This window comes from Miscanthus floridulus, chromosome 9 (genome assembly GCF_019320115.1).
Source record: "Miscanthus floridulus cultivar M001 chromosome 9, ASM1932011v1, whole genome shotgun sequence".
In the NCBI taxonomy this organism is placed as follows: Eukaryota; Viridiplantae; Streptophyta; class Magnoliopsida; order Poales; family Poaceae; genus Miscanthus; species Miscanthus floridulus.
Window position 1 is genome coordinate 114103736 of NC_089588.1, and position 72089 is coordinate 114175824.

Below are 72089 nucleotides of genomic sequence, written 5' to 3' on the forward strand. Positions count from 1 at the left end.
CGGACAAGCGGAGCGGGAAACGGGAGCGCTCTGGGCCGGTTCGGCCCACGCAGGTAAGTGAGGGAGAGGGAAACAGGATGCGGCCGATTGGGCCAGCAGGCCGAAAGTAGGGAGATATGGAGAAGAGCGTTTTTTTCATTTTTTCCAAATCTTTCTCCTATTTTGTTTTCAATGCCAATTCAAACATGACCAAAGTCAAATTCAAATGAGGTTTCAAATATACTTTTTCAACTCAAGTAAAAATGAGGAATTTTAGTAAGTCTTCCCAAAAATTATTTTTACAACTTTTTAAATTATTTTATTTTCAAATTTTCTTTTCTTTTACTTCAAAACCATTTTTAATTACAAAAGCAATTTAATTATTTTAAATTTTCAATCAAAACCACTCAACCAATTACATCAAATGCAAGGGTATGTATGCACAAACATGTTGCTAAACCTTATGATGAATTTTAATTTAACGAAAAAATTTATTTTCCTATATTTCATGAGCATAAAATTCTAAATCAAATCATTTTAGCTTGATTTCCAAAAATTCAAAATTTAGGGTGTTATATGTGACATCCAGGGGGCGGGGAGGCCGGCAGCGCCCAAGTGCGACAACCAGGAGGCGGCGGAGGCTCGGCGGCGCGGCGCTGGTTTGGTCGAGCACGAGCTGGTTGCGAGAAAAATGGGAATCGTGGGATTATTAGTGGGCTATGGGCGGTTGTGGGCCGGTGGAGTGTGAACCTGGACACGCCAGGCGCGCTGGACGGTTGTCGGACCTGGCGAGGCTAGCTGGCTGAGTCAGACTATTGAATATACCACTCGGGTACTGATTATTCAGTACATAGGGTAAAATATATATATATATATATATATATATATATATATATATATATATATATATATATATATATATATATATATATATATATCTCGCCTCAAGCCTCCCTGGTAGCTTAAAAAGCCGTCACGTCTCTCTAGTTATTGTGTTCTTCTCCAACATCCATATATGAATTTGCCATGCTGCAGAGCAGCTTTACAGTGGGAACGAGTGGCATCGGGAGAAGAGCAATTCGCTGAACACGACGCCGTGGATGTTTGTGGTAGCTCTAACGGTTCTTTCTCTTCTCATCTTTGTTGCCATCTCGAGACTGTTTGGGTGTGCCAATGGAAACCCAAACGTAAATGAAATTGACCTGCGAACGTTACCGGCGGGAATGAATTTAAACTAGCTGGCGAATGAAACTGTTTACGTTTGCGTTACTGTACGAGAAACCAAACAGCTCGTTAGTGGTACCTGCTGATAACGCAGCAACCTCTGTATTGTTGTAGCTTCAGTGCTCGTCGACAATGGCAATGTCTAGAATTTTGAAGAACCAACCACGGACTGTGATCTCCTAGGTGCAAGTTTTTGGTCATCTGTTGCTAGGGAAAGAAAAACAATGCATTTTCTAGACCACAAACAGTGCAAGACAAAGGTATAGACCACACTTTCGTTAACGGACCATGAAGATGTGATTTTGGGTCAGTATCAGTGGCACAATACATTAACAAAAGAACCAGCTCCTGGAAAGTGTTATGAACAGGACAATTATGTTCTCTATTTTATTTTTCTGAACTACGAATGTACAAACTTCAGATAAAACGCCCAATCCAGCAATATTTCCTCAGCAGCAGCAGCATATTTTATACTGGAGCCATACGTCCCCTCATGTCTTTCCATCTCAGCACAGCACCACAATGGCACCTGTTAATTTGAGCAAACAGTGCACCAAGGATAAACAGCAACTGAATTCATCTTAGCTGTCCTAGCAGTACACATCATCCGACTAACTGCTCTGCACGAAACTTATCACTTATATATAGACTGGTTCAGCACGAAACTCAACTAGATAAGATTCAAATCCAATAGGAATAACTGCTCTCGTTCTATCAAAAATTTAAAAAAAAATACCACATTGTGTGGTGCAACTGCAACTCTAGAATAGGTTCTACAACTCAGTCGAACTGCTCAGCGGCGAACTTGTCCTCAGGGTAGAACACGGCCACCACCTGGTTCCCGCCGAATTTCCGCCCATGCATACCCGTCTTCGCTTTGGTTGAGCCCTCCACATCTGCATATTCCAAAAACACCTGCAGTGCAGCAAAAACTCATGAATCAGGATGCATGCCAGTATTATCCAAATGCTGTCAAGAATAAAAGATCAAAGGAAAAATGAAAACACTACCTTTCCAACACCAGCAACAGGAGCACCGCTGGGGTCAGGCCGTGGAATTACAACTTTCACCAAGTTACCTGTCCAAGTGTTAGTGAGTACATATATAGACAAGAGACTAATAATATAATGATTAATCAAGCTCAAAAGAATAGTGTCTTCTGTGGGTTAAGGCCCGATTGCCAATATTGCATAGGGTCGTACTATTAAACACTCTGCAATGGCATTATGTGGGACTACAAAAAAGACACACAAAAGACAAAAACACAAAAGGAAACCAATTCAGTAACTGAGGGTAGGCAATCATAATCATAACAGCAGAATGTAAAAGCTTTTAAAACAAGGAGGGTAAGAGAAGTCGATGGGTCTCATGCAGTTACCATATTTGCGTCCTTCTTCCCTCATGTCCTCAACAATGTCATCATATTCCTCATAATCTCTCAGTTCATCTGCTGTCACTACCTGTGTCAGGCATACAACTTTTGTTGGCAGGGCACCTCCAACTTGGTATACGAGTTTCTGTTCACAAAGATTCCAGTCAGAATTGAAACAATAATAATATAGACATTGTCATTATTCTTCTAAAATCAGTCTAAAAGTGCTTGCTTGTACCTGCATTTGCACCTGCTGCTGTGCCTGCAACAGGATGCTTTCTTGCTCTGGCCTAGGCTGAGACGCTCCTTGGTTTGCCCGCCTAACAGTAAGAGTCTTGTCTCCCATCTTGATGCCATTAAGAGCAGCACAGGCAATGTCAGTAACATTAAGATCCTGGTACACACAGAAGGCATATCCCTTCGAATTACCAGTTTCTCTATCCTTCACAAGATCAAATCCACGCAGAGGTCCAAAGGACTCGAGCAACTCCCGCACTTGGGCCTCAGTGAAGTAATATGGTAGACCACCTACAAAGATCCGGTCTGGGCCTTCCAATCCTCCAGAAGAGCCAGGTGTTAAGCCAACAGCAGCAACATTGAGATTCGGATTTGGCTGGCTCGGACCCAGAGCAGCTGCTAGGGAAGGATTGTAGTCCGTTGGCCTTCTAACCTTGACGGGTGCTCCCTCAAACATTATGCCATCTAAGGCCATTGCATTGCTTGCTTCCTCCACAGATCTCATCTCCACAAAAGCAAATTTCTTGTCATGGTTTATGTAGACATTAAGAACAGCATCACCTGGACCAGCTGTGTTTCCTCCAATAGCAGCCATAACTCCATTGAAGAATATGGCAACGGTCTGTATGAAATAATGAACTGGTAAGGATATAGAAGATCAAATAGGAACAAGTGAAAAAAAAAAGCTATCCAAGTAATTACCTGCTCATTAGCAGTTGGAGGAAGTCCACCCACATAGACACGCCGAGCATGTCGCGTAGCCTGTTGTGTCATGGCTTGTGGTTGAATAACAAGGGGGTTGAACTGATGCAAGGCAAGCAAAATTAGAAAGCAACAAACATGATCAAATAATAGAAGATACAAGTGTGTCCAAGAAACAAGGACAGTTGATTATCAAATTTGGATGCCAGATCATGACAGAATGACCATTCATGGTTGAAGCTCAAATTAAAAAACCCTAAAAGGAAACACATGGATTACCTGTCCAGCAGCCAAATTATACAAGTTTGGAAGCACCCCAACGCCGGTAATAGGAGCAGTGACACCAGGAAGCTGACCTGCAATTCATCAACAACAAGAAGCAATTCATCAACAGAAGAATTTAATAAAATGATGATGAAACTAGCTTAGCAAAAGATATTGTATAGAACAAAATAATAGAAAACCACCATTGCTAAAAAGCCTACATAGAAAACCATATTTTCCCCTCAAAACTCCAATCAGCTGTAGCATATTGTTTCAAGAAAATCAAACTATGAAACTACCAAAAATGTAACACATGCTGATATGAAGACGAACAAGATATCAAACCAGAGTGTCCTCGTACATTAAAGCTACAGCAGTCAGCTCAATTCATTGGCAGCAGATGACAAAGTGGGCCAAGGTTGCCTTCTAACCCATATACATAAACAACAACAAAAACAAACACCAAGAAGAACAAACAAGAAAAAGTTTACTCAGATTCAGTCATCAGGCTTAATAAAATGAAATTAGTTCTTCTATACAGAAGAAATCTGATTCCTAACAAGGATAACTCTTTGTGGAGACAGTTCAGATTAATGCCAAACTCACTAAAGAATCTTAGGCATAATAAAGTTCAGTACCTTATCAGAACCACTAGTTTATATATTAACATTGATATATAAAGCTTAAAGAACAATTTAAATATCATTTTTATTAATTTGTACGCATATTAACTAATCATAGATGAGTAATTCCAATTATGGATAAATATATGTAAAGAAGAATCATACCAGGGATAGCACCAGCAGCAACAATAGGAAGTGCCTGTTGTGGAGGTGCTTGATCAAAACCACTCACGCGCTTGCTGTTCAAGACAACAGATGTTAGCAAGTAGATAAACAACAGAACAACACAGTACAGCAGACAGATAGTACAATAAGACAATAAGGACAACCATTCTTTTGAAATGAATATATCGTGCCCAGAAAGAATAGCATCAACAATACAATGCATCACTTATACATGTCTGAATTTTGAAGCAACAAATAAACATATACATATAGCAATTGAAAAATGCTCGCTGCAGAGTCAGTTTTCCAACATGTAAAAAAGTGGAGATAATAACTAGTGATGGAAAATGCATTTCATCAAAGATATCAAATCACAAGACAAGTTGTGTATTCACTGGGTCCAGGTAAACCAAAAGTAGGATCAGCAACAAAAAAGTGAACTTATAGCATTTACCTCTTCGATCGAGACCGTGAACGAGATCTAGATCTGCGGTCACGGTCACGACTCTTAGAAGGGGAGCGGGAGCGGGAGCGATGCCTACGATGGCCATCTCTGTCACGATCATGATCTCTTCTCCTGCATTAGCAAAAAATACATCATATCTTAACAGCAGACAATAGTATTTTTTTTTTTGCAATAGATATATAATAATATCAAGGCATAATGTCTCCTTTCCTTTAAATATATTATTTTCAACTTCATAGTTTCGGCATCGTAATATAGAACACTTTGAAATCATAGCTTTGCTACAAAATCTTTGCAGTTTTAAGAACAAAGCTGACTAAAGAAAGTGAAACAATTAGCTAAAAGTTAGCCATATACTATATTGTTATGTTGTCTCAGTCTCTCAGATAAGAGACAATTCAGAAAGCCAATAATAAACACTCAAGCGGTAGGTGACTAGGAAAAGAAGAGTGTTCCAGTGACTAAGAGATTTTAATTACATTAGGTGCCATGCAAGCATGTCACAGTTTTTCTGAAAACCACTGCAACTTTAAAACCTAGATTACAAGGTAAAAATATTGCACCAATTTCCAGAACCCCTTGAAACTAGCAGAAGTAAACTACCAAGACAGAATCAGAATATAATTCATGTTTTGGTATGCTCACATGAGAGCCAACAAATACAACACAAAGTCACTAATAAACACCTCAAGTGGTGCATGACTATGGAACTGCAAAGAGTTCTAGTTACTAAGTTTTTTCAAAAAAATAGGCAGCTTAGGAATATCAAGGAATACCACTAACAGACTGATTTTGGCACTGATCTAGCTCCAAGATTCAGGTTGGATGTGTCAGTTTGCTGACTAAATTAAGTTGTAGAAATATTATAAATGCCTAATAAACTAGTATATATAAGCAAAATGGTTCACCTAAATGATCTCGGCATACTCCAGTTCCAGATCAAGATTTCTTGGAGCTACAAATATCTAGCTCCAACAAATCTGTGTCTTTCTTGGAGCTGGAGCTCTAGCTTGCGAAACCCAGAAACTATTTACTAGACAACTAAAAGAGCATGCGAATAATATGTTCTCACAGTTTTCCAAATATCCTGAATGTGGCCCATCAAGTTAGGTGGCTACTTGTTACAAAATTCCCAATTCAGTAACTAGTTTAAAACAAGCAAAAAGTAAATCATCAAAAGTCAAAGCAGAAGAAAAATATGCAAAAGTAAAGTGCACATACAACCCAGTACCTCTCAGAATCATGGCTCCTGTGACGGTCACGATCATCAGGGTGACGGTCACGGTCATCAGAACGATCACGGTGTTCCCTTCTCTCGCTGCGCTCACGACGGTCCCTGTGGTGGCGATCACGATCTCTGTCCCTGTCACCTCTTTCACGATCCTTATCCCTGTCTCGGTCCCTCTCCTTTTCTCGGCCACGATCCCTGTCGCGCTCCCTGTCCTTGCCCTTGTCACGTTCTCGGTCCCTTTCTCGAGATTTGGAGGAACCACTGTCATGTGATTGTGTCTCGTGCTAGAGAAAAAGAAATAATTCAACAAGTCAGGTGGCTGTAATTATGAACACAAACAGCAAAAACTGTAATAACTGTAAACCATGGTACTAAGCAGGTACAAAGGTTGGCAAAGATTGACACAGCTCCATCAGTCCACAAGCAGCAAAAACTAATACAACTATAGGTCAAAAGAAAATGCACCTAGCACTTAGTCAAAAGAAGCCTTAACCGGCCAGCAATCAAGTGCCAACATGCGGCTTACTTCATATGCTAATCTGCACAACACGAACTATGAAACATAAACATAGATTGCAGAATAAGATGATATATTATAATAAGCAGAGGTAAGTTGTACAGGTAATCTCAAGACTGACAGAAACAGGAAGATTTCCTATCATAATTGATAAGCATTGGGCATCTAACTTCACTAACCCACATGAATTCGTACAGAACCATCACTTCACCAACCAGTTTTTACTTTTATTTGCATTAACTATTGGTGGGGAATCAAATCGCCACACAACCACCAGTTGAAATCACAGGGTAGCAATAATAACCGCTGCACCCACTAGACATCGAACCCATAACGCCCCAACAGAACAAATACATCCGACACATCGGATCTATCCCTCCAGAGCCCACATCGAACTCGAACTCCCACAGATCGCGTCATCGGTCGGCACCTAACTACAGGGCATCGGATCGGGGGCACGCGCACGAACCTGGGGCTGGGAGGAGCGGCCGTCGGCGTGGTCGGAGAACCCGGCGGGCTTGCTGTCGGCGGGCGGCGAACCCCCAGCGGCAGACGCGGCGGCGTCGGCGGCGTACTCGGCCTGCGCGTAGCCGCCCTCGGCCGCGGCCGTGGCCGTGTCGCCGTTGCCCTGGTAGCGCTCGTCGTACTCGGCCATCTCACGGCGGCGGCGGTTCGGGTTGGGGACAATTTTTTTTTTCGAAAATCTGGCTAGCTACTAGGGTTTGGCTTGGTAGGTTTGGTTGGGGCGCGTGCGTGGGGGCGGAGGCGGATTTGGAAGGAGGAGCACAAGAGGGGGGAACGGGTCAGGTTAGACTAGCCACGAGGGTGCCGGTGCTAGAAAATTTCTCAATCTTCCCCCTGTATAGATGTCAAGATTCTAAATATAGCCATAGTATGGGTACCGGTGCTTGAGTTGACTGTGGACACCGCCAAAAAAAAATCCCGTCCTTCTCCCCATCCGTCTCTTCATTCCAGCGGACGACGTGCTCCTCTCACCTTCCTCGTAGTTTGGGATTAAATTTTTTATGTTTCAGGCAAGATTTTTTAAAACTGGGCACCGGCTACGGCGTTAAGCACCGGTACTTGAACGCTCTCTCTCCTTCCTTGGCACCGGCAAAAGCCCACATTGTGGCCAGTCTTATATACAGGTACGGCGCGCGCGGGGCCGTGGCGGAAGCGGGAAGGCGGTGGGGCCTGGACGCTGGGCCCGGGGGAGTTCGATGCGATCTGCGGTTGGGCGGTGGCCGAGGCTCGTCGCTGACGCGTGGGGCCCGTAGCGCGTGGGAGCTTTTTTTTGGTGTTTTTTTTTAGGAAAAAAAATGGGCGTGGTAGCTCGGGCCGGTTTCGGCGTTAGAATTGGGCTTGCTGGTCGCCCGGGCCGTTTCTACGTGCGCGGGCTCGCAGGCCGCGGACTGACTGACTTGGCAGGCTTTCGGTCTCGTGTTCGGCGTCTTGGGCTCTGGCGAGGCTGGATCTATATGCCTCGTATAGCCCTATAACATGGAAAAAGCCCACGTTTTAATAATATACTAAACATTTTTTACTCACAACAAATCTCAAAACCGTTCAAATTACTTAGTTTGAATGGTGTTGAAGGTGTTAATACCTTTTTCAGTTAAAAATTTCGGTAAATGTTTGATAAGGTTTTTATACCCCATAAAGTATATCCAGTCTTTCCAAAATTTTAAAAGAAAAATCTAAAGATAGATAATGGTAATACCAAATCCAAATAAAATATTTCAAGCTCTTGAAAAATATCTCTAGATGCTTTAAAAATGAATTCAGCTATAGGAAAATGGAAAAAAATATCATAAAAATCTAGAAAAATCCCTAAAACATGCTATGATTGAAAACTTTCACCATTTAACCACATCAAGACCGGACATCATCATGCCTAGTGTATGCATGTGTGCTAGATTTCTAGCCTCTCATTTGAGCGTGGTGGAAAGAGTTTTGAGGTACTTAAAGCATACACCTAATATTGGATTGTGTTATCCTAGACTGGGTTAGCAGGGGGATTACGCAAGAGCATTCTTAGTTGTTGCCCTTGCTTTCAGCTGGGTTCGCCGCTCTCTGTTCCGACACGTGAACTCCAAGGACATCATATGGGAAGTGGACACATGGATCCCGTCTTCGTATTGGAACCTGATAGGATGTAGACGCATGCTTCGAGTGGAGGATGATTCTATCAGAAGCAGACACGTGAGTAGGGATCGGACGCAGGCACATGGATACGGTCTTCGTATCAGAACCAAGTAGGACGTGGACGCATGAGTTCTGAGAGTGGAGCGTGATTCATATCAGTACACGTGAGCAGGGATCGAGACTGTATCACCGAGTAGACGATGATATTTGAGTTTTTTAGGTGTTTATATAGAGATTAAAGAGGCAAAATTTCTCTCCATCTATTTTTTCGTTCACATTTCCCTAATTAACCAGGCACTACGTGTCTCCTATGTGACCAGATTCATGAGACATACTCACTCATATGAGTTAGAACAACTTGCATATAGCGACTAAAAAAACTAAGGCTGCGAGGGGTAGACACCCCTAAGCTATTTTAGCTTAAGGTAGAGGACTTCTCACCCAGCCCAAGAAAACCCCCAAACCCCATGCCATGCCCGCACACAGGGGCCCATTACCCGATGAGAGGGCCGGTCTATTTTACCTATGCTTTGGGAACGTGGGACAGACGAGGGGTTTTTTTTCCACACCGCCGACCAGAAATTCGTCTCATCAAGGATTCGAACTCTGGTCAAGGGGGACGCCACTCGGAGGCTTGACCAACTGGTCTAGCAAAGTTTGACTCCAATACATATAGGTCACATGCTACGCATCCGTACGTGACCTGGACTCATGACATGCGCCCATACTAGTTAGAACAAATGGGCATCTACCGATGATGCGGAGTCTGATTCCTATATATATATTGGGTTCCGTTGCACGGGAACCTTTGCTAATACTTTCTCTATCCACAAAAGAATGCAATTCTCATATTTCGAGGAGTTATATGAAAAGGTACTAACACCCATGAGACAACATAAATACTATTAGATTAGTTATAGAATATATTTTCATAATATATTTATTTAGAGACATAAATATTAATACTATTTACTATAAAGTTAGTCAAACTTGAGCGGGTTTGACCGACACGGTTTCAATAATTGCATTCTTTCCTGGTGGGAGTATCTCTTAATCTTAAATTGAAAGGGCCATCCTAAAATGGATCAACCGAGAACTGCTGCAGTCAACTACATGGAGAGAAGGAAGAAGACGTTGTTGTTCTTTTTTTATGGTTAAGAAGAATACAAAATAGCAAATGGTGGAACACACGCACGAAATTATTTTAAGGGCTCCTTTGGAACAAAGGAAAATGAAGGAATTCTTGAGGACTGAAATTCTATAGGAAAGTTTTCTATGAACCCCTTTGGGACGAAGGATTTGATTCCTATAAATCCTATGAAAATTTATGGAATGGCTAGAAATTCTGGAGGAATTTTACCAAGCGGTTGACAGGTTGAACCTCAAGGAAAACAGTCTCTCTCATCGGATTATTGTGTTTTTCCTGCGCTCTATCCAGACATTCTCATCTTGCAATTTATTTCCTGTGTTTTCTCAATTCATAGGATTTAAAATGTCAGGGCATTTTACTGCTACGTTTTTCCTATTCCTGCATTTCTAGAATCTTATCTTCCAAAGAGCCCCTAAACAAGATGCTGAGTAGGGAGCACTGACCTTGTTGATTTTGTGCTGAGGGATATTGTGCCGGTCTTGTGGGTAAACCTCGAGCGAGTTCTGTGGATATAGAGGGCATAGAGGCACAAGCCCAGGATTTTAGGCATTTGTTTGGTATATATGATGAAGCCGAAGTGGTAGAAGAAAGTACTACGGAATGGAGAGCGAGAGGGGGGAGATGAACCAAACAAGGACCGCACACCTTGGCGTTGTTGTGGTAATAATGGTGACAGCCAAGGACATTGTTCCAGTAGGGCGCCACCATGCTGCACCCATGGATATTGATCGCTTGAATTTGTGTGTTGTGCGTGTGCGTGTTGTTGAGCTTACTGTCGTTGTTTCTCCAGTGATCTCTACATTTGATGCCATGAATGCAACCTCATCTAGTCCACAACAATGGTGGCTGGGCAACTCTATAGCAAACGCGATGAAGGAGATGGGTCCAGGGTTCCACTGATGGAGCCGAACCTGATGTGATGCGACCGAAGGTCCACTTCCTCACTGGTAGAGAACCGAGCTTTACTCCCGGTGGAGAACCCCCTCTAGTCCCGGTTCCCCACCCGGGAGCAAGCATCCGGGACTAAAGGGGGGGTCCTTTAGTCCCGGGTCAGGAACCGGGACTAAAGGAGGACCTTTAGTCCCGGTGGGTAACACTAACCGGGACTAAAGGTGCCTCCTGACATGCCACGAGGGCCGGCACCTTTAGTCCCGGTTGGTAATACGAACCGGGACTAAAGGTTTTTTCTTTTTTTTTTTCTTTTCATTTTTTTGTTTTCTTTTCAAAATAGGTTTTCGAAGTCGTATTGTACGCTGCTAATTATACATTTATACGCGCATATAGTATGTTTCGGTTCAAGCACAATGAACGTATTAAATCACACAATTCAAGCATAGAAATATATATATATATATATATATATATATATATATATATATATATATATATATATATATATATATATATATATGCATGCATGCATCATATATATATTTACATGCATGCATGCATATGTGTATTTTACATTATATTATTTTATGTGCATATATTACAAAAGATTGCATTATAGTTGTTGTAACATAACAAGTTTCCTCTCATCCTCTAGCTTGGCTTCAACGGCAGTGTTGGGTCGAAGTAGAACTCGCCCTTGGAATCGATGACCTGCTCATTAAAAAATCCGGCTATAGACTCTTGAATTGCTTTGATTTGGTCTTACCGTATGACATTTTCCTCCAACCATCGAGTCTACAGGTTTGAATTAAAGGAAAATAAATTAATATATGTACATATATATATATATAAAGACATAGTAACACAATCAATAATAATAATTAAATGAATATATAGTGTATTTTTAACGTACTTTGAGTCTCTCTGTAGGAGTTCTTTGGGAGAGCACCTTGATAAACTTGCAAACATAGTAACCACAGTAGTTGTTCCCCTGTTCCTGCCTCAGACACCACTTTACGAGAAAAAGATTTGTCATCCAATCTGGTGATCCGGTGAAAGCTATATGTTTAATTAATAAAGATGATGCGATTCAGGGGACTTGCTTTCAAAGGGATTACATTCAGTGGCGCTTTGTATTTTTCCATGTGTTGCTTCTCAATAAAGGTTTTCCAAACACTGTCCAATAAAAAATTTGCCACGTTATCAGATATAGTTAATCATCATGTTTGTGTGTATATATAGTTGCTAGAGATCCCGAAATTACCTCTAGATAATATATATCATATCTTGGTAGTCTTGTTGTGGTTTTCTCATCGAGTCATAGATTATCAAGTGACTTTTCACCAGATCGATGTCCATCAATATCCAGTGATTGCTGCATGTGTTTATAGGATATAACGTATAACACTCATTAATTAACTAGAATCAACATATGAGCCATTAAGGCTATGATCGACATGATTAACACTCACTTGAAGTTATAGGGAAAGAGTATATCCTTCTTGTGGCGTTGGTTCACTAAGAAGTTCATGATGTTACTCTCTGACTCAGACTTCCAATTAGTCTTTGGAGTAATTGGGTCTTTGAATACTATATGGGGATCAACAAAACCAATTTCATTGTAGCCTTCCTTTCTGAGCTCTGTCATTGTAAATCTGCATATATATAGTACTTGTTAGGATAATTTATATGCATATACACACATATGATGAGTTTAATAATAGATCGAAAGAATTATTACTTACAGGCAATAGCAGCTAATGATAACTTTGTCCAGAGAGGTCAGGTGACATAGTTGATGAAATTCTGCAAAGTCAACATACATAACATCATCGCCACGGAACCAATGTTCGTCTCTAATTCTGACACCAACGCAGAAGTCTCCACTGGTAAACGCCTGCATGTACCACTTGTTTAGCAGGTACATTTGCGTCTCCAGATCAGATAAGGCTTGAGGGTTGTATAGACTCTGGCCTAGTACAAATTTTTTCTTCCAAATATCAACCTCCGCCGCACTCTCAATGTTTCCATCACCAAACATCTGGTAAAGGTCGAGACCAGTCTCATCAAGAAATTCACCAAGGTGATCCAAATCGACATCCGGAGGTATGTTTGCCTGATGCATTAATCCTAAATTCGAACCATATTCATTACCAACAACTAGCGGGGGGATTGATTGGTGCGCTTGTTGTCCGAGTTGGGCAACTCCTTTCCCTGCCCGCTTCTTTTTCTGTGCCGCCTCAATTGACTTGGTGAGAGTGCGGTCATAGTCTGATAACGTTGATTTGGACAGCTTACGAGATTCCCACTGTTGTTGCTGGTAAGAAGTCACCTTTTTTCTTAGAATATCTGGAGCTACGAAGAAGTACGGTTTCTCCGGGTTTCTCCTTGCTTCTTGATTCATTTTAAGTTTGTCATAGAATCTAGACATGTCTTTTTTATATGCATCAGTTCCTTCTTCCTTCTCTTCAGATATTATTTTGGGGAATAGCCCTTGGTTTCACGGTGGCTTTCTTTGCAGGCGGGGACTGGTTCTTCGTTTGAGGGGCTGGCCTCTTGCTAGGCTTCTTGGTAGGCGGGGGCGGGGGAGGCGTTGGAGACCTCCTTGGAGGTGTTGGCAGCGGCGTTGGAGACCTCCTTGGAGGTGGCGGCTGCGGCGTTGGAGACCTCCTTAGAGATGGTGTGGATACAGCCTCGTCTTCCAACACAATGTCATCGTACAGAGCACTATGATGATCTGGCGATTGAACAATTGGATTTAGGTTGGGGGAGGATCTGCTACAAAAAAAGGAATGACATATTATTATGAGCAGATTGTTAATTATTTAAGCCAATACAAATTAATGATGTAGTGTTTTTATCCGCACGTACCTATGGTGAGGTAGTTCAGAAGGAGGTGGAGCCGACATCCCTGGAATGATGATGTAGCGCTTGCGCCATAGAATGAATGTCTTCTCCGCTTCTCCTAGAGTCTTCTCGCCATCACCTCCAGGAATGTCAAGAGGCAAATCATTAAAACCTTTTTAGCTTTATCTCCCGAGATGGTAGCATATCCTTCTTGGAGTATATTCCCATGAATCCTTGGTGTCTTGGTTCGATCGATAGGATTAACAAGACCGATAGCCACCTTGATTGTGGAATTCTCCTTCGGAATGTGTAGCTCACACGTTGTACAAGGTTCAGTGACGTCATCCACAGGGAAGCGCAGTCCTGTGTCCCCTTGATTTGGTATCTCCATGGAAGCGCAGCTGCTTTTCAACTGAACAGATTGGCTAATATTGATTCCTGGCTCTGATGCCTGCTTGCTTGCACTCACTACTATTTGCACTTGCCTTCTGATTTCCTCCTGCATTCTCGCTTCAAGGTTTTTTTCCCGCTCCTGTGCTTCACGCACCGCTTCCTCCAACCTCTGGAGCCGCTGTGCCTCTTCTTCCTTCTTTCTCTGGCGACTTCTGTAGGAAGGTCTGTCCTGAGGGAATCCATGCTCCCACGAGACACTTCCTTTGCCTCTAGTTCGGCCACCATGTTCAATAGTCCCGATGGCGTATGTCAGCTCATCCTTCTCTCTGTTGGGCCTAAACGCACCACTAGCAGTAGCTCTCTGAGCATAAAACAATCTTTCTGCTGCTTCTTGCAGTCTTACGCCATAAACACACTTCCCTGTCTCCTGGTCTAGTGTTCCCCCATGAGCGAAAAACCAATTCTTTGCACGTTCTCCCCACTCGAGTGATTCTGGTCTGATACCCTTGGCAAGAAGGTCTGCTTCCATTTTGTTCCACTTCTTAATGGCAGTCGGGTAGCCACCTGATCCCAAGGTATGGTGGTATGTCTTCTGTTGGGCATTACGTTGGTTCTTTATCACCCGACTCACACCCTCTTCTGAAGTCTTGTACTGTACAAACTCATCCCAATAGGGCCTCTGCTTTGAGATCGGGCCTGGGACAGTAAAATCTGGTGCTATGTTCTTCTTGACATATGTCGTGTATAGGTGTTTCTTCCAAGTCTGGAACTGGGTGGCCATCTTCTTCATTGCCCAATCCCTAACTCGCTCCTTCAATTCATCACCATCTATTATATCATCATAACCATCTGTTTGGAGCGTGAAATGTACCAAGACATCATTCCAAATTAACGCCTTGTCACGATCAGAGACAAAACTGATATGAGGAGCATTGGTCTTCTTCTTCCATTCACGGGTACTAATCGGGAGCCGGTCCCATACAAGGTAACCACAGTGGTGCACAAATTTCATTTTATTCGGCCCCCTCGGTTCTCCTGTATCCACATTGAACTCCGAGATAATGAAGCGACCCTCCAATGGCTTTTTGGGACCTCGAACATTTTTACTCTTCGTTGTAGTTGTTGATGTCGATCCAGAGGGCTACAAAACATAAACATTATTTTTAATGTCATGAGCACACATAAGACATATGATAATATATATAGCTAATAATAAAAAATATATACTTGGCCAATATGTTGTTGCTCATTTTGTTCAAGAGCTAAGTACTGACTCCCGTCATCTGCATCCTCTTGCACGTTATTTTTAGCACCATCATCGCCGGCAACTTGAGTGCCAGTGTTGATCAAATTCATCATCAACTCCTCATCCATATTTCTCGGGTCGGCCATCTAGCTTCAAAAAACAAAACCAATATATAGTACATCAAATCTTTGCTTATTACATGCGTAAAATCTACGAACAATATGCATTATTAAATCTTGCCCCTCGGTCACGGACACAATTCGCCACACTAGGACGAACTACGTCGGTACTAGGGCAAATTAGGGCTATACATAAACGGCCGAGGGCAAATTGCGTCGGTGACTAGGGCGAACCACGTCGGTGACATCAACAGCGCGGTTCGCCCTGGTGTGATTGTTTAGCATTAACGATAACGATAATACGAATGTTGATCAACTAGGCCACGAGAAAGGGCGGTGTGACAAGAGTGGCGGTGCTCCACTCCGCCGTATATATGTCTGTACACATGGGTGAACGAGGGCGGCGGCGCTCCGCCGTATACATAGAAACGCATGGACGAAATGCATATGAATACAAATGACGTATATATACGTGTCGGCGCGGTGGCCGGTGTGCTGACGACGATGACGTGAGGCGGGCCGGCGTGCTGACGACGACGACGACGTGAGGCGGGCCAGGGCGGTGTAGGTGCGTGATTGTCTGTAGCCATGCATGCAAGTCCAACCAAAACTGCTAACATCATCACATGTGATATTTTTGATAAACTAAAAAACGCTTAGTTTACAAACTGGGTATCAAAATTGAGTTCCTATTTGACCATTATATATCCTACAACAAATCCTTCAAAAAAAAGACCCTACATAATATATTTGGATAAAATTTCGTTAACAAACATTGATCTATGAAGATAGAAAAAATTCTTCTATTGAAACTGCATCTTGGAATAATGGCATATCATATAGTGATGAATATATGGCGGTTGATGGGCTGGATCATTTTCAGCTTTAGTGACAACGACAATGGTTGCCATCCTGAGGAGTTTGTAACGAAAGTTCATTAGCGGATGGTTCGTAGCGTTGTTTCCAAATAATATATAGCGTGTTTATTATACAAGCCATGGATTTACATCGATCTAATTAATTTCTAAAGTAATTTCATTGGTGGTCCTTAATTAAACTTGTCATGAGTTCAGGTCCCAGTGATCTTAAAATGTATTTTTGTACCATAAAATGCAGTTTTTGACACTCTAATTAAACTTGCTAATTTATCCATATAATATCCAAATATTCAAAACTTGCGTTAAGATATGTTTTTTATTTAAAATCATTTAGAGTTCCAAATATTCATTTTTAGTTCCTAGATTTTGTGATTCAAAATTTGGAATTTTCAATCGACCTCGAGCGTTGACATGGCTTACACCAAAGTTGTAGTTTTCGACGTGATCTATAACTCGGCAGTGGAGGGCTCGGACGAATGTACGAAGAGATCGACGAATATATCACCTCGATCGAGCTCGGCAGTGTGGAGGGCCTCGGGCGCGGTGGGGCAACGCGCGGTGGAGGCCGGCCTCGGGCGCGGAGGAGGGCGCGGTGGAGGGCCACGGGCGCGCGCGGAGGAGGGGCACGGGCGTGCGCGGTGGAGGCTGCACGAGGAAGAAGAGGGCAGCGCCGGTGTCACGGAAGGCGAACGGACGCGGCGCGAGGAAGAAGAGGGCGGCGGTGTTCGACGAGGAAGAAGACGAGCGGATCGATCTGCGCTAGACGCTGGAGGTTATATACCAGAGAGAATTACTCCCGGTGCCAACCACCAACCGGGAGTAAAAACCCTTTACTCCCGGTGCGTATTACCAACCGGGAGTAAAGGTACCTTTACTCCCGGTGCGTGTTACCAACCGGGAGTAAAGGTATACCTTTACTCCCGGTTGGTAACACGCACCGAGAGTAAAGGGTTTTTTTTGGCGGGCCACGAAACTGCAGCCCACCTTTACTCCCGGGTGGGCTTTCCACCCGGGAGTAAAGGTGGCCTGCAGTTTCGTTTCCCGCCTGTTTTAAGCAATAGTCTTGTTAAATACAATAGAAATGCAATAGTTTTTGTTAAATACATAGTAAATTAAATAAAAGGCATAAAATTATTTTGTTAAAAATATGAATTTTCTTTTTGTTTATTGCACATGGGTGCGTGACCGTTAGCGTCTTTCGGAATAGGTTGGCTTCCATGTCCTTTTCCAAAGACGACTTTCACATCATTGACCATATCGAGTACATCCTCACCGGTTCGGTTGCGAGGCTTGGTCAGGTGGTCTGCCTTCCCTTTAAAATGCTTGCCTTTCTTTCTTATGGGGTGATTTGCAGGAAGAAATCGACGATGGCCAAGGTACATGACCTTTAGACATTTTTTCAAGAATACACCTCTAATATCACCGAAGCAGTGTGTGCATGCATTATATCCCTTGTTTGACTGTCCTAAAAAATTACTTAGAGCAGGCCAATCATTGATTGTTACGAACAACAATGCTCGCAGATCAAAGTGTTCCTGTTTATACTCATCCCACACACGTACACCTTCTTTATTCCACAAAATGAGAAGTTCATCAATAAGTGGTCTCAGGTACACATCGATGTCATTGCCAGGTTGCTTCGGGCCTTGGATGAGCACAGGCATCATAATGAACTTCCGCTTCATGCATAACCAAGGAGGAATGTTGTAGATACTTAGAGTAACAGGCCAAGTGCTATGACTACTGTTCTGCTCTCCAAAAGGATTGATACCATCTGTACTTAAAGCAAACCTTAAGTTTCTTGCGTCATTTGCAAACTCCGGGAATTCTCTGTCGATTGCTCTCCACTGGGACCCATCAGCAGGGTGTCTCAACATATTGTCTACCTTACGGTCTTCTTTGTGCCATCGTAACAATTTTGCATATTCTTTGTTTCTGAACAGACGTTTCAAGCGTGGTATTATAGGAGCATACCACATAACCTTGGCAGGGATTTTCTTACGCAGACGTTCACCCTCAACACCACCAGGGTCATCTCGCCTGATCTTATACCGCGACGCATGGCATACCGGGCATGCATCCAATTTCTCGTACTCTTTGCCACGGTATAGGATGTAGTCATTAGGACATGCATGTATCTTCTCTATTTCTAGCCCCATAGGACAGACAACTTGTTTTGCTTCGTAGGTAGTGGCGGGCAATTCATTGTACTTCGGAAGCATCTTTTTTTGGATTTTTAGTAACTCTCCAAATCCCTTGTCAGATACACCATTCTTTGCCTTCCATTGCAGCAATTCTAGTGTGGTTCCCAACTTTTTCTGCCCTGCATCACAAGTTGGGTACAACAATTTCTTATGATCTTCTAGCATCCGCTCGAACTTGATCTTCTCCTTTTCACTTTCACATTCTCTTTGTGCATCACGAATGACCTGACAAAGATCATCAGCCAGCTCATCTTCTGCGGCTACCTCTTCTTCAGCTTCTCCCATTGCAGTATCATTGAAGCACGCACCATCAGGAATAATATCATTGTCGTCCCATTGTTCTTCTTCACCTTCTTCCATTACAACACCGGTTTCTCCGTGCTTTGTCCAACAAATATAGTTTGGCATGAAACCCGACTTGAACAAGTGTGAATGAAGAGTCCTTGAGCAAGGATATTCCACCGTGTTCTTACATATGGCACATGGGCAGCACATGAAACCGTCGCGTTTGTTTGCCTCGGCCGCACGTAACAAAGAATGCACGCCGTCAATGAACTCTTGGGAGCGGCGATCAGCATTATACATCCAATGACGGCTCATCTGCATTACATGACATAAATATCATATTAAAACCTAGATCATAATTAATTATTTATACAACATGCGTGCCACCATAAAAGATACAAATTTATGAAAGCATCGCTACAATGTAGACAATCCCAACTACCACTAAAAGAACTAAAGCTAAAATACATTTCAGGAGCACAAGGATTTCGCGACCAATCTCAACTAAAACAGACAGATCCCCCGATTGTGCAACATCTTTGGGCTTCTTCGGCTGGATCACTGCCTCATTAGCCGCCGTATCTGCCTGTTGTGCAAGATATTTTTGCACGAGTTCAACATACTCTTCCTCCCAGTAGAAGCCTGAACATCGTCCACTGCCATTCCACTGAAATTAAAACAAAAAATTAGAACTTTAATCACAACCATCATGAAAATAGGTATAAACTAACCATAATCATTAAATACGATAAAATAACTCACATTGCGATCCGGACACTTGTAGAAGATACGATCCTTGTTGGGACCCTCCTTCTTCACTCGGTACTCCATCACAATCTTCATCTCATCACGACACTTGCCGCATGGAATGAGAGGAAGGCCCGGCCTAAGTCGCTTTGGAAACCCATGAGAGGCCGAGGACCCGGAAGCAGTTGCCATCTACTCTCTATACTCATTTTTTAATACACTATAAATTTCTCCTTTTATAAACAAATAAAATTAACAAACTATAAAATTATCTAGCTCCTCCTTGACGTTCGTTACCGCTCGGCAGAGAACATGCTCGCCGAAATGAACACGGTCCACTAGTTCAACTAGTACGGATTTTCTATAATTTTCTAACTATTTTCTAAGTTTTTCATTTCATAAAAAGTTAAAATAAAAAGTACGGTGATTGACAGACTACTGCGACGATATCGGGACATGTGAATAAATAACCATCCGTACTAGTTGAACTTGCTTACGTGATCATCTCGGTGAGCATTTCTCCACCGGACGGCACCGTACTTGGTCAAGGAAGAGCTCCAATTCTATGAGGAAGGGAACACGGTCTCCCACGACCGTTGTCGCTCTCCCTCGTAGAATCAAAGCTCCTCCTTGATGTCCGTTACCGCTCGACAGAGAACATGCTTGTCGAGCTGAACACGGTCCGCAAGTTCAACTAGTACGGATTTTCTAACTATTTTCTAAGTTTTTATTTATATATACTACGTTTAGGTACGGTGATTGATAGACTACTACGACGATATCGGGACATGTGAATAAATAACCATCCGTACTAGTTGACCTTGCTTACGTGATCAGCTCGGTGAGCATTTCTCCACCGGACGGCACCGTACTTGGTCAAGGAAGAGCTCCGATTCTACGAGGAAGGGAACACGGTCTTCCACGACCGTTGTCGCTCTCCCTCGTAGAATCAAAGCTCCTCCTTGACGTCCGTTACCGCTCGGCAGAGAACATCCTCGCCGACCTGAACACGGTCCGTAAGTTCAACTAGTAAGGATTTGCTATAATTTTCTAACTATTTTCTAACTTTATATTTATATATACTTTAACCTTCTTTCATGTAAATATGCAAGCTTGAAGTGATTTTGAGCTCAAATTGCTTACAAATGAAAAAAACCACAATAAAGAACCATAAATATATATAGTGAACAAAATGGCATAAGAAAATGGTAAAAAATGAGAGTATGAGATTGGTAACCTTTACAACTGAAAAATCGACGGAGGAATCGAAGAAATCGACGGAGGAATCGAAGAATGGATGGAGAAACAATGGAGGGAGGGAGGAAGCAAGAACATTACTGCAGTGAGCTTCAAAATGTGCTGAGCTCGGGCTCGGGGAGGAAGGAGGAGGCGGCCGATTTATAAAGGGAGAACATTTAGTCCCGGTTGATGGATCCAACCGGGACTAAAGGTAACTTTCCAACCCCGGGCGCAGCCACGGCCCGGGAGTAGACCTTTACTCCCGGTTGGAGCCACCAACCGGGAGTAAAAGTATACCTTTAGTCCCGGTTGGTGGCTCCAATCGGGACTAAAGGTCCCTACCACCTCTGTTTGGCGCAGTAGCCGTTGGGCAGGGACCTTTAGTCCCGGTTGGATCCACCAACCGGGACTAAAGGTATCTCTAGTCCCGGGCGCAAAAAATCCTGGGACTAGAGCCCATTTTGGCCGAGGATCAAAGGTCTGTTCTCTACTAGTGCCTGTTAGTGTGCGCTAGCAGCAGTAGGAGGCTGGAGCTCATCGTCACGGGTTTGTAACCGCGGGAAGCATAGAAATTGTTCGTCGGAGGTCGATGCGTGGGTCTCCGGTGGCTCAAACACTAAAAACACGGAAGGGACACATATCGGTTTATCCTGGTTTTGGCTTCTAATCCCTATGTCCTGCAGTAGTGGTCTTCGTGTTAGGAATGCCCAATCGAGGTTTTACAATAGTTGAAATCGAGAGAGATTGGTAGGGAATCGCTCGATGCTATCCTAGAGTTCTTCGGCGCCTTCCTCCTCGGTCCCTTCTCCTCGAACTGAGGTGGGTCGAATTGGATCTCCTCTTTTGGGGAACCGTGCCTCCCATATATTCTCAAGAGAGCATAGTGTACAAATCGGTTCCTGTTCTAGTCTAAGGTCTATAAACCGGGTGTATGAGTCCTCTGCTGCGGCATTGCTAGACATCGCCTTGTTGTGTAGGGGGAGCCGACAGTGCTGCAACCAACCCCTGACGCCACTGCCTTTGTTGTGGTGTTTGAGAGTCAGGGGTTGCATGTCGCCATGCAGCCTCCCCTGGGTGTGCGTTCTCAAGGCTTCCTTGGTGCGTAAGAAGCCTCCCCCGCCTGGAGTGGCTGACGAGCGGGCTTGGAGCCCTCTGCCCTGACTAGGGAGTACTTTATCCTGATGCGTCACGCCCGTTGCGTGACCCTGCCGAGAAAGTGGCCAACAGGGCCTCGCGGTCGTTGAATGAGCAAATGATGCAGCATCTCCATTCCTGTCAAGCCCTGGCCACATGACAGGTTTTGAGCCGGTTTTTGGCTTGTGGCTCGAGACATCAGTTGCTGCCTGGGTGCTGGCCAGGCAGGGCACTAGCCCCGATGAGGCGCTGGGGTGGAGGTCAGCATTGGGCCACCGTCGCTCGGTAGCGTGAGGCCGTGGCTGAGCCCCCGGGCCTCGAGCAGTGGCTGCGATCATGCTCAGGCTCGCCTTGACTCCACTCAGAGGGTACCCGATGAGCATATCCTCCGACCCCCAGCGATCCATGGGATCGGTCAGGGGGTCCGTTTGTCGGCTTTATCTTTCCTAGGGAATTAACATACTGCTACGTTGGGCTCTCGTCACTTATCCTCCTCCATGGCCACGTCTGCCGCCACATCAGAGGCTAGGATTAGGTTCTCGGTGACGGAGACAAGGAGGAGGTCTAGAGGTGTCAAAGGAGGGATCACACAGTGAGTGAACATCGGGAACGGGTGTATGGGTGCAAGAGGAGAGGAGCTGGTGTAGTGCGTCCGTGGCGAGGGCAGGTTGGGCGGCGGACAAGAGATGCGAGAGTGGGAGGGCTCATACGACTTAGATAGCTCGCATCTAGTAGTGGTTTATAGTTCGATTTCAAGACGTATTGAATTTCATAGCAGAGTATGGACGTCTTTCACATTGCTTAATATATATAAGGTACATGTGCTACTACTCCTACAGCCTCCCTATGTTCTTGTGCATCCCTATGTTCTGTGCTTCGAATCTACGAAAATCAAAGCATCTTGGGCACGGCAGCTCTCGTGTTAGGTAGCAGTCACTTGTCGTTTCCATGAGCTAACAGACATAGAAGCATAGGGACTCTGGCAGGCTGACTTGCTCATCGTCTTCACGCGTGGCCAGATCTCATTTTCGATCGCCAATTCGCCATCAATCATGGACGACGAGCATAGATCTGTTGCAAGCCTATAAAATTAGGAAACAGGACGGTACATAACTTTTCATCACAGCTAGTTAGCTGTTACGCCGCCCTCTCTCGTTCTCTGCCCGCCACGGGCTACGCACCGAGCGAGGAACCAAGGACGACATGGCGCACGACGGCATCGCCGATGATGGCGCCGCCGCGCCGATGCTCGCGTCGTCCGCGAACTCCGGCAAGCCACGCTGGAACATGTACGCCTTCGCCTGCGCCACGCTCGCGTCCATGACCACCACCCTCATGGGCTACAGTACGTCATCATCATACCACTCAACCATCTCGTAGTAGCAAGTTAGCTACCGTGCATGCATGTGTTCGTTGTCATGGTGATCGGCTTGGTGGGTGCTTCGTGTGCTCGCAGATCTCGCCCTGATGAGCGGCGCGCAGCTGTTCATCCGGCAGGACCTGGGCCTCTCCGACGCGCAGATCGAGGTGCTGGCCGGGTCCATCAACGTGTTCATGCTCATGTCCATCCTCGCCGCCGGCTGGGCGGCCGACCTCCTCGGCCACCGCGGCACGCTCGTGCTGGCCAACGTCTTCCTCATGGCCGGCGCACTCGCCATGTCACTGGGCAGCAGCTACTCCGCGCTCATGGCCGCGCGCTGCATCACCAGCGTCGGCTCTGGATTCTCCGTCGTTGTCACCTCCGTTTACAACGCCGAGATATCGCCGGCGTCCATGCGCGGCTTCCTCTCATCTTTTCTTGACGTATGTATATGCACTCACGCCGGCGTCGTCCATTGCTGGTTTTCGTTCTAAACTTAGTTTAATGTGGTTGCTCTGCTCGTGCAGATGTTCATCAGCCTCGGTTTACTTCTGAGCTACGTGTCCAACTATGCCTTCGCCGGCTTGCCGGTGCACCTTGGCTGGCGTATCATGTACGGCGTCGGCGTGCTTCCGCCGGTGCTGCTCGCCGTGGGCGTGCTCGCCATGCCAGAGTCGCCGCGGTGGCTGGCGATGCGCGGGCGCCACGCCGATGCGCGCGCGGTGCTCGTGCGCACCTCGGACACCCCGGCCGAGGCCGACCTGCGCCTCGAGGAGATCAAGCAGGCCGTCAGGGAGCCACAGGTTAGTGACGGTGACCGAGGCAGCAACGTCTGGAAGGAGCTGCTCATCCGGCCGTCGGCGAGCGTGCGCCGGATCCTCGTCTGCGTGGTCGGCGTGAACTTCTTCCAGCAAGCGTCCGGCATCGACGCCCTCGTGCTCTACAGCCCGCTGGTGTTCCGCAAGGCCGGCATGTCGTCCGACAAAGCCGTCCTCGGCGCCACTGTGGCCGCCGGCGTCGTGAAGATGTGCTTCGTCCTGGTGGCCACGCTCTTCTCGGACCGCCTCGGCCGGCGCCCGCTCCTCCTCGCCAGCACGGCGGGCGTGGCCGTGTCCATGGCGTCGCTTGGCGTGACGCTCTGCGTCGGCGGCGCCGCGAGCATGGCGGCCAGCGTCCTGTCGGTGCTGGCCTTCATGGCGGCGTTCTCCATCGGGTTCGGCCCGCTGGCGGGCACGTACAGCGCCGAGATCATACCGCTGCGGCTGCGCGCGCAGGGCGCCAGCCTGGGCACGGCGGTGAACCGGCTGACGTCCGCGCTGGTCAGCATGACGTTCATCTCGCTCGCGGACGCGATCACCATGCCTGGGTGCTTCTTCCTGTACGCCGGCGTGGGGGCGGCCGCGTGCGCGTTCGTGTACGCGCGGATGCCGGAGACCAAGGGACGGAGCCTCGAGGACATGGACGTGCTCTTCGCCAAATGAAAGTCGACCGATAGGATGATGGCTTCATCACTAGTTCAAATGCCCAGGCGGTGCGACGGTTGTATTGTGAAGAGTTTTGTATCATGTTGTTTTCCGTTTCGTGTTGGGTTCTAATTTTATCATATAATAACATTTACATATCTGAGCATTGCAACGGCACGTGCAGCTCGTTCCACTAGTTCAAAACTGATTGTGGAAGACTCCATTTTTCTTTACAGAGACGGTCAAGCCTCACCGCCTCTACAAATGGATCAAAGAATTATGAGATTGGCTCTACAAATAGACCAAAGAATTATGAGATGGTTAATATCTGAAAAAAATCATTTTTAATGGTGGGCCACGTAAAAATGCCACCTTTGCTAATAAGGGCCTAGGTCCCAGGTAACCGGCAATGCAAACGCTAAAATCGCCGATGCAGACACCTTAGGGGCTGCTTGGTTCATTTGCTGAGTACTGTTTGACCTAGCTGAGAGAGGATATTGAACAACATTACTTATTTGGTTGAGTTGCCTAACTACCTTGTCCCTTCTGCAGGCAAGCTTTGCCTTGCTAGCTAGCCTGGGAGAGCCACTATGACTCTCCTAGCTGGATAAGGTTCTCGTACTCCGCGCTAACAAGGTAAGGCTAGCCTAGGTAAGCAACCTAGTGAAACCAAGCATGCCTCTAGTAGTTGCCGTCTCTGGCGCGCACTCTGTCACCCTTTCTCCACTCAGAGGAAGCAATGGTCCCTAGCAGGCTAACGGAGGCAACAACACACAACACTCCAACATAGTCACGGCCTCCGACGTGCCTCTCCCTTCCCCAGCGTGGCAGCTCATCGATCCCCAGCGTGTCTCTCCCTTGGCCGGCTGAATTGCTCAAAGGTCCCGTGCACACCCAAGATGGAGGCCTGAATTGGTGTCTAGTTCAAAATTAAACACCTTGGGGCTCAAATTAAACTACCACTAGATTTAAATTCTAGCCGGTACCAAATTAAGTTATTTTAAGTTTCACTAAATTAATTTACGTAAGACATCGAAACTTATGATATGAAAATTCCATAGGTGCTATCTATAAGATCCATGTAAGCACTGAGTTAGTATGCCACATCAGCTATCGGGTCGGGTAAACACCCATTTGGGCCTAAATTAGACCCGAACTAACTTCAGGGATAATAAAAAATACATTTTGAGACTTTAGGGGCGTATATATGACATCTACGAACCAAGTTCAGGTACCTGAAATGAATTTTCACTGTAAGTGTTATTAAGTGCAATAGATTTTTCATAATATCTATTTGCTGTGGTACTAATTAACTAGACACATAATCTGAAGTGTTAGTATGAATTTAACTGCCTTTTATTTAATTTGATGCTCCGAGGCTCAGAACGAGCACTAAGTACTGATGTACAGTACTGGGACACAGATCGATTGGGACGCGTGTATGATTGATGTACTCTCTCGTCTCAAAATCAAAATAAGTGCTTCTCTTATTTCCAGAGCAATAAATTTGACTAATAAATATCCTTAAATTGTTAGTGAAATATATTTTGATAATAAATTTATTTAGAGATATAAATATTAATATTATTTTCTTTGTATATTTAGTTAAATTTTAAAATTTTGACTTCTCCGGATATATTTTAGGACGGATGGGGGAAGTAGAGAACTGAGATCCGGCGATGCACAGTGGCAACGCGTGGCAGAACCGCAGAAGACGACAAGAAAGTCAGGCTATCATCAGTATCTCAGTGTTAATCGTTTCTGCAATTAGCCCGTGAAGAAAAACACAGATTGATTGCTACTACCACGAGCGAAGGATTCCAAACCTAGTACTTCGTAGAGTTTTATACTAGGCCATGTTTAGTTTCTTCAAATTTCAGAATTTGACGCTATGCAAAAAGAAGATTCTCCGTCATATCAAACTTGCGGTACATGCATGGAGTACTAAATGTTGACGAAATCAAAAACTAATTGCACAGTTTGGTTGTACTTTGCGAGACGAACGTTTTGAGCCTAATTAGTCAACGATTGAACAATTATTACCAAATAAAAACAAAACGCTACAGTAGCTACAGTGTATCAACGAAATTTGGCGGCGCCGATTCGGTGGGCATCTAAACATGGCCTAGTAGGCAGTAATAATTCAGTCTTTCTTTCTTTCTCTTCACTCATAAATACTCGGTCTTTATTTATGACTCCAACGAGCAAATCCCAAATCTTTTTTTAAAGTGAAACAGGAGGGGTTGAGGGCCCTACTATAAATTTATTGAAAAAAAGAGCAAAAGCTCGGCAAGTCCCAAATCTTACCCATATTTAGATATTTTTTACCCATGATTTTTTTTGTAACATTTGTATCACTGTATGCTTCTCAATGCGATGATGTGACTACATGATCAAGACACACCATGAGCGTGCCCGTGACCTCCGTAGAGAGTAGGGATGAAAACGGATCGGATACGAACAGATATCGTTGATATTATATTTGTTTTCATATTTCTGCCCAGATTCGGATTCGAATATGGATAGTATCAACCATGCCGGATAGGATATGACTGGATATCGACATCATAAATATGCGATTTGAGTATTCGAATACGGATACGATATCGAATGTTCAATATCTGGACTCGGATACGGACAGATCTAAACCCCTCTAAACGGATTCGGTCTCGAATACGGTCGGAAAATCACTATACCACACACTTTTTACAGCGACTACAGAAGAGTCGCTATAAGTCGTTATAGCGACCGATCATCGGTCGATATAGCCCTTTACCAACCGACGTCATTAGACGGTGTAAGTGGCGTCGGTATAAAGTTATACCGACCGACATATTTATAGCGACCGATAGTTGGATGCTCTTAGTTATACCGACACTTGATCTGTTACAATCTTTACCGACCAATGGTTTGATGGTATATATCTTTTTACCGACCAACAAGCCATCGCTCTGTACTGACATGATTATATATAATTAATTTACATTTACCATATAATTTCAAGCCTATTCAACATCCACACCAATCCACATTACTCATTAACCGCATAATAATCCATAGCAATTCACGTTACTCATCAATCGCATGTGGTTAGATAAACATATCTCAAGTTTTCATTGAAACCAACATTTGCACTTGTACAGTTGTACATCTTTACAAAAGAAAAAAGTACATAGGCAACCTAGCTAGCTTGGTCAAATGGCAGCCACAAGTCATATGTTGGCTTGCACAATCTAATTCGTTCACTACAAAATGCCTCAACTCCAATTACTCAAGCAAAATATCATCGGTGAGTATTTCGATTGATCTTGCTGTTGACATTATCCAACATCTCACAACCTCTAGGTCCTCCTAGCTGAACAAAGTCAAGGTGATATTTGTTAATAGAACAGAATTACATAAAGTTACAATACATCTCTGCATCGACTAAATCTAAGTCAAAAACGAATATCAAAATCATCTAGATTTCTATAGTCTCTGTTGCAAGAAATGATAAAACATATTTGACATTTGTTGCTAGAACGTGTCATGACCATATTTGAAAATCAAGTTGTAACAGGAGACAAGAGGGTTATTCTTGTTGCCAAACGACAACTAAACATTTTCCATTCATTTATCTGACATAAGTTAACACAGGTTAAGATAAACCATTCTACCATATCTGTTTCATAAATGGTGAAAAAATACATGTAGAGGGAAGATTGATCTTGTTCATTTGATCTTCTGAGTAGAAGGGAGTTTAGCCTCAAGTTTCTTTTCATGGACACTATTTGTTTTCTGAGGCCTTAGTGATTGGAAGTGAAGTTTGAAAATGCATCTTGAAGGAGAAAACAGTTTGAGGAGCATGATAATATGGGATATTGACTTTTATGGTGTTTTCCTGGAATATGAAGTGGAACACCACTTGCAAGATTAGTAGCTTCTTGTCAGCCTTTGCATGTAGTAAATTATTGGCAATGTTCAGATGAATATGAGATGGTAGGTTAATTCTATAAGGTGACCCTGAAGTGGAGCACCACTTGCAAGATTAGTAGCTTCTTGTTAGCCTTTGCATGTAGTAAATTATTGGCAATGTTCAGATGAATATGAGATGCTAGGTTAATTCTATAAGGTGACCCTGAAGGCCTGAACATTTACTATCCCCTGTTTTGGTTGACTAACCACACAGACCATATTTGGCCTCCTAGCTGGTGTTTTGCAAGCATATTCTATTGGAATAATATTTGTACTACTCAAGTGGAATTCTGCTTTCCAATATTTACCAAATTTAATTCTGATTTTACTACTTCTAAAAATAGACATATATAATGGATTAATAGCTGGATCTTACAGGAAACTACTTAGATTTCAGTGCTTTTAATCTACTGTCAACACTCTATAGTTTGAAAATCAGCTAAAATAAACTTAAGTCACTGAGAGGAGAAACATACCTGAAGTACCATGATTGGTTGTTGATGCCTTGCTAACCTTCATCTATCACAAATATCAATAGTTAGAAGTCTGGTCACTAATCACATATGAGAAAACAGGAAACAATGACTAGGGCAGTTTATTACTCTATTGTATGGCCATGCAATCGGCAACTTAAGAGCGTTAGCCATCTTCTCCACACCAGTATAAGGGCGAGGCAGAATTGCATCCCTTTTGATCACAACATTCACAACAACTTCACAATAATGCTTTCCAAGAGCTACACCTCCAAGAGTGGTTTTAGGATTTACTGAAATAATTGTTCCCCTAGCCATAGCTGTATCAAATCTGACTACTTCATATAATATCACATCCCTTCCAATCTGAATCAAGTAATGCATCTATGAGAATTGAATTAATGATGAAGCAAATAATGCAATTATGATAAGAAACTTTGTAGCATGGATGAGAGCATTACATGTTCTTCATGTGAATGAGAGCGAGGGTCATTTACATTCATCGCCTGTGCCGGTTTGGCTGCCTGGGGCTGTGCTGGTTTGGCTACCATAGTCTGTGCTGGTTTGGCTGCCTGGGTTGTGCTGGTTTAGCTATTTGAGGCTATGATGGCTGGGTTGCATGGGGCTACATTGTAGGGGCTGTATTGGTGAGGCTACACTGACGAGACTGGACTTGTGAGGCTACATTGGGCTGCACTGCTGGGAATAGATTGGTAGGGCTGCATTGAGAGGATGGGGCTGCATGGGGCTGCATTACAAGGGCGACATTGGAATGGCTTTGCATAGTTGGGGCTGCAGTACGCCTATCCACAAGCAAGTTTTCACCCACACCAATGGCATCATTGCTCTCATTATCTTCATAAGCTTCATCTTCTTTAAAATGAGCATCATGATATGCCTCATGAACATGTTCTGCAGATCTTGGGCTCTACAAACAAAATGGAAGAGATAATGAGATAAATCTGCACAAGGTATTAAGAGGCCAAACAACTAGCTGATGTATTGTTATAGTAGTATATACCACACGTTGTGAATTAGAACCATTCTGTGACATTACTTCTGTATTTCGCCTTTCCTGTGCAAACCTTTTCTCCATCATTTGCATTTGCGCTTCCATTTGTGTCAGGCGCTGTTCTAGAGCTTCACTCCTACTTTCAGCCTTTTTATGGGCCAAAACTTCCATTTGAAATCTTGTAGGTGTGTAACACTTCAGTCCTGCTATACCAACATCTTGAGGAGTAGGTCCTAGACCTAAAGCTCGCACACGGCCTCTTGGCTCCTTTGAACCCAAAGCAGCAGCAAATACGTCACCTTGTTGAATTGTTCTTTCTGTCAACTCTGGACGGGCCTCAACAGTTGCTTTAAGTTTGCTCTACATAAATGAAATGTCAATATTTGCACTCTATAAAGATTACATACTATAATTCAGCAATCATACATGAATAACTTACAATTATTGGTTTTGCATTCCTTATTGCAACACTATTTTTTCTTGTATGAGTTTTGATATAGAGTTCATCCCTTCGAGGAGGGCGTCCAAGTTCATCAACCTACAAGTGTTTTAGCTTTCAGCATAAAGAAGAAATACAGATTACCCTCCTCTCAAGAAGCAAGTTTCACAGCTTTTCCCCATGGCACTCATCATCAAGAGCACAATCATCGCTGTTTTCTTGGTTCTTGGAGTCATATCTTCCACATCCATATATTGCATTGGTGCAATCGGTAGGCACAAACCCTTGTTTTTACTTTACTTTGCATCATCTTTAAGACATGATTTTGCTTAATACTTCTTGTGTTGGTCGCATGCATGTGTGTAGGCATGGAGGACACCCCTGCTCCCAAGCCAAAACCAGGGATGCCGTGCTTCCACGCCGGAGGCTCACAGTACCCGTGTAATGCGGATGGGTGCCGCAGGTTATGCAAGCACGAACACCACAGGAGCGATAAGGCCTACTGTAAATGTGTTGGGCCTCCAGGGGAGTGCTGCTGCCCAAATGAATAGATAGCTACTAGTTTAATGAATAATCCGCCCGTGTGTTTGATGACAATGCAATAAAACATGTTTGCTTGGTTTGGTATTACTCAAGTTTTTATGTCTGGAATAATTGTACATAATATCGGAGAAAAATCTCCAAGAAATTGCACACAGTACCATGAAAGATGCCTTCTATTTCCTGTACAACATATGAGACATGAATGCACCATTGCAAGAACAACCTATATAAGACACAATGGGAAATAAGTAATTATAGTTCTATGTAGTATGTACCATTTCATGTCCAGAACAAGCAAAACTCTTAGTGCCTGCTGTATGATGTATCTCCAACTTAGCACGGTTTGCTTTGGCAATTTACGTCCGAACCTAAGATAGAAATTGTTACATTATGCAAAGATATTGAACAATACAAGTTATGTATGTATATAACAATACAAGATATAATAAGATTAGCCATACATCACATTCAGGAGACTTCCAATAATTTACGAGAAAGTTCCAATCCTCATCATTAACTCTATCACCATGTCTTTTCATCAATTCCTCATCTGTTAAGTTCTCATCAAAATACTACTCCTTTAGGGTTGCCTTAAATTCCTTCCACTTCCTTGCAGCGGTGATTAAAAACCAATTCTTACCAGCATCATCTATATCATAGAATTTCTGTTTTTTCATGGAAAAGTACAAAATCAGTTTTACACAAGAAAACAACATACTATTCTAGCAGATAACCATACCACATGTTCTATAATATAATCTAGATGATTGTTCTGTAAAAACAACATACTATTCTAGCATAAATAAACTGACATTTGATTGAGTTATTTTTTTTTGGCATCAATAAAAAATAGCATACTATTCTAGCATAAATTTACCTGTACTTCGTCCCAAACTGCATCCTTTTCTTCAGCATCAATAAGCCTCCAATCAGAACAACGAACTGATAATTTCTTCCTCACCAGGCAACCAATAACACTAGAAAGTTGCCTATAATTCTTCCCTACAGGCTGACCATATTCATTAAGGGTAATTATGATTTTCGGCATGTCAGGTGTCCTTGCAAATACAGCCTCCATTCTAGTGATACTCCTCCCATTCCTTTTCTTGTGTGGACTAGTGTGAACATCTGTTACAAGCAATTTTAATCATGAGAAACAACTCAAATGACAGGATATGATATTGTTGCAATAACAAGATAGAAGACATGGTATAATACCTTCGTTGTCACATAAAAAGTCTCCAATTGATTCACAATCCAGATCTTCATCAATCCGCTCGTTTATTGCACTCTCAACATAATTTCTTTCTAGCCTTGGGCGCAAATTATGGTGTTCAGTTGCAGCAGCACTTGTGTGATGGGTTCTCTACAAGTAACATGATAGCATAAGTACTTGTCATTTAATATTCAAACACTAGTAACAATCTTTCTATAGAACCTTTGTTCTTTTCTTAGCTTGACCATGCTGCACTTCTGGCCTAGGAGGGATCAGGCTCGCTAGCATCTCTTTGTTTCTTGCAATGTTTGCATTCCTTTCTAGTTCCATCTCGGTGAGGGGAGCATCCTCATTATTTCTTCTAGCGCTTGCCATTTTTTCTCCTAAAAAATGAAAAACAAATCAGCAACCTTTTACGGTCAAATAAATCACCACATTATTTAAACAAGACTTACTTTTTGGACCCCTTTTTAGATTTTTTTGTCAACAATTATACCATATATGTCTCTTCTAACAGAAGGGACAACCCCATTAATAATATCCACAGTCACATTGTCATTTAGATCAGGAAATGACATAATCAATCCATTATCACCATCAATGTGTTCATTATCCAAATTATCCAAGTCATACACATCAATAGGTTTTGTCTGAACAGCAGCAGCCCAGTTACTATCGCCGACTTGATCAGGAACATAGTAAACTTGAAGTGCTTGTGAGGCTAAAATGAAAGGCTCATCTGATATCTTTTCACCTGTATTGAATAAATGCTTAAAGTTGACACTTGTGATCCCAAATTGATCAGTTTGTACCCATTTGTCCTGCACCCTGTTATCAACCCAATCACACATGAATAGCACTAGATTTCCTTTTTGATGATAGTTTAGTTCAAGAATTTCCTTTAGAATACCATAATAGACCTTTTTCCCTATTATAGTGTTATCATTATTGCCCCTCTCAAAACTTGTTGACTCTGCAACTACAGCAACCCCACTATTTTGAACAACTCTACCCTCATCATAGGATCTTGTGTGAAAATTAAATCCATTAATGTTAAAGCTACTATACTTATGTGCAGTCATCGTTGGCCCCTTTGCCAAAATTTTAATCTCATCTGTTGCTTCCTCACCCATTTCTTCCACCTGTATTCATGAAAACCTGCTATTAACCTAAATGTGAAATCCATGTAAAATTACATTTACTAAGATTTCTTCTTACTTACATGCAACCTGAACCACTCATGAAAGGATGAATGATGCATGCGGTTGATGTCTCGTTTATTTTGAACACCAGTTGAGGATAGATATTGAGCATACTTGCTGTGAATGTGTTATTTTATCAGTTGAGCAGGCGATGGAAATTGATCAAATGAAATGTTAAATAATTGAGATTTCTTACTCCAAGTAAGGTCCTATATCAGCATAGTTGAATCGAACATATCTATGAGCTTGTAGCCATGTCTTGTGATCTATACTCACTGCACACTTTCCAGCCAATCCTCGACCAATGTTACGGAAGAAAGGAGTTGTGCTACAATCTTCATGATTTATAATTTGATGGTTCAATTGATTTGCACCATGTAGATAGCGAGAACAAAGTGTAAGGCACTCAGTAAACATAGACCACTCCATAATTGATCCCTCAGGGTGACTTTTTGTATGAACAGAACCCTTTAATCGCATTAGATATCTATATAAAACAAAAGGCACATTGACAATGTTATAAAAATAGTAGGTACTTAAACCTTCAACTATGTAACAATATTTAGATGTCTAAAAAGATTACCTCTCTACAGGCCACATGCTGCGAAAATGAACTGGACCAGCTATTCTTGCTTGGGCAGGAAGATGTACCATCAAGTGTACCATAATATCGAAAAAGGAAGGAAGAAATATAGTCTCAAGAAGGCTCAAGGTTTCAGCTATATCAGCCTCTAGACTTTCCATATCACTTATTCGAATGATAGGTGAGCTAAGTTTTTTGAAAAAATTACTTATACGAATGACTGCAGCACTGACCATTTCAGGCAATATCCTTCTCACAGCAAGTGGCAGCAAGTGTTGTAGAATAATATGGCTCTCATGACTCTTTAGTCCAAATATCTTTTTCTCATTAACATGTATATTATGTCGTATATCAGATGCATAACCATCAGGAAACTTGACCCCTTTTAGTATTTGACAAAATATTTTTTTTCTCATCCGAACTCATTGAGTATGGTGCGGCTGGTAAATACATTTGGTCATCCATGTCAACAGGGTGAAGATCAGTTCTAATACCTAGAGCTTGACGAGGCAAGAATTCAGATTATCCTTAGACTTCCCATCTGTGCCCATGAATGTATTAAGTAAGCTTTCACTCACATTTTTTCCTATGTGCATGAAATCAAAATTATGACGCAACATCAAATCTTTCCAATATGGAAGTAAGAACCAAATAGATCTCCTTTTGTAAATTACTAAGGGCTCCCCTTCCTTACGTCTCTTCCTAGTTGGTTTCTTTCCAGATGGATCCTTGCCAAAACTATTACTAAGATCTTTAGTGCACTCCAAAATCTCCTCTCCAGAAAGTGGTTTAGGTGCTGGCCTAAACTCAGTTGTACCACCAAATTTATTGGCATCAAACCTAAATGGGTGATTTTCGTGCAAGAATCTTCTATGACCCATATAGCAAGTCTTCATACCATTACCAAGTCTAAGTGAATCTGTAAAGAAGTGACAATCTGGACATGCAGCTTCACCAGATGTGATAGATTCGGACACATATCCTAGACCAGGGAAATCAGTAATAATCCACAATACTGCTGCCCGCAACTGAAAGTACTCGCCTCTCGAAGCATCATAAGTTCTAACACCATGTTCAAACATATCTAACAAGTCATAAATAAGTGTCTGACAATAGAGATCCATATCACTACCAGGAGCATTTCTACCAGGAATCAGATAAGATAGGATGAAATTTGATTGCTTCATGCACATTGAAGGTGGAAAGTTGAAGGGAATACAAATACCAGGCCAAACACTATAGCTAACATTCATGGTTCTAAATGGATTAAAACCATCAGTGGCAAATGCTAGACGTATGTTTCGGCTATCTGCAGCAAACTTTGGATGCTTTTTATCAAAGGCCTCCCATAGAGGTGAATCTGCAGGATGCCTTAATAGACCATCCTTTTTCCGGTCTTCATCGTGCCATCTTGTTAGCCTTGCTGTTTTTGAGGACAAAAATAACCTTTTGAGTTGTTTCTTTATAGGAAAGTAACGAAGAACCTTCCTAGGAACCTTATGAACACGTTTCCCATCTAAACTCTTCCTTTCTGATTTCCATCGTGAAACCTTACATTTCGGACACGAATTCAGATCCACATTCCCCTTCCAATAGAGAATGCAATCATTTTCACATGCATGAATACTATTGTAACCAATTCCAATGGATTTCACCAATTTCTTAGCTTCATGAAATGTTCTAGGTAGTGCTGAACCCTTAGGAAGTACATCATTAAGTAGATCTAAAAGCAGATTAATAGATCTATCAGACCATCCTCCAAGGAGTTTGATATGGAGCAATCTAATTAGGAACCTTAGTTGTGTATATTTCTTGCAATTTGGGTACAACTCCTTGTTATTTTCTGCAACCAATTTCTCAAGGGAAACTAGTTCAGGACAAGGCTCTAGAGTAGAACCGTTGTCCTCAAAATCTCCTCTATCATCCAAACCAACAGCTAAGTCTCTAAGAAAATCAGATATATCATCATCCTCACTAGAATCCTCTATAAACTCAGCATCATCATAATTCCCATCATCATGATTCACATGATTCATTGAAGAGCTACCTTCTCCATGTAAGGTCCATGTTCTATACCCTTTTAGAAACCCATCACATATCAAGTGCTCACGGACTTCACTTGCCTCTTTCCAAAATGAGTTAACACACTTTCTACAAGGACATAATATCTTGCCGCCTACCGCTGAATTCCTAAATGCAAAAGCTAAGAAACTATTCACCCCTTGCAAATATGTCTTGGTGTGCCTATATGAAAATTTTAGGTTAAATTCCATTTTACCTAAAAATAGCACTCTCAGTAGTTGTGAAGTTATTATCTTTTACCTAGCATTATCATCAATCCATGTTTTATTTTATCCATCATCAACCTTTATGCAAGAGATCCAGCAGCTTACAGTATTAAATAAAAAAACACATCACAAGCATTGAAATAGTTGCATACTTTGACAATACTAAAAAAAGGTGAATAGCTAGCGAAAGGTAGGACCCTACCGATGGAAACAAGGAGAGCTGCTGCCACAATATCGTTCGAACGTCTTCTCAAGGTGTGCAAGTAGAACTACCTGTTGTCCAGCAGCAGCAACACCACGCTCAACACCTGCGCCCATACAATGAGAGTTGTTGAACAAGATAAAATCACAGAACACAGGAACTGAATATATATATATATATATATATATATATATATATATATATATATATATATATATATATATATATATATATGCATCTATCCTAACGCAGCAGTTTAGTTCTAGACTTATGACCTGAAATTGCTGAAGGCTTGGTCCACAGCACGTTTCCGCAGCAAGCAACCAACACCACAGCACAAGCAGACTAGCAAAGTGAGTTCCGGCCAATGGAGAAGCTGCCCTTGCACGTCGCCAAGCAATGTCCAAGAAAGCAAAAATATTAATGACATTTAGCTAAAACTAATTCATTCAAAACCAAAAATAAATCTATAAGACTGCTGAGACTAAAGTCTGAAGAAAATCACCGCTCGGAGTGACCGACTGCTGAGACTGAAGCCTGGAACCACACGGTAGAAGACTGCGGCTCCCAGCAGGGCGTGGCCACTTGCAGCCTGCGAAATATAAAAAATACAATGGATGTCCGGCAAGCTCAATTGCAAAAAGGATTAAGAAAAAACAAACAATGTTCCCGGAGCAATTTGAATTATGTGGTTTAAATAAATAACTAACCTTTCTTGGGTGTGGGATTAGATGAGTACCAATAGACAACACAGCTTCCAACCTACAATTACAGGTTCATATGTCTGAATACCGAGTTGCTGACAGATGAAATAGACTACAACTTGAAGAGTTATAATTAGCTGCAGCTACAACCTACAATTGTGCCATTAGTTAGCTGAACTGAAGCAAACAAATTAAACTTGCACCTCGATGGCAACAACAAGAGTTGACAGTGACCAAAACTAGAGGCCATCAAGGCAAACACACATAGATAAAAGTATAAAACATCACTGGGCACACATACGAGGAGAAGTTCTGCTAAACTGAATTGCATATAGATAAAGGCGCATAGAATAGGCGGGAATAAGAACTGAATTGCAATCTCGTAGTCTCCTAGTTTCAATTACTGATACAAACACTACTCCAGCCTCCCAAGAACAGGGAGAATCCAAACATCTGAGAATATCCGTGCAACGAAGTGAAAGCGGAGAGTGTGGGGGACCAAAGACAGGGACGTACTTGGCTGCGCGAACAGGGGAGAAGCGCGAGCGGCGGAGTGGTGGTGCGGCTCCATACACCGCGCAGAACCTGGGAGTAGCGGCAGCGTGGACTGGGAGCGGTGCGGACCCCTGCAGCAGCGGCGGCGCGGACCCCTGGGAGCGGCACGGCACCCTGCAGCAGCGGCGGCGCGGCCCCCTGCAGCAGCGGCGGCGCGGAACAATACAGCAGCAGCGGGGCGGCCCCCTGGCAGCGGCGCGGCCGCCTGCAGTGGCGTGGCCCATGGGCGCGGCCCCTGCTTGCAGCGGCGGCGCGGTAGACTGCAGCAGCTGCTGGGATCCCTGGACCGTGCGTGGCGGTGATTTGGGAAGGAAGCTGCAGTGTTTTTTTCGCGCAAGGAAGGGGATAAGGTCATAAGTGGAGCGTGAGGCAGAAAAAAAAAGTGGCGGCCATGAATTTTTTTTACGCGCGCACCAGGGTTTCCGAGATTCGGTTGGCAAATTTTTGGCGCGAATCAATAGCTGCAGCGTGCTAGATTTTAGCTCTATATACACCGACCGACTGTCCGACGTTATTACTGACCTATACCGACCGACAGTTCGACTCTATCTATAGCGACCGATGTATAGCCGCTGAAGGCGCCTTTACCGACCGATGGTTCGTTGAAATTCTTTACCGACCAATGTTACATCGCTAAATAACTAGTTTTAGCGACCAATGTTTAACGCTAATTCTGGTGTGTGGTATAGTGAATATCCGTGCTGTTTTCATCCCTAGCAAAGAGTACGCTCTAATATTTCGTGAACAAAATAGGGCGTGTTGCACGGTTCCTTGATTGGTTTGAGAGCAAATGGATGTGGGATGAGGTAGCTGACGTGCTGCTTGTTCTCTTCTTCCGCTTTTTCTCTGTTCCTCCGCCGCTGCTACTGGGGATGACTCCCTCGGCGCAGCTTGCTCCTGCGCATGCCCTGCAGCTCTTCTGCCAGACGTGCCCGGCTGCACCTCCACGTTGGCGGTAGACCGTGTGCTCCGCACCCACTAGGGCCCATGCCTCGCCTAGGCGCACCGCCCACGCCAGGTCCCCCGCCCCGCACCGTCGCTCGGCGTGCCGTACGTACCTCCATGCCGCCAGGGCCCGCACCACCGAACCCCACCTCCGCGCCGCTCGCTAGGCCCCGCGCCGCTACACAGCTCCACCTCACGCGTGGCTCGCCAGCCCCTCGCCATCGCGCCGTAGTGCTCACGCTCTCAACGCTACCAACATGACCGCCCACTCATGCCCTGCCTTTGCCTCTGGCCGTGCGAGATGTGGGTTGGTGCGGTTCGCTCGTTTTGGCCTGACAGGGTTGACCTGCATCTGATTGGATTAGTTATTCCACTCTGGGTCCACCCATTCCACCTAATCTTCCAACCAAACACAAGCAAAAGTGAGTTCGCTTCGACACAACTCAGTTGGACCCGCTGAACCACCGGCGGAATCAGAGGGCTAGCAGGGGCCAAGCCCCCCCCCCCCCCCCCCCCCCCACCCCCCCCCACCCACCACCACTTTTTTATATACTCCTCCTGCAACCATAGTAGTAGAAGTTATTTTCAAGGAAATGAGTTCATGAAGGTACTATCTCCGTCTCTTTCCTTCATTTTGCAAACCCCCCCCCCCCCCCCCCCCCCCCCGTTTCCGCCTCCGCGCTGAAGTAAACACACCCTTATATTTGGGACCGCTGCATAAGCACTTGGCGCTGTGCGCTACTAGCTGTACTGGTCCAACAACAGCAAGTACTTTGTCTCGTACTCACTGGCCAGCCACTCGTCACTACGAGTGTGTATTGATATTTTCTCAGGTCCCTTTCAAGCCATATAATTTGCTAACTACTTGATCTATATCACCAATCGATCGAGCTAGTGACCACGATCACAACCTTGTACCACGTATATACTACTAATAAGCATCCAACACTACACAAGCTAGTACGTGCCGACGATCGAGAAACCAAACCGAGGAGCGCTACGCGTACGCCGCCGCCATGGCACAGGCTGCCGGTGGCACTGAGGCGCCGCTCCTGCCCTCCTCGGCGGCACGGCCGCCGCCGCCTGCCAGTGCACCGCGACGGAACTGGTTCGCCTTCGTCTGCGCCACGCTCGCCTCCATGACCACCATGCTACATGGCTACAGTACGTACGTTGCCCAAGTGACTTACCATCCATGGAGAGAGAAGCTTCCGAACCGTGCGTGCTTTCTTTGCAGACCTGACACTGATGAGCGGCGCGGAGCTGTTCATGCGTGAGGACGTGGGGCTCACCGACGCCGAGGTCGAGGTGCTGTCGGGGTCCATGAACGTCTTCATGCTCGCGTCCATCCTCGCCGCCGGCTGGGTGGCCGACCACCTGGGCCGCCGCCGCACCCTCGTGCTCGCCAACGCCTTCCGCATGGCCGGCGCGCTCGCCATGTCGCTGAGCGCCAGCTTCGCCGCGGTCATGGCGGCGCGCTTCGTCACCAGCGTCGGCGCCGGGTTCGCCCGCGTCGTCGCCCCCGTGTACAACGCCGAGATCTCGCCGGCGTCCACGCGCGGCGTCCTGTCATCCATGCTTGACGTACGTATCGTCTGCGTTTTGGATACAGCGATCATAATTGCGTGGCGTCCTCTGATCCACATGTTGGCTAGCTGATTCCGAATCAAGGTGTATAGTGATTTCACTCGTGCAGATCTTTATCAACGTCGGCATCCTGCTCAGCTACGTGTCCAACTACGCGTTCGCCGGCCTGCCGGTGCACCTCGGGTGCCGCGTCATGTATGGGATCGGCGTGATCCCACCCGTGTTCATCGCCGCCGGGGTGCTGTTTATGCCGGAGTCGCTGCGGTGGCTCACGATGTGGGGGCGCCACGGTGACGCGCGCGCGGTGTTGCTGCGCACTACCGGAAAAACGTCCTTTGCCCAGAGCCGCGATTTTTGCCGAGAGCAAAAACGCGGGATCTCGGCAAAGAAACCGTTTGCTGAGCGCCGCTCTCGGCAAACACGGGCCGTCGGGAACTCACAAGATTGCCGTGGGCCTGCATCTCGGCAAACAACAACTCTCGGCGAAGTGGGCCATTTTGCCGAGAGCCCCGCTCGGCAAAAAATGACCTTCGGCAAAATGGGCCTTTGCCGTGGGCCGCACTCTCGGCAAAATCAGGCTCTCGGCAAAACATTGCCGTGGGCCCATCGCCGTGACTTGCCCTGACGGCGTCACCACTTTGCCGAGAGCCCCACCGTTATGGCTCTCGGCAAAACTGTTTGCCGAGCGCTGCTCTCGGCAAATATTTGCCGAGAGTCCCTCCCAGGCTCTCGGCAAACGTGGTTTCTATATTTCATGTGCATGTGTTTCTCTTCTCCTAACTCTCTCCAATTAAATTGTTTTTTCTTTCATATGCTCCAAACTTTTTTTCTCTATACACATACTACAGGTTGTACTCAATATTAATTTTTTGTGTATTTTTGTAATTATTTGCTATATATAATTAATTAATTGCATTTCAAGGAGTTTTTTTAATCGATTAAAATTTGAACAGCGATTGATTTAAACACGGGAACAAATTAAGTAGAAAATGATATTCATGCTATTTATGCATTATTGGGGGCAAATAACATCTTGTTGACGTTTTTTTCACCTTTTATTTTACGAATCGAAGACCACGAACATATGTCGCCGAACGATTTAAAAATTCTTAGTAAAAGGAAACGAATTCGGAAAATTGTGATATTTGCAATGAAGTCATGGTATCACACTTGGAGGCTGTGGTAAAAAATTGAAAATGTTTCGCGCAAGTGGTTGCGTATGATTCTTACAATCTGAGATATCTCCGAATAAGTTTCATAAAGTTGAGAAGGATCCATTAGGATTTTCAAACAATGTCACGGTCGAATTAGTTTTGGAGTTCCAAACTTTTTGTATAGCCATTAGAGAGCATAAGTTGCAACACAGCAAAATTTCGTATTTTTCCGGAGCCGTTTGCTATTTATTAATTTTTTTTTTGGATATTCTTTGCCGAGAGCTTCAGGGGATTGCTCTCGGCAAAGCTTCTTTGCCGAGAGCAACTGGGCCCGCTCTCGGCGTAGATTTCTTTTTTTTTTACCTAGCCTGGATCAATGGTTTGCCGAGAGCTGGCTCTCGGCGAAGAGGTTTGCCGAGAGCTACTCTCGGCAAATAATGATTTTTTATTTTTTTTATATTTTTTCGTGCAGTTAGCTAGTTAAAATATTTGCCGAGAGCCCCTCCCAGGCTCTCGGCAAACGTGGTTTCTATATTTCATGTGCATGTGTTTCTCTTCTCCTAACTCTCTCCAATTAAATTGTTTTTTCTTTCATATGCTCCAAACTTTTTTTCTCTATACACATACTACAGGTTGTACTCAATATTAAATTTTTGTGTATTTTTGTAATTATTTGCTATATATAATTAATTAATTGCATTTCAAGGAGTTTTTTTAATCGATTAAAATTTGAACAGCGATTGATTTAAACACGGGAACAAATTAAGTAGAAAATGATATTCATGCTATTTATGCATTATTGGGGGCAAATAACATCTTGTTGACGTTTTTTTCACCTTTTATTTTACGAATCGAAGACCACGAACATATGTCGCCGAACGATTTAAAAATTCTTAATAAAAGGAAACGAATTCGGAAAATTGTGATATTTGCAATGAAGTCATGGTATCACACTTGGAGGCTGTGGTAAAAAATTGAAAATGTTTCGCGCAAGTGGTTGCGTATGATTCTTACAATCTGAGATATCTCCGAATAAGTTTCATAAAGTTGAGAAGGATCCATTAGGATTTTCAAACAATGTCACGGTCGAATTAGTTTCGGAGTTCCAAACTTTTTGTATAGCCATTAGAGAGCATAAGTTGCAACACGGCAAAATTTCGTATTTTTCCGGAGCCGTTTGCTATTTATTAATTTTTTTTGGATATTCTTTGCCGAGAGCTTCAGGGGATTGCTCTCGGCAAAGCTTCTTTGCCGAGAGCAACTGGGCCTGCTCTCGGCGCAGATTTCTTTTTTTTTACCTAGCCTGGATCAATGGTTTGCCGAGAGCTGGCTCTCGACGAAGAGGTTTGCCGAGAGCTACTCTCGGCAAATAATGATTTTTATTTTTTTTATATTTTTTTGTGCAGTTAGCTAGTTAAAAAATTCGAACGAAATTTGAAAAAAAATAACTGTACCGAGAGCCGGATCTGGGGGCTCTCGGCAAAGGGGAAGGTTTGCCGAGAGCCTCCCAGATCTGGCTCTCGGCAAAGTGGCTTCACCACTTAAACGTTTCGGCGCAGCCCCGCAAGCCGCGCAAGGTGAACCGTTTCGGCCGCAGCCCTGCCGCCGCCGCAGCCCGCCACGCCCGGCCGCGCGCGCTGCCGCCGCCGCTCCGCCCGAGCCTCGCCGCCGCCGCAGCCCACGTCAACATACACACCATCGGTTAGGAGTTTTCTCACTGCCATCGATCGGTCTTTTCTCCTTCCCAGCAGGAACTCGTGCCTGTTCTCCTTCCCGGCGGCACAGAATCTCCCGCCGAGAAAATCCTCACGTTCTCATCTCTGCCACCACCCTCCATTCAGGCAAGTGGCCAGGCAAGCGTCCGTTCTAATTTTAAGCGCCTCCTACTTTCTCCTATGATCCTATCAGGTTTCATGATTTCGCGATTGCGCTGTAGCTCCAAAGGTGCTCGACGATTTGCCAACAAGGGAATCTCTGCAGAGTTTGTGCTTCATTAAGCTCTTCCGGCTCACACAGGTACACAAATTCTCATCTCATTTACGTTGGATGAGTGTATGCATCTTTTCTTTTGTTACTCTTGCTGCTCGATTCACCATCCCATGCCTGAATTTTTATACATTGGATGAGCAACAACAAATTTCTTCAAATATATTAGCTACACTTGGCCACCTCCCACGTCCCACCAGACAAAAAAAAAACAGCAGCCATGGACACTGGACGTCGTGGGGTCATGTTTGTGTTATTCTACTGAACTAAGCAGCACGCTCGCATAATCTATTTCTTCTCAGAACTAATCATTTCAGATTTTTTTGTGTCAACATAATCAGCAGTATTAAGCTTTATGCTATGTATATAAAATGCAATTAAATTTAAATAACTATCAGTACAGCAGTCTATATCAGCACAGCTGTCTAATTGCGTTTATATTTTGGGCATCAGCAAATCCAGGGCACCTCAGTCTATATCAGCAAATCCAGTTCTAGAGAAGCTTCATTTCTCACTAAATTTGTGATCCTAACATACGAAGTTCATTATTCCTTCCTTTTTTTATGTGTACGAGAGCAAAATTCAGATTTAGAAACAAATGAAAAAATAACATATTAGTAGTGGTAGTAGTAGTTAGTGTAGTAGTAGTTGTAGTAGTTAGAGTAGTAGTAGTTGATAATTAAGCTGCATGTGGTTCCTTGATATATATGTGGTTGTCGGCCATCGTGCCGTGGTTTTCTTTCAGGTTTGGAAACCTCACCGTTCAGGGGAGATGCTGCCGAATTTTTGAGTTGACGTTATTTTGCTTCTTTCTTTCTTTTTGCAGGAGCCGAGTCGGAGTACCCCGGTGTCCCCAGGTCTACCCGCACCGCGTCGCCTCGCCACTGCACCGACCCGCCACGGCCCCGCTAGCCTGACTTCACCGCCACCTAAGGTATAACCACTCTTTCTTTGTCCTGGTCATGTATCTCCACGTAACCCAGTTTGGTGTCTCCCATTCGAACTCCGATACGGTTAGAAATATGCAGATCTTTGCATATCAATAATCGTATCTGTTTCGAATTGTCCACGTTTTTTGGACAGCCCGAGGATGCGCAGATGGTGTTAGTTTTCATGGTCTGCTCCGATCCGAGAGAGAGTTTCGACAGTACCTTCCTATTGTTCTCCGGATACACAATCTCCCTGTCGGGACGTGTATTTGGAGAACAGCGGGGAGGTGCTGCCGAAATTCTGTTTCGGATAGGACCAGACCATGGGAACTAACACCATCTACGCATCCTCGGGTGGGATTAGGACCTATCCTTACCTATTAGATGGTAGGAACGACGTGTAGATGCAAGTCCATGGTTATATTTATTACTTGGTGATATATATGTTAGAGGATGGATGACTGTGAGTGGATGTACTCGGGCCGCCGGAGCACCTGTGAGATTACCAGAGAATGGGTCGACAAGACCGAGGCTTTCATCAAGCAAGTATTTGACCAGGCTCCCGGAGCGCGTGCCGTTTTTTGTCCCTGCATCAACTGTAAGAACAGAAAGAGGCAGACAAAGGAGGTGATGACTTCACATCTGGCTAGGCATGGATTTACGAAAAACTATACCTAGTGGACCCACCACGGTGAAGCCGATCGTGTGAGAGAGGAGGTGGTGAGACCACGTGTCGAGGATTACAATGCTGATGCCGGGGTAGCAGCTTGGTTAGATGACTTTCACGAAGCATACTTCGCTAACGGACATAGGCAGCAGGAGGAGGAGGAGGAGCCAGAAGCAAGCGCAAAGGCGTATTACGACATGTTGTCTGCAGCAGGGAAACCCCTTCATGGCCACACACAGATTTCAAAGCTTGATGGCATTTCACGCTTAATGGCCTTAAAGTCCCAGTTCAACCTCAGTCGAGAGAACTTTGATGAAATGTTGACAGTTATTGGCTCCATCCTTTCGACCGGTCACCTTCTGCCACAGAACATGTACGAATCGCAGAAGGTCCTTCGTGCACTTAAGATGCCGTATGAGCAGATACATGCTTGTCCGAAGGGCTGCGTCCTCTTTGGAAAAGCACACGTGGATGCAAAGTACTGTCCAAAGTGTAAATCCTCTAGGTATCTGGAGGTAGACTTTGGTGATGGTGAGAAGAGGCAGAGTCCGTACCCCATGAAAATCCTACGGTACCTTCCATTCATACCAAGGATCCAACGGTTATTCATGACAGAGGAGTCCGCGAAATAGATGATATGGCACAAAAATGGAAAAAGATACAGTCCTGAGAAGATGGTACATCCAGCCGATGGTGAAGCATGGCATCACTTTGATAACATTCATCATAACAAAAGTGGGGAGGCACGTAATGTGCGTGTTGCACTGGCAACAGATGGGTTCAATCCTTATGGAATGATGGCTGTCCCATACACTTGTTGGCCCGTGTTTGTTATCCCTCTCAATCTCCCCCCTGGCGTCTCCTTCCAACGACAGAATGTGTTCTTGTCGTTGATAATTCCAGAACACCCTGGGAATAACATGGGTGTGTTCATGGAGCCTTTGTTCGATGAACTGGTCCATGCTTGGGACCATGGTGTATGGACATACGATCGAGCTACAAAGACAAACTTCAACATGCATGTTTGGTATCAATACTCCATGCATGACTTCCTAGCATATGGGATATTCAGCGCTTGGTGTGTTCACGGGAAGTTTCCATGCCCCTTGTGCAAGGCAGCTCTGCAATTCAATTGGCTGCAGAAGGGTGGCAAATATTCCGTGTTCGACAAACATCGACAATTCCTCCCTGCTGAGCATCCATTCAGACGAGACATCAAGAACTTTACTAAAGGTGTCATGGTTATAGACCCCGCACCACAGATGATGACCAGTGCCGAGGTTCATGATCAGATAGATGCTCTTCGGATCAATGAAAAAGATGGTAGGTTCGTGGGATATGGTGAGGAGCATATGTGGACTCATAAGTCGCCCTTGTTGATGCTCCCCTATTATAACGACCTTCTTCTTCCACACAACATTGATGTAATGCACATCGAGAAGAATGTTGCCGAGGCGCTTTGGGCAACGATCATGGACATTAAGGATAAGACGAAGGACAATGTAAAGGCAAGACTGGACCTGGCAACGATATGTGATAGACCAAAGCAACACATGCAACCTCCTAGAAGCGGCAAGAAATGGACAAGGCCTAAGGCCGATTACAGATTGAAACCGGAACAAAAGAGAGAAGTATTAGAATGGTTCAAAACATTAATGTTCCCTGGTGGGTATGCAGCGAATCTGAGGAGGGGAGTGAACTTATCTACCTTGTGAATCAACGGCCTGAAGAGTCATGACTATCACATATGGATTGAGTGTCTTCTTCCGGCGATGCTCCGAGGCTATGTCCCTGAGCATGTGTGGAAGACGCTAGCCGAGTTGAGCTATTTCTTCCGCCAGCTTTGTGCCAAGGAGTTATCTCGTAGCGTGGTTGCAGAATTGGAAAAAATAGCACCTGTGTTGCTCTGTAAGTTGGAGATGATCTTTCCACCCGGTTTCTTCAACCCGATGCAGCATTTGATTCTGCACCTCCCGTATGAGGCACGAATGGGGGGGCCCGTGCAAGCCCGTTGGTGCTATCCAATCGAGAGATGTCTAAAGGTTCTTTGGAAGAAATGCAGAAACAAATGCAAAATCGAGGCTTCCATGGCGGAGGCATTCGTTCTAGAGGAGGTTACTAACTTCACACAAGCATACTATGGTGACAAGCTTCTTAGCGTGCATAATCGACCCCCTCGTTACAATGCTGGTGAAAATGAATCAAAACTCAGCCTTTTCCAAGGGCAACTTGGAAGTGCGAGTGATGCGACCTCATTGTTGTTGAAAAACAAAGATTGGCTCACAATCATTATATATGTGTTCACTAATCTTACCGAAATGGAGCCGTACATGCAGTAAGTGGCTTCTTGCACGAACTTGTTAATTAATATGCCGTCAACATTCTGCATCCAACCTCCTTGTTTCTCGTTGTTACAGGGAGTTTATTAATGAGAACTGGCATCTATTAAGGGAACCTACCCCGCAAGAACGTGACACCATTCTTCATCAGGGTGCGGGAAATGGAATCTCCGATTTTATTTCTTGGTTCAAACAAAAGGTACTATGCAATTTAGCTCGTTCGCCGATTCACATTCCCAGTTGCTTGTACATTCCAATTTAACGATCTATCCTCCTTGACCTTGCAGAGCCAAACCGATTTGACTATGAATCCAGAGTTGAGACAGGTTGCCAATGGCTTTGAACATAGGGTCAAGTCATTTTCTGGTTATGATGTGAATGGATACCGATTTCACACAACAAGACACGAGCAGAGCCGGCCCAATCGAAGAACCACGAATTCCGGAGTTTTTACTGGCGGCCTTGACGGGGCCGAGTATTATGGAAGAATTGAAGAAATATACGAACTTAGGTTTCATGGTCGTAAACCTCTTAACCTTGTCGTATTCAAATGCCATTGGTTTGATCCTCAAGAAACAAGACGAAGTCCTTCCCTTGGGCTAGTAGAAATTCGACAGGATTCCATCTATGGCAGAAAGGATGTCTATATTGTGGCTCAACAGGCCACACAAGTTTATTATCTCCCCTACTCGTGCCAAAGGGACCCTCGTCTTTAGGGTTGGGATATTGTGCACAAGGTATCACCGCACGGTAAAGCACCTTCCCCAAACGCCGAAGACTACAACTTCGACCCAAACACATATGATGGAGAGTTCTATCAAGAAGAGGGTCTACAAGGGACTTTTGAGATTGACTTAACCGGAGCTATGGAAATGGAAGTAGACAATAAAATGGATGTTGATGTGGACGAGGGGGATGAGGTGGAAAATGCGAAGGACTTGGCGTTACTTGAAGGATTACATATTGGCAATGGCAATGATGACATAGTTACTCCTTTGGAAAGTGTTGAACATTTCGACATGGCTGATAGTGATGATGAGAGCTATGATCCAGCTAATCCCGATGGGGATGATTATTTCTAATACATGTAATATTATGTTATTTTTTAATTATGCTTTATTTATTTTGCATCTCTTTATAATAATGTCTTGTTTATGATCCATCTAATCCGATCTTAATGTTTATGTCTTGTAGGTGATTGTGTAAAGATGGCGGGCCACAGAGCTTTGCGGGCGGTCAGGTCGCTTTACAACACGGGGGGCAGTACACTAGGGCCCTCAGGTGAAGCTGGGGGGTCGGCACCACCTCAGGGGAGGAGGAGGAGGGTGGCCGGGAGGAGGCCTAGGGCGCCACCGCCTCAGCCTACAGCAGCAGCAGCATCAGAGCCCGAGGAGGAGCGGGAGGAAGAGCAGGTGGACGAGCAGGCTCAGCAGGGAGAGGCCGAGCAGGAGGCCGAGCAGCTGGATGAGCAGGAGGAGCAGGAGGACAAGCAGGAGGCCGAGGCAGGAGGTTCCAGTTCCACCGGAACCTCGGGTGTCTACCAACGAGGTCCGGCGAGCCTACCTGAGCGGCCGATACCTGAGGCTCTACGCCCGGTCATTCGACCCGTTGGGCAAAAGTACGTAACTTTTACATTTTTTTTTGCTCCTACATATGATAGAATCACAATGGAAACTAACAGTTTTTTCTTAATCACTTACGCAGGTCTTGGAAGGTCGTGGTCCCAGGTGCTCACAAAAGGTTGCCCAATGGCATCCTGGGTCTTCTCTGCAGGGAACACTTCCCAGGCTTGGTTCGCTACGCCGAAGCTCTGGAGCCGGCCTACACGTACGAGCACTACGTTGCCGCCCCTGATGCGGAGGACGAGACGGGCCGCACGTACGAAAGCATGGCGGAGCGGGTTATGTGCGAGTTTTGGGTAAGTCTTCCTCCCACTACTTTGCTCAATACATTGCATTCGCTAGAGTTTCTTGAACCAGTGTATTGATACATCTTTTCTATATGCAGGACTTCTTTAAATGCACTGAGGGCTACGAGGCGAGGGCGGCCAAGGCGTTGGCCAAATCTTTTAGAGGTCGCATCTCAGACATGCATTACGAGGCGCGGCTCTAGGCCATCATCGATTACTGTGCCGTCTATGAGCATCGGAAGGTAAAGAAAGAAGATGCAAGATTAATGCATCTGATCAAAGAGCAGTACCTAAAGGTAAATATACAACATCAATATTGATTTCTTCTGAGATTGGGTAGGCTTGAATTGTTCTTATATCTGTCAATGTACTTGATGTCGTATAGGTGCCTCCTGGCTGGTGCGCCAATAAAACGCGGGCCTGGCAGATGATGGTCGACAGGTGGGTGAGTGGCAATTGGGCGGATAACCACACCGTCCTCCGAGAATGATGTTTGCTGATGCCAGGTGTATCACACCACCAGGGCAACCTTAACATCCACAAATTCGGGGCTAGATGGGTACGTGACTTGGTGTAGCTTCATTTATTCTTTCAGACGTTTATTCCTACATGATTTATAATCGTCTTGTTGTTTTTCTCACAGTCGGCTGCACATCAAAACTAGCCATGCGGAGAGCTCAAGTCATGGGTTCTGGCCCACAAGGGCAAGGCGACAGACAACATCAACTGGAACCCGGACAACCTAGCCGAGTCGTTCACCAACGAGAGCATCCCCGAGCGCATCAGTCAGTACACCGAGGCAGCAAGGGGAGTCCATGGGGCAGACTGGGATCCGCACACCGTGGACATTGATGGCGACATCGTCATGAGGGTGGGAGGAGGCAAGAAGCATGGGCGGTACCTCATCGGCAACAGCACGCTCGACCCGCACACCACTCCCACTCTCTCACAGGTCTGGACAAGCAGCACGAGCGGTAGCGTGCCCATACGCCCAAGGCAGGACACTTCGACGCATCGTGTGGCAGCACTACAGGTTATTTCTGTTTTATTCATCGTTCATTGGTTTTACATTCCTCGAAATTGCTTGTAACAATGCGGTGAAAAATTATAGGCTCAGGTGCATGCGCTTGAGGAGCATAAGGCTAGGGTGGAGGAAGAGCGACAGAGGGAGCGGGAGGCCGAGCGATAGAGGTGGGAGGCCGAGCGGGCGAGGTTTGACGCCTTGGCTCAGTACGTGGCAAGTCTTGGCGTCACGATGGGTCGTCCAGCGCCACTAGAGCTGTTCGCTCCTCCATCGCCTTACCCATACCCACCTTACTCATACGTGAGTTCAACTTCTCTAACAAAAGCTCTTTACTGTGCATGTCGGCCATCGTGCCGTTGATATGTGATAGGAGGCCTTCGTGCCGTTTATATATATGTGTGCTGGCCATCGTGCCGTTGATATGTGGTGGGCGGCCATCGTGCCGTTGGTTTTCTTGCAGGTTTTGGAAACCTCACCGTGCAGGGGAGGTGCTGCCGAAATTTTGATGTGTCTAGGCTTAGATTATAATTTTATACCTAGTTCTGCAAATTTTGACTTGTCTACGCTTAGATTACAATTATATGCCTTAGTATTACTATACTTACTAATTTTTCTTCTCATTTGTGCAGAATCAATCGGCGGGTTCGAATGATGTGCCTGAGTAGACGTCGTCGGGAGGGTCGTGGCACCAACCGTATCCACAACTTCCGCCGCATCAGCAGCCGCCGGGAGGGTCGGGGTACCAACTGTATCCACACCGTCCACCGCAGCAGCAGCCGCCGTCGGGAAGGTGGGAGCCTTGGGAGTGAGCCTGTTGTTCTTCATCATGTATTAGCACTTTGTGACATGAACTTAGCACTTTGAGATGGACATGTGTTGTTGGATTTGAGATGTTTAGATGGATTATAATGTGAGACATGTGATGTGGATGACATATTTGTGATATATGTGATGTGGATGATGTGTTATATTTGTGAAATATGTGTCGTTGAAGCTGGAAATATAAACAAAAATAAAAAAAAGCTCTCTGGACTCTTTGCCGAGAGCTAGGCTCTCGGCAAATCTTCCTCTTTGCTGAGAGCTTGGTGGTCGGCTCTCGGCAAACCTTCGTTCATCCTCGATGTACTGAACCCTTGAATATACCTCTTTGCCGAGAGCCTAGATCTCGGCAAATATGCCTCTTTGCCGAGAGCCTAGCTCTCGGTAAATCTTCCTATTTGCCGAGAGCTTGGTGGTCGGCTCTCGGCAAACCTATTTTTTTTTTTGAAAACCACCTCGGCCGCAAATCTTTTTTTTTTACAATTCTTTACCGACGGTCGCTCTCGGCAAAGAAGTTCTTTACCGATGGTCGCTCTCGGCAAAGAAGCCCCTCACACCGTTACCTACCGTCTGGCCGTTACTAGGGCGCGCCAGTTTGCCGAGAGCTATAGTTGCCGAGAGCCTTTACATTACTCTCGGTAAATGTTTTGCCGAGAGGGGCTCTCGGTAAAGAATCCTTTACCGATAGATGTTTTGCCGACGGCTCTTTGCCGAGAGCTGCTCTCGGCAAATAGTTTGCCGAGTGTCAGATCGTCTTTGCCGAGAGCATCGGGCTCTCGGCAAAGTTACTGTTTACGGTAGTGGCGTACATCGGACACCCCAGCCGACGCCGACCTCCGGCTCGAGGAGATCAAGCGAGCCGTCACTGACGCCGAGGCGCGCCGTCCGCTGCTGCACGCCATGGCGGTGGCGTCTGGAAGGAACTTTTCTTGCGGCCGTGGACGAGCGTGCAGCGGATCCTCGCTTGCCTTCTTGGCAAACACACTATGTGAAAAACAGTTTGTAGTAACGGGACTTTTTTTAGTGGCGGCTGGCATTGGAGCCGCCCCTATAGTGGCGTGTTCGGGCTCCAGCATAGCAGCCGCCCCTACAAATGGCACAATAGGGGCGGCTGCGTCGCTGCTAGAAGAGCACAGACCCGAAAAAATTATCTAATCCGGTGAAACTGAAGAGGTCAGGTCTGCACCCACTCCAAGCTCATCGTCACTTCTGCCCCGTCCTCTCTCCTCTCTCCCTGGTGCATCCCCTCTCCTCTTCCTCTCCCTCCGCTATGGTACACGGGTGGCGAATCCATGGCGACACCGGCCGAATCTGCATCCCTTCCTCTCCCTCCGCCATCGTCGCCACCTCTCCTCTTCCTCCTCGCCGCTGCCACCGCGCCTCCCCCTCCCCCCAACCACGACAGCTCCACGGAGGCCATATCTGGTGAGGAGGCAGGCAATTTGGAGAGCGAGCGCTGGGCGTGGCCCTCCACGGGAGAGATCTAGAGGGAGAGAGATGGGCGATGAAGTTGTGGCGGCGGGCATCCCGCACCAGATCTCCATTGTCGATGGCGCCCTAGCGTCCACCCGTGTCCCAGCGAGTGGCCGGCAGATCCAGCGAGGCTGGTTCGTCCCGTGCCTCCATGGCGGCCACCATCGTCCCCTCGGTGAGGTCAAGGAGCGCTCGGGATCTGTTGAGGTTTCGTCTCTTTCTCTCCCTCGATAATGGTGATTTCGTCGTACTTACTCTCTCCCTCGATTTCTTGATTTGATCCCTCACTGGAGCAGCAGTAGCAGCTAGTCGAGAGGTCGGCAGCGTGGTGCAGTAGCATCAGGTCGAGAGGTTGATCCTTTCTGCAGCCCCAAATCCAGGTCGTTCCCCTCCATCAATTGTGTGTCACTAAACTTATGCACAAGATCTCCTCGGTACTGTCTACTGAATTTGTCTAATGAATGAAAGTGGCTGCCTAATAGGGTGTGGATAAAATTTTATAATTGAACTGGGGTTACATATTGCTATCAGCTAGGAAGTGCCAACAAGTAAATAACGCCTTGATTGGTCTTCTCGGTAGAAACTATACTGCTCGTGTGTATTTGGGTTACAGCTAGTTCGAAAAGCTGGAAGAGTCTTCACTATCTATAAAAGAATTTCTAGGTCATTGCTAGTTTTAAAAAATGATGTGTCTGGTTGAATACAACAGGCATTATAAAAAATATTCATGGCATTTACAAGTGTGTGCAAGTAGTCAAGTAGTGCCATTTGTTATCCCATTATTCTTGCTGTTTGTGTTTCTATATTTGCTGATAACATTTTCCAATATCTATATGTTACTAGTATTGAAATCTGTTATCCATGTTCTTTGTTTATCTTTGAATTTCATGGTAACTGTTTTTCATCCCTTCAATTTTTACTATATATGTTTCTTTTTGCAGTCTGGAGGAAACTCTATTGCTAATGCTACAGTGCATTTGCACAAACTGGGGCTTGCCAGCACGGATGATAGCCCAAAGTTTATGTGGCCCAAGGTTAGTTATACCTTTGTCGATGTTTCACCACCGATAGCCTACCACGGGGGTACCCGGGGCAGTTTGTTCGGGCTTCAGCGTATGTAGAACTCAACGGTAAACGCAAGAGACAGTCGATTTATCCTGGTTCGGGCCCTCGACCGTGATCGAGTAATAGCCCTACGTCCAGTCGGTGTTAGCCTTTGCGTTGGATTGATTGTAAAGTGTTGTCTCTAACTCCCCCTCTCCAGGAACTCCGCCCTCCTTTATATAGTCAGGAGGCCAGAGTCCTAGTCGGTTTACAATGAGAGTTCCTAGTAGGATTACAGAATAATACTACTACTAAGATTACATGGAAAGAATTCTAGTTAGACTAGGTCTTCTTTCTTCCTTGAGGGGTATCCCATGGGTCCCGCATCGATAAGCCCCCGAGCACTTCATGGTTGAGCTCTGGAAGCCTCGTCTTGTTCCTTCAGGTCTTGCCGAGTAGGAACAAGCGTCGTCCGAGTGCTTTCTTGAGCGAAACCGTGTAGTGCTTCGTGAGATCTTCGGGTGGTGTGTACCCTTTTTTTTGAAGAAAAAGTACTCCCATCTGGGTGTAGCCCCCGAGCCTCTTGCTATTTGGAACAAGGAGCTGGAGGGTCTTGTCTTGAAATTGCTCTGATTCTTCGTCGAAGGGCTCCCGAGCATATACCTGGGTTCTTTATAAAAAAGAACTCGGATATAACTCGGTCCGGGTTCTTTTTGTCTTGAGGCCTTGAAGTAATTTGTCTTGAAGAAGTCTTCTTGGTGACGTGCGCTTTTTCGAAGAAAAAAGTGCACTCACTAAGTGTAGCCCCCGAGCCTCTTGCTATTTGGAACAAAAAGTTGGAGGGTTTTGAATCTTATGTTTTTTTGAAAACTCCTGTCTTGAAGAATTCTTCTGAGTGATGTGCGTTTTTTTTGAAGAAAAAGTACACTCACTGAGTGTAGCCCCCGAGCCTCTTGCTATTTGGAACAAAGAGTTGGAGGGTCTTGAATCTGAGTTGTTCAAAGAACTAAAAACCTCTTCTGTTGCAGCCCCCGAGCATATATCTGGGTTCTTTTATTCAAAAAGAACTGGATCTTGGCATATTCTTTGGCAGTCTGCTGTTGTTAGATGTAGTTGTTCAAGTGATCGGAATTTTTTCTGAGTAGTCGTTTGTTGGTCATGGTGCGCATCCACAGTTTATGGTGGTCGTGTTGTTTCATCCGTTGTAGGATCGCTCCTTGATAGGTCGAGCATTTGTATGGCTTTTATCTGCGTCGTGTAATCAACTCGGTATATGCAGATCGTTGTCTTGTCAAATCTTCTTGATTTTGTCAAGTGCTTGTCAGGCTTTCGTCTGCGCCATGTAAACAACTCGGTATATGTAGATCGTTGTCTTGACAAACTTTCTTGATTTGTGGAGTGCTTGTCTGGCTGCCGTGTAAACAACTCGGGTTAAGTAGATCTTTGTCCTGACAACCTTTTTGTTCTTGTTAGTACTAAAGAGACTTAGGACCAGCGATCTCAAGTATCTTCAACTTCTTCTTTTTAGCTTTTTTGCTTAACTCGAGATGAGGCCAGCATCTGGCTCTTTCCCTGGTTGTAAAAACATCTTAGGATCGGTTCAGGTGTTGGCTTATCAACTACCCTCATCAGCAGGCTTAAGCATCTTTTTGGCTTTTTTGTTCCCAGCCGGTATGCCCAGGCATAATTTCAGTCATTTTGCTTTTTGGTTCAGGTGTTAGCTTATTAGCTACCCTCATCGGCGGGCTCAAGCATCTTTTCAGCTTTTTTGCTCTCGGCCGGTATGGTCAGGCATAATTTCAGCCATTTTGCTTTTTGGTTCGGGTGTTAGCTTATTAGCTACCCTCATCGGCGGGCTCAAGCATCTTTTTAGCTCTTTTGCTCTCGGCCGGTATGCTCAGGCATAATTTTAGCCAGTTTGCTTTTTGGTTCGGTTGTTAGCTTATTAGCTACCCTCATCAGCGGGCTCAAGCATCTTTTCAACTCTTTTGCTCTCGACTGGAATGCTCAGGCATAATTTCAACCATTTTGCTTTTTGGTTCGGGTGTTAGCTTATTAGCTACCCTCATCGGTGGGCACAAGCATCTCTTCAGCTTTTTTGCTCTCGGCCGGTATACTCAGGCATAATTTCAGCTATTTTGCTTTTTGGTTCGGGTGTTAGCTTATTAGCTACCCTCATCGGCGGGCTCAAACATCTTTTCAGCTCTTTTGCTCTTGGCCGGTATGCTCAGGCATAATTTCAGCCATTTTGCTTTTTGGTTCGGGTGTTAGATTATTAGCTACCCTCATCGGCGGGCTCAAGCATCTTTTTAGCTCTTTTGCTCTCGACCGGTATGCTCAGGCATAATTTCAGCCATTTTGCTTTTTGGTTCGGGTGTTAGCTTATTAGCTACCCTCATCGGTGGGCTCAAGCATCTTTTCAGCTCTTTTGCTCTCGGCCGGTATGCTCAGGCATAATTTCAGCCATTTTGCTTTTTGGTTCGGGTGTTAGCTTATTAGCTACCCTCATCGGCGGGCTCAAGCATCTTTTCAGCTCTTTTGCTCTCGGCCGGTATGCTTAGTGAAAACAACTGGGGGAAAGCCATAATAAAACATATGTTGTCGAGGAACACCATCTTTATTGATCATTAATGTTGATATGCTTGTGGCTTGTATATATATTCTTCCTTGAGTTGTTTTCATTCGTAGAATCTTCTTAGTTGGCTGATGTGCCATGTATTGTTGACTTCTTTTCCATCTTCAGTTATCAACTTATACGTGCCTGGTCCAATGACTTTTGTGACAACAAAAGGACCTTCCCATGGACTGAGTAGTTTATGGCGTCCGTCAGTTTTTTGTATTCTTCTTAGTACTAGGTCTCCGATTTGGAGTGATCGAGGTTGGGTATTCTTGTTGTAGTGGCGTCTTAAACCTTGGAGGTATCTGGCTGATTGAAGGGTAGCGTTTACTCTGACTTCTTCTATACTATCGAGTTCTAATCTTCGGGTGTGTTCTGCTTCTCCTTCGTCATATTGTTCTATCCTTGGTGACGTCCAGATCAAGTCAGCAGGTAGTACGGCTTCTGATCCATAAACTAGGAAGAAAGGTGAGTATCCGGTGGCTCTGCTTATTTGAGTTCGTAGTCCCCATACTACTTTGGGTAATTCTTCAATCCATTTGGATCCATAGTCCACTAGTTCTTCATACAATCTTGGTTTTAATCCGGCTAGTATGAGTCTGTTATCCCTTTCTACCTATCCGTTGGCTTCTGAATGTGCGACTGATGCGTAATCTATGCCAAAGCCGCAATCCTATGCCCAACTTTGGGATTCTGTAGCTATGAAGGGAGAACCCAAATCTGTGATGATTCGATTGGGCATGTCAAAGCGGTGTATAATGTCTTGGATAAACTTGACTGCTTTGGCTACGCTGTATTTTGCAAGTGGTTTGTATTCAATCCACTTGGTGAACTTGTCAATTGCTACAAAGATGTACTCGAAACCGCCATTTGCTTTCTTGAGAGGTCCTACTTGATCCAGCCCCTAGCAGGAGAAAGGCCAAGCGGGTGGGATGCAGATGAGATTGTGAGCTGGTACATGAGCTTGTCTTGCGAACATTTGACAACCTTTGCATTTTCTGACGAGTTCTTCTGCGTCTTTCAAAGCGGTTGGCCAGTAGAATCTAGTGCAGAATGCTTTGCTGACTAGTGTTCTTGAAGCAGCATGATTTCCACAGCAACCTGAGTGTATTTCGTCTAAGATCTCTTTGCCTTTTTCAAATGAGACACATTTTAGGAGTACTCCTGATGATGTGGCTCTTCTATACAGCTTGTCCCCTACTAGGACATAGTTCTTGGTTCTGGGAACAACTCAGGTAGCCTCCTCTTTTTCTGCTGGCAACTTATTCTCTTTGATATAATCAATAAAAACCTGGGTCCATGAGGCGGTGATTACCAAAACTTGGGTGCCTTTAGTTGGGAGTTCAGGGGTTATCTCACCGGGTTGTTTGATAGAGGGAGCTGATAACTCCTCTATGAATACGCTGGGTGGGACCTTCACCCTGTCCGATCCGAGCTTGGCAAGGACGTCTGCCGCAATATTAGAATCGTGCAGGACATGTAGAATTTCCAATCCTTGAAAATGTTTTTTGAGTTTTCGTATTTCAGCACAGTAAGCGCCCATGTTTTCTTTGGTGCAGTCCCAATCTTTGTTGACTTGGTTGATGACTACTGCCGAATCGCCGTATATGAGTAATCGCTTGATTCCGAGGTTAATTGCTACTCGGAGCCCGTGGATGAGGGCTTCGTATTCTGCTTCATTGTTTGTAGCTTGCCATAATATCTGAAGGACATACTTGAGTTGTTTTTCGTCTAGAGAAATGAAGAGAACTCCTGCACCGGCTCCGCCTAGCTTGAGCGATCCATCAAAGTACATCTTCCAATGGTCAAGGATGGTATTTGACATAGGTTGTTGAATTTCTATCCACTCAGCAACAAAATCGGCAAGGGCTTGAGATTTAATTGCCTTCCGTGGGGTGAAATCGATATTGAGAGCACCAAGTTGAACTGCCCACTTAGATATGCGCCCTGTTGCGTCTCTATTGTGTAGGATGTCTCCGAGTGGGAAATCTGTCACCACGGTAATCTTGTGGCTTTCAAAATAGTGGCAAAGCTTGCGTGAAGTGATCAGGAGGGCGTAGAGTAGTTTTTGCACATGCGGGTACTAGATTTTTGATTCTGACAGTACTTCGCTGATGTAGTATACGGGGCGTTGTACTTTATATACGCGCCCTTTTTCTTCTCTTTCTACGACTATCGCTGTGCTGATCACAGTAGAAGTTGCCGCAATGTACAGCATCATGTCTTCATATTTCTTTGGAGGTGTGAGAATGGGCGAGGAGGTGAGGTATGCCTTAAGTCTTTTGAAAGCTTCATTGGTTTCTTCTGTCCACTCGAACTTGTCTGTCTTCTTTAGTAATTTAAAGAAAGGTAACCCTTTTTCGCCGAGTCTTGATATGAAACGATTGAGGGCCGCCATGTAGCCTGTAAGTTTCTACACATCTTTGATACTCTGAGGAGGGCCCATCTCTGTTATGGCTCAAATTTGCTTGGCGCTGGCTTCGATTCCACGATGACTGACCAAGAATCCGAGTAGTTGTCCTGAAGGAACTCCGAATACACACTTGTTTGGGTTCAATTTCCATCTCCACATTTTTAGGTTTTCGAAGGTTTGCTTTAAGTCTTCAATTAGTGTGTCCGGGTTCTTTGTTTTTACTACTACGTCATCCACGTATGCCTCTACATTTTCGCCGATCTGTTCACCAAGGCACGTTTGGATAGCTCTTTGGTAAGTGGCACCAGCATTCTTGAGTCCAAACGACATGGTCTTGTAGCAGTAGGCACCGAACGGAGTGATGAAAGATGTCTTGCTCTGGTCTTGTTCCTTTAATGCGATCTGGTGATATCCTGAATAGCAATCAAGAAAGGATAATAGGGCAGATCCCGCTGTTGAATCAACTATCTGATCAATGCGTGGTAGCCCGAATGGATCTTTCGGGCAGTGTTTATTGAGATCTGTGTAGTCGACGCACATGCGTCACTCGTCCATATTCTTTTTTTGTACTAGAACTGTGTTTGCTAGCCAATCTGGATGAAGGATTTCTCTGATGAATCCGGCTGCCATTAGCTTTATGATTTCTTTTTTAATTGCTGCCTTCTTGTTGGGTGAGAATCATCGTAGCCGTTACTTCACAGGCTTGGAGCCTTCATTGATATCGATTCTGTGCTCAGCCAACTCTCTTGGGACACCTGGCATATCGGTCAGCTTCCAAGCGAAGATATCTTTGTTGTCCCGAAGAAAGTTGGTGAGCATGAGTTCCTATTTTGCCGAGAGGTGGGCGCTGATGGTTGCTGTTTTGGAGGGATCACCGGTGCCCAGGTCGATTTGCTTGACATTGGCTTCTTTTGGTGGTGCGAGGATGCTAGGCTTTTTAGTTGGTATCTCTAGTTCTTCTGGGCTCATTTCTGTGGCAATAGTGGCTATTTCTTTTCTACCATTGGCGGCTTGTGCTTTGGCTACAATTTGAATTGCCTGAACGTCGTAGTTAAAAGCGCGCTTCAAATCACTTCGAAGGGAAAGGACACCGTTAGGCCCTAGCATCTTAAGCAATAGGTACAGGTAATGCGGTATCGCCATGAATTTTGCTAGTGCTGGGTGCCTGAGGATTGCATGATATGATGAATCGAAGTCTGCAACTTCAAACTTGATGAACTCTGTTCGGTAGTTTGAGGGAGTTCCAAAAGTAACCGGTAGAGTGATTTGTCCAAGTGGCATGGCTGCCTTGCCGAGTACTATCCCATAAAAGGGGTGCTCGTTGGTGTAATCATCCCGGTGAGTTGTAGTTCCATCTTCCTTAGCATTTCTGAAAAAATGATGTTGAGTCCGGCTCCCCCATCGATTAGTACTTTTGTGACAGTCATACCGGCGGTAGTTGGATCTAGAACCAGTGGGTAATGGCCTACGTTTTCTACGCTAGTCCATTGGTCTTCTCTTGAAAACTGGATTGGATACTGTGACCAATTGAGATATCTTGGAGTAGCCGGTTCTGCTGCCATGATGGTTCGTAGAGCTAGCTTTTCTTGATGTTTGCTTCTAGAATCTAGGCCCCCAGCGAAGATCACTGCTACTGTCCCCCTAGATTTTTGGAATCCCTTGTCTTTGTGGTTGTCTTCATCTTTTTCTGATTGTCTTCTTTAGTGTTTACCTTATTATCTTTTCTTGTGTATCGATCGTTGAAGGTGTAGCAATTTTCGATGGTGTGATTTCCTTTAGGGTGCCAGATGCAATGCATGTTTTCAATGTCATCATACCTTCTAGGTTTGGAAAACTTCCTTGATTTGTCAGCCACCGCTACGGTGTTGTTTGGTCCACGTTTTCTTTCCTGATGTCTGATGTTTCGATGATTTTGCTTGTCCGGGTTGTCTTGGTTGTTTCTATCCGGGAACCTTTCTCGTGTCTTCTTCTCTGTAGTAATCATCTTTTCTACTGTGCGTCTGAATTCTTCATTGTTTCTTGGGTTTTCTTTGTAAGAGTTCTGAAATTGCCACCTAGCCATGATTCCGTGAGAGAAAGCTTCGATTACTTCTCATTCGGTGATGTCATGTACTTGAGCACGTAGTTCGCCAAATCGTTGATAGTAATTTCTGAGACTTTCGCCTCCTTTCTGCTTGAGTCCTTTTAATTCTGCATGGGTGATGGGGTGCATAACGATACCCGCAAAATTTTCATAGAAAACTCTTTGCAAGTCCTCCCAATTTCTGATTGACCCTGGATTTAATTTGTCGAACCATTGGAGGGGCATGGTTTCTAGGGCCATGGGAAAGAACAAGGTCTTGATATCGTCGTCTCCTCTAGCTAGTTCAATTGACTACGAGTAAATCCTGAGCCACTGCCTTGGTTCGGTCTTGCAATCATATTTAGAGTGGTTGGACAGCTTGAACTTGTGAGGTAGTCGTATTGAAGCAAGTCTATTTGCAAAATAGGGGAATCTATCATGCGTTCCGGCATCTGTGTATTTTGATTCAACACCTCCTTCTAGCCAATGGTTGTCTTGGTGAGAGTAGTTCTATGGGGCTGTCTGAATAGGTACTTTGCTTCTGATCTTTCTTGGTTATTTGACTCGGTAGTTTTGACTATGGTCCCTTCTACTTTCTCTGTTGTGACTTCCACTTGGTCCGAGTCTCTCGAAAGCGGACTTCCTTTGATTTTAATCTTCCTGCCCATGAGATGTTGACCTGGCAGGTAGTCTTGAGCAGGTCCTTCCATCGTGTGTCCTTAGGGCTGTTGACCGGAGAAAGTACCAGAGCTGTTCCTGTTTTTCACTGGGATGTGAGGTCGCTCCAAGTTCTTCTATTGCTTCTCGGATCCTATTGTAGGGTGTATTCACCACGCATCTTTCTTCGATTTCTTGTTCTGATTTTCTTCTATTGTACTCGGCTAGATCTGACTCATATCTGATCCAAGCTTTCTTGCGCTGCCTAGCACGACGTTGACGTCCTTGTTTCAATTTGTTTCTTCTTTCTCTGGCTTGCTTCTGATTCTCGATCTCACCATCATGCCCCTGGATAAAGGGTGATATGTTGGACTCAGATTCATCTAACGACCTGATGTCGGGTGCTTCTGGGGGTGCCAATGGTGATCGAGGATGGCGAACCATGAATACTTCTCGTGCGTGAATTGTTCTGTTATCGGCATCAGTTTCCATACTGTCGTAGTCGTTGATAACTTTAGTAGAGGCTTCAAGGTCGTAGATCGATCCTCCTTCTTGGTAGGGTAGAATTGCTGTTGTCGTCGTGTCGACTAGTCGAGTACCGCTATCCTTAGGAACAGAACCTAGCCAGTGGACGAGACCTTCCTGAGCTCCTTTCAGTGGCATTCTAAGCACCAGATCGAGGGATCCTTCGGGCCGTGCCTGATAAGATTTTGCCATGTTGTGGAGTCCGAACGGAAAATGACCTGACTTCTTGAAAGGACTTTGAGTGTATTTTGAGTTGTATTCTTGATAGGCCGAGGCCGCGTTCTGGAACCTTGCCTGAAAAGAACTTGGTTTCTCGAAAGAACTCGGGTAAGACTATCTCGGATGCGGAGCCTGAGTTTGAGTCGGATGCGCAAAGCCGTGAAATCTGAGTTGGATTGGATATCACGAGCTGCATGAATCTTTTGGCGAGTTGATCTGCCGTGGTCGCTGAAATAGAAAGGTCTTCATGGTGATCCGAATCTTCAAGGAGATGGCTTTGGAGCTTGCCATCGTCGCCTGCCTTGCAGATCCATGAACCAAAGATGAAGGTTGATCCCGTCGAGAAGATCATGTTGTCGAGGTCCGTTGAGCTCTCGGATGCAAATTCGCCGAAAGCCCCTACCTGGCGCGCCAGCTGTTGATGTTTCACCACCGATAGCCTGCCACGAGGGTACCCGGGGCAGTTTGTTTGGGCTTCAGCGTATGTAGAACTCGACGGTAAACACAAGAGACAGCCGATTTATCCTGGTTCAGGCCCTCGACCGTGATCGAGTAATAGCCCTACATCCAGTCGGCGTTAGCCTTTGCGTTGGATTGATTGTAAAGTGTTGTCTCTAACTCCCCCCTCTCCAGGAACTCTGTCCTCCTTTATATAGTCAGAAGGCCAGAGTCAGTGCCGGCCCTAAGGGTAGGCCACGAGGTGCGACGACCAAGGGCCCAAGCAGAGGAGGGGCCCAAGCTCAGGCATACAAACCCTTAGGTCCTATAGTCCATTAGGCATTAGCAAACTAATAAGAAGAGAGACATAGAACTGGCTAGGCGGTCCAAAAAGACAACATTGTTATTTCTTTCCTAGTTTCCTTTCCCCATGGCCCTCGGGTAGAGAGGAGGCGAGGAGTCACGCTGCACACAACACACTCTGATCGTGAGTTCGGGACGTGTGCCTTACACGCGCGGAGGTGGCGAGCCGCGCCGCCGCGAAGAGCTAGACTACTGGAGACACGGACACGGCACACGAGGACGGCGACCAGGCAGGGCTCCACGACGACGACATCTTGATTCTTTGCTACTTATGAATTGCGATCACCGATTAGTTGTTTAGGCCCAAGGTATTTTTTTCCTTTTTATTTTTAATCCAAATTAATTATTTGTATAGTATTCCAGACTTCTAGTACTTTGTACCCATATAGTCATATTTTTCTTCTAATTTACATGTTAGAATTTTATAATGTTACCTAAGAAACATTTGTCATGGGTCAGAAAAGAAAACGAATATATTATTTTTTTAATCTACATTATTCCTCGATAATTATCATACATCTACAAATATATTCCTTAATCTATATTATTCCTCGATGATTATCAGACATGTTAAATTAAAAATATGTTATTGAATTTGCTTTCGTTTTGCAAGTAAAATTAGCGCATATATATTATAAGATTTTATACACGGTCAAGAGGGGCCGTTATGAGGAGATCGCCAGAGGGCCCTTAAAATCCTAGGACTGGCACTGGCCAGAGTCCTAGTCAATTTACAATGAGAGTTTCTAGTAGGATTACAGAATAATACTACTACTAAGATTATATGAAAAGAATCCTAGTTAGACTAGGTCTTCTCCCTTCCTTGAGGGGTATCCCGTGGGTCGCCCTCCTTTATATAGTCAGGAGGCCAGAGTCCTAATCGGTTTACAATGAGAGTTCCTAGTAGGATTACAGAATAATACTACTACTAAGATTATATGGAAAGAATCATAGTTAGACTAGATCTTCTCCCTTCCTTGAGGGGTATCCCATGGGTCCCGCATCGACAACCTTTTCTTATCTTACACATCTATACTTAGGTTCTATTTGAATCCTAGGGGATTCTAGAATCCGGATTCTAAAATCCAGATTTCTAGAATCTAGATTTTGGATAATAAAATCTCTAGCCGTACGAGTCCTCGATTTTTAGTTATGGATTCTAGATATTTCAAAGAGTGTTTCTCCCAAATACCCCTCAGCATTGTGTTCAATTAGCAGAGTTGTTAAGAAAATGAGAACGTAAGAACGTACAAAGTGCCTAGGTCCACGTGAATTTCATCTCATCTCCATCCCTGTGCCTGTTGGTTGCTGCATGCCTGCACCACCTCTGATCCATGCCAGGTTTGCTTCTTATCTCCTCCAAGTAACCCTTGCACCATCCAATCGCTCCTACGTCCTGATCCACGATGTGCGTCCTGTACCAGGGCTCTCCATTGATCGACCATAACCACCACCAGCCCAAGTCCCCATTCCCTGTCCGCTCTCCCTCGAGTGAGGAAGCCTGTAGAGTACATGTGGATGTCGTCGTCAATGTTGTAGAGTCTGAAGCGGTGGGCCCAGATTTGTAGAGGGGAAGGACGATAGAGGAAGCGTGTGCGTAGCAGCGAGTAAATCTGAATTGCACCATCACGCGATCTCACCCACGTAGGCGGTAGCCGACTGGGGAAGATAAGGGTAAGGGCAAACATGACTTTTCGCATGTCCTATCCTGCGTTATCTAGGTTTGGAGAGGTACAGAGATTTCCAGAACCCTAGCGTCAAATTCCCAGAATCCTACCCATAATCTGCCTTTTTTATCTGGATCCTCAGAATCCCAATGGATTTAGACGGGCCCTTATTAGTTAGTTATACTCAACTTCTGGTTCTTCCCACACTTTTGATATTTGTAATCAACTATTAGGGTTATGCTAATGTTTACTATGTTTTTCTTGATCTTACCATTAAGATTTTGTAGGAACATGAAAGTGTGGTGAAGGCTATCTATACTGGCTCAGAATACGTTACTACAACTACTGGTGATGAGGACTTTGGCCTTGTGCTAGAAAGTACAAGTTTCTATGCCGAATAGGGTGGCTAGGTACACCATGTCTATATATATCCATGCAATAGCGATATGAAATATGGCATTAAGTGTTTTTAAATTCACACCATCAACTATTAGCCTTGTTCAGTGTTTAGAAATATCAGCCTCGTCTGGCCCACAAGTTCTCTTTAATTATTACTAGTATAATGCTCGTGCTAACGCAATGGATTTATCTTAGAGACACACATGAAAACAACCAATATTTTTTTTCATAGTTCAACTTTTACACAATATCTTTGAGCACGTATACAATCTGGGAAACTAAGAAGTCATAGTAAAGTTTTTTCTCATATAACCATTTAAGTTACATTCTGTCTAAGTCCTTAATCATGACTTGGAGATCTTCAGGAAAGTTGTCAAAACATTCGTTTGCATAGCTCTTAAGAATGTCCCCCAAAAATTTCATCCTTAGTGAATTTGATAGCTGTGCATGGTAGATATAATAAGTTAAGTTATTAATTTTGTATGTAGTGTACGGAATATAGTTAGAGAATATATGCTTACATTGTTGATCGGTGGCAATCTTACACCATCCCATGACTTCATAAAATTGTATACAAGGAAGCCTCCTAGGCCACCACCGGCACCTAGATCATACTTAGTGGAACTACATGATTAATTTCTTTTGGCATGAATCTTAACCTATCTCACTATTTACTTTAGTTAAAAAATGTTTTTTTGCTTTTATCGTAGCATTAGCATGGGTATGCTACTATAATAACGAATCATCAATTTGTTGGCATGATTGCCCTAGAAAGGACACCAATTAGCACGAAGAGGAAGGGAGATTACCGTTGTGCTTTTTGTGGGCTAACTACGGACAGAACGATGCAAGTGGGCAAGTGGCAACCTCATTCAACTGAAAGTAGAGAATCTTTAGATCTTTTTTATCTTATATATAAGTTCCCCTGCTGTATCAAGATGCACAGCCTCTACCAAGCTTGTGTGTTTGTGTGGCCTGACAAGCTCCGTGCAAACATAAAACACCCCCTCAGAAACACATCTTTCCTTTAATTTTTGAGGTAGCCAAAATAACTGTAGTATTATTGACATAGTAGAATGCCTGTGCTAATGATACGACGACATTTAGTGATGTATTTAAAAATAACAAAAAGATTATGCTTCCATATTCAAGAATAAAATGGTAATTTTAAGATTCATGCAAAAAGAAATGAAACTTCAACCATTTTCAATTTCTTTCTGCAAATATATTCCATGAAGTTAACATACCACACAAAAAGATTTGATTCAGCACTCATTGAGTGTAAAATTTGGAACTGCAACCCAAACATGACCACCGAATAAGCGCACCTGCAATAGTAATATGAATGGATTAAAGCCATACCTGCAACTGCAATATTAATATTATTACCAGTAACAGCAGATGTAGCTGAACACCATGCAGAGTGGGTCTAGCCACACCCGCGGCGGGTCCGTCCACACCCACGGCTACGCGCAGCAGCAAGGCAGGCTGGGAGACGATGACGCTCTACGCATCAGGCGACCTTGGGGTGGATCATATCCAGGCCTTTGGAAGGCAGATCCGGCGGAGACTGCAGCAGCGGCAGCCCAGCCACCACGCAGAACTGGTCCGGCCGCACCCTAAACCATAGTCAAGCAACCATAGCCCAGAACTTTCTGAACAAATGATGGACCAAAATCATCGACATCAGATCGTGATTCAGCATTTGATGTATCACTTAACATGCCCTGCCACTAAAAGAGGCCAATATAGTAGTAGTTTAGAACAGAATCTAGAAAAGCAATCAACTTCTTGCAATACTACTAATAATGAAGGTTGTAATTTTAGAATATTATTTTCATCTGTTCCAACCGAAAGGAGGAGTTGCTTTATTTCTTCCCCCTCAGAAACAGGTTTGATTTCCCTCACACATCCAGCTTCCAAATTGTGGATCAGCTACAAATAATATAAACAAGGACAACATCTAGATAAACTATTTTTAGGTAAACACAAAATTGTAAATGTCACCTTCAATGTATAAGGATCATTCCACCGTCCGAATTTGAGAAGAAGAAATTCTATTAATCATTTAGAGCTTCTCCCATTACCCTTGATCAGACACCAAGTATGCCAACAGCAGGCTGCATAATAATCAAATCGAAGTTGCAGAATAACACCAGCTTGTTGTTGGTTATCCATAGCAAAAAAAAACTCGAGATCCAATCTGCCCTTCGATCAAACAAGGAAGGAGAATCAAAATTGGCAAGATGGTAGGACACCAAGAAAACAAAATTTTTTATCAGAGCAAAAACCGTCACGTCGTAGGCGGCCGGCAGTAGACGTGGGCAGACAGTAGGGTTCCTCGGCCGGTCGTGGTTGCCGCCAGCGCCCCTGTCCGTCGCGCGCGTGATGGTCGGGAGGATGCCGCGTCTAGGCCCTCGGTGAAACCCGTCTTCGTCGTCCTTGGCGATGTCGCGTCTAGGCCTACAATCTACGCGTTGCCGTCGATGTGGCCGGCCGGCAGTAGCCGTGAGCAGCCAGCAGGGTTCCTCGGCCGGCGATAGCGGCCCGGTTAGCGGCGTCGGCGGCGTCCTCGGCGCGTTTGTTTTTTTTATTTTTTCGGTGATAGGAGGGTTCAATCGTGGGTGGTTCTACGGTAGACGCAGCAGGGTTGACTTTGGCGCCTGCCCCTTCTGTGGCTACAGTGCGATAGGAGAGCCATTTGGCGTTTGCCCCTGCCATGCGTTCACATAAGGGAGCAGCAGATTACATAACAAAGTTGTACTGATAGCCAGGATCGCCAAACTCGAAAAACAGACACTTCACTGTTATCTCATCCAGCTCAAACTGAAAAGTGAAAACAGAATGAAAGAGTACAATTAGAAAGATCTGATAATATCCAAACTCCAGATAACTATTCCTAAAGAGAAGAGACAGACGTAGATATATATAGCAGTAGTGTACCGTGGTGCTGTTTGTTCTGTTATATTTACGCAAGGCTGTCTGGACATCATGCAGGGAGGACTTTTCATCCTGCATGATTCTTCTCTCTCGGATCGCTTTCCTTTCCTCTGGAGATTTCTTTATTTTTGGTGGACGGACATTGCGTGCCGCGCGTTGAAGCCTGATTTGATCCAAACAATCATGGCCACATGATTGGGTTGAAGCCTCTCAGGGTGATTTGTAGCCCTTGATTTTAATAAAGACGATTTTCTGGGTGCAATTTCTTTGGTGCATATGGTTGGAACCATTCAGTAGGGGACGTTTTTTTTGGATGGACCTAGTATAGTTTGTCCCTTATAGTAGAGATTTTCAGGCAGTTCTTGGATAGTTACTGCTGCCTGCTGGTATATTCGATCCAAATGTGTTGTTCTAGGACTTTTTTCAATCTGCCAAACTATTGTCATGTTAAAACATTCCGGTTTTTACCTTTATTTTATCTGTATCATTTCACCATTTGAAACACAAAGTTTGTACTGCCCCTCCTGATCTTGAGACTAGAATTGTAGCGAGGGAACATTGATGCATGGCTCTAAAGGTTCTCAACGTTACTTTTAATATTGAAACTTGAAACATAGTATATAATTGTTGGAAACAGTCCTGTGTGTCTAAGTGCATGCTAGTGTCAAGGTTCATAGCATTTACTTTAGCTAAATTTCAACATGGAGTAATAGGATTAATAGGCTAATTATTTGGGTAATATTCTGCATTAATTAGGAAGCTATCACAGCCACAATTGTAGCTGATGGCTGCCTACATATGAGAGAGAAAAACAGAAAATGATAAGTCATTTTATAGCCACCAAATCCACTGTATTTGTGTGTTAGAGTTCCTTAGTATCCTGTTGTGGGCTATCTGCCTTTCAATAATTTCTATAGCTTGATGTCATTATATCACAGCAATAATATACTGCAGTTTACATTCAAAGTTATCTGCTTTTTCAAATCTCATCACTAAGACCTACATTTGCTAAATCTTTTGGATTAACATGGATTTTTTTGGCTTCAAGATATTTAACACTGGAAGCATTGAGGGGTCTTTTGGAACTTTTAATGTGAACAACGTCCAAGTGTTTGCTGGCTATGTTCTACATATTGGCTCATTTACAAAAGGTTCCAAGGTTTTGTCTCTTGGTGATACTGTGATATTGGCTCATTTACACAATTGCTCTCTTTCTCTCCTGATGATTCTGCCATTGCATTTATAGGAAGTACTTGGTGATCATGTTGACCAGAAGGGTTCAATTGTTCTACCTGAGAAGCTGAGATTTGATTTCTCTCATGATATTGTGGCTCCTTTACTCAGCTGTTAATTCATATAACAGGAAAACCTATCCAGCCTGAAGATTTGAGAAAAATGAAGTCCATAGTGAAACAACAAATAAAGGATGAGCTGGGTGTATATGCACTTGAAATAAAATTAGAGGATGCGAAGCGCATAAATGGTCTTTGTGCTGTGTTTGGTGAAGTAAGTTTTCTTGCTCATGGAATGTTGATATTTCTTGTTTGGCTAGTTATTAAAGGGGTTGACATATTGATTTTGTAGATCTACCCTGATCCAGTAAGAGTTGTATCAGTTGGTCGCAAAGTGGAAGATCTGCTTGCAGATCCTGGTAGCAAAGAGTGGTTATCCATATCGACTGAACTATGTGGAGGTTTGTTTTCAGCTCTCTGCTATGTAATTCTATGTTTCATGATTATGATATCTAAAATTTTGTGTATATATCAGGTACATATATTTGAATTAGGTAGAAATCCTCAGTACCAACACCTTGTGCTTTTGTGCTTGTGGTCAGATTTGAATATATATATATATATATATATATATATATATATATATATATATATATATATATATATATATATATATATATATATATATCTACAAAATAAGTTATTCTGTAGCCACCTCCATTTACAATAATTTTATATACTAATTTACGATAATGTCAATACATATTTACGATAGTTGGGTTACTATAATCTCGTAAATTAACAGTAATTATCGTAACTCAAAGTGGCTACAGAATAAGTTATTTTGTAGCCAGCTACGAGGTATATATATATATATATATATATATATATATATATATATATATATATATATATATATATATATATATATTCAGTAGCCAGCTACAAAATAAATTATTCCGTAGCCACCTCCATTTACGATAATTTTATATACTAATTTACGATAATGTCAATATATATTTACGATAGTTAGGTTACTATAACACATGTAGATATTTACCATAACGTTATAGTAAACCACTTAATAAGGAGTTACTATGATCTCGTAAATTAACATAGTAATTATCGTAACTCAAAGTGGTTACAGAACAAGTTATTTTGTAGCCAGCTATAGTGCAGTAGGCTACAAAATAACTTATTCTGTAGCCACTTTGAGTTACGATAATTCCTATGTTAATTTACGAGATTATAGTAACTCCTTACTAAGTGGTTTACTATAACGTTATGGTAAATATCTCAGTGTGTTATAGTAACCAACTATCGTAAATATATATTGACATTATCATAAATGAGTATATAAAATTATCGTAAATGAAGATGGCTATGGAATAACTTATTTTATAACTGAATATACTCTTCTTATTTATATATATATATATATATATATATATATATATATATATATATATATATATATATATATATATATATATATAGCTTTTCTATATATCTAAATATAATGTATATCTAGGTGTTATTTGTTTGTGAAATGCAAGCCGAAAACTTTTTTACAGGTCTTGTTGAGGGGAACACGCTGATTATGACATTTGGCACAACTACATCTATGTGATGACAACAAAGAGTATATTCACCAGTGTGCCGGGAGTTAGAAGCGGCGACGGTGACTACGCATTTCTTTGCTCGATGACCAAATAATGTTAAAATTGAGTTTTATGTTTTAGGATACTCACAAGCGTCGAGACTCTTTCTTTCCCCGCGTCGCCCCTCCTGGGCGGCCTGGCGGACCCGTCGTCATCTCCATTGGGGACTCTCCTCCCTCCATCCGTCCACCTCGACATCGCCGGAGCGTGCTACCAGATGCTGGTGGCCGCAAGGATGGTGGCTGCGAGGCTTCTTCCGTTCCCTTCTCTCCATAGGGCCCTCTTTCGGAGTTTTCGTCGTGGTGGCGCTGTGGAGGCCTCCCTTTATGCGGCAAATCCTGATGACCTGGTGGCCTGATCGGGCGATGCGGTGGTCGGATCTGGCGGCCCTGGTGGGTCCTGTCAGCCTAGTGCGCGTAGAGGGGTGGTGGCGCAGTGGTCTGCGGGTGCAGCTAGCGGCACGGAGGTGGGTGGCGGCGAATGGGACGCACGCGTGGATAGGTGGTGATGTAACACCCTGTAGTTTTTCCTCACTGTTAAAATTCACTAAAAATTGAATTTTTTAAAATTTTACAACAAATTAAAACTTGTGTCTAGTTTCTGCAAAACCGCGTTCGAAAATATTTTTCAAACCTTGCATTAAAATACACCATATGCATTTTTGTGTTCTTGAGTGCTTGCGTGCTTTTCTAGAATTCATTTGTGGCACGAGAAATATTTCTCTAATTTCGAAAACACCTCTTCCCAAAAACTCGGAGTCCAAATTTCTCCCATAGGAAAATCTTTTTGTTTCCCTAATCCCCTCACGCCTAAATCCGTCACATGGCTCACTTCCTGCTGTGTACGCCGGCCCAGATCCCTTTCGTCCCTCTGCTGCTCCCTCCCTTCTTCTCGTATGGGCTCTCAGCCCAGCGCTGCATCCAACCCAGCTCGGCCTGGTCAGACCGCCCGGCCCAGGCTATGGCACG

At 44.3% G+C, this 72089-nt stretch overlaps 2 protein-coding genes and 2 pseudogenes across 5 annotated transcripts; 1 reads left to right on the plus strand and 3 right to left on the minus strand.

Annotated features, from left to right (window-relative positions):
- Positions 1-1856: 1856 nt before the first annotated feature.
- LOC136484146 (splicing factor U2af large subunit B-like) lies at positions 1857-7576 on the minus strand. 4 transcript variants are annotated; one of them, XM_066481341.1, is made up of 11 exons: positions 7250-7576; positions 6264-6547; positions 5021-5143; positions 4567-4640; positions 3794-3870; positions 3515-3616; positions 3343-3434; positions 2814-2883; positions 2582-2720; positions 2214-2281; positions 1857-2118 (listed from the first exon to the last, which is right to left on the minus strand). In XM_066481341.1, exons 1-11 carry the CDS (start codon positions 7433-7435, stop codon positions 1984-1986), a joined length of 1350 nt encoding a protein of 449 aa, XP_066337438.1. In that variant the 5' UTR covers positions 7436-7576; the 3' UTR covers positions 1857-1983. The 4 variants fall into 4 exon arrangements, 2 of the variants coding, with proteins under 2 accessions (XP_066337438.1, XP_066337437.1); XR_010765775.1 differs by adding an exon at positions 2406-2437 and having other exon boundaries at positions 1981-2118; positions 2814-3434; positions 7250-7574; XM_066481340.1 differs by having other exon boundaries at positions 2814-3434; positions 7250-7573.
- A 15685-nt stretch (positions 7577-23261) lies between these two features.
- Positions 23262-24927, plus strand: LOC136482700 (polyol transporter 5-like). Its single transcript, XM_066479904.1, has 3 exons — positions 23262-23403; positions 23515-23861; positions 23946-24927. The coding sequence occupies exons 1-3, from the start codon at positions 23262-23264 to the stop codon at positions 24897-24899; spliced, it is 1443 nt and encodes a 480-aa protein (XP_066336001.1). The 3' UTR covers positions 24900-24927.
- Positions 24928-29933: 5006 nt separating this feature from the next.
- On the minus strand, positions 29934-32426 carry LOC136480617 (uncharacterized; annotated as a pseudogene).
- Positions 32427-32731: 305 nt separating this feature from the next.
- Positions 32732-36576, minus strand: LOC136480618 (uncharacterized; annotated as a pseudogene).
- Positions 36577-72089: the final 35513 nt, after the last annotated feature.

What these genes read in the sequence shown, in the direction of transcription:
- LOC136484146 (XM_066481340.1), bottom strand. Translation starts at nt 7,435, where the DNA reads ATGGCCGAGTACGACGAGCGCTACCAGGGCAACGGCGACACGGCCACG. An exon ending in GCCGCTCCTCCCAGCCCCAG is followed by an intron (nt 6,548 to 7,249) that starts GTTCGTGCGCGT and finishes CTTTTTCTCTAG; the next exon opens with CACGAGACACAATCACATGA. An exon ending in TCACGGTCTCGATCGAAGAG is followed by an intron (nt 4,641 to 5,020) that starts GTAAATGCTATA and finishes TGTCTTGAACAG; the next exon opens with CAAGCGCGTGAGTGGTTTTG.
- LOC136482700 (XM_066479904.1), top strand. Translation starts at nt 23,262, where the DNA reads ATGGCGCACGACGGCATCGCCGATGATGGCGCCGCCGCGCCGATGCTC. An exon ending in CACCACCCTCATGGGCTACA is followed by an intron (nt 23,404 to 23,514) that starts GTACGTCATCAT and finishes GTGTGCTCGCAG; the next exon opens with ATCTCGCCCTGATGAGCGGC. An exon ending in TCCTCTCATCTTTTCTTGAC is followed by an intron (nt 23,862 to 23,945) that starts GTATGTATATGC and finishes CTGCTCGTGCAG; the next exon opens with ATGTTCATCAGCCTCGGTTT.